This window comes from Tamandua tetradactyla, chromosome 13 (genome assembly GCF_023851605.1).
Source record: "Tamandua tetradactyla isolate mTamTet1 chromosome 13, mTamTet1.pri, whole genome shotgun sequence".
Classification (NCBI taxonomy): Eukaryota; Metazoa; Chordata; class Mammalia; order Pilosa; family Myrmecophagidae; genus Tamandua; species Tamandua tetradactyla.
In genome coordinates, this window is record NC_135339.1 from 3,645,311 (window position 1) to 3,717,399 (window position 72,089).

Here is a 72,089-nt window from a genome sequence, read left to right on the forward strand (position 1 = left end):
TGATCATGTCAGCTACATCCACAGTTGATTCCATTTGTAATCAGCCAAGGGGAGTGTCTTCTGCAATGAGTGATCCTCAATCTAATCACTTGAAGCCTTTTAAGGTGGATTCAGAAGAGACAGGCTCTTTCTGCTTTGGCTGGTGAGCCTCTCCTGTGGAGTTCGTCCAGCCCCTCCATTGGAATCATCGGCTTCACAGCTTGCCCTGTGGATTTTGTACTCTGCGTTCCCGTGGTCACATGAGACACTTTTATAAATTGTATATTTGCGAGTGTTCCCGGTTGATTCTGTTTCTCTAGAGAACCCTAATACATCTCCTTATTTCATGCTGTAGCCAGGTGAGTTTTAGTATGGCCACCGCCACAGGCCATCCCGTCTGGCCTACAGAACTTGGTCCATTTCCCCTGGGCCATGTGATGTGATCACAGACTTTGTGGGTCAGCTGTGTGGAAAGAAGGAGGCACTGCTTTTCCTGCCCCTCCCCCACCTCCATGAGGTCTGCTTGGTTCCCAGGCAGTTGAGTGTTCAGGGCAAACTGCTCTTTGTGGTGATCTCGCTGGTGTGGTGAAAGTTTCCTGCCTACTTGAGGTGACTCAGCAGACATCCTGGGAGCCTCAGAGGGTCTGTTGATAGCCATGATGCTCAGGAAAGCCCTGTTCCTGGTGCCATTGTGCCAGCTGCTGGCAGCATTGCTAGAGGAATTTGAACCAAGACCAGGTGCCCAAAGAATGCTGTGGGAGATGGTGGCTTGTATATTCATACTGGGAGCTTTTACTTCAAAATCGTTTTCTTATGCTAGAGGGAGAGAGAAAAAACTGGTGGCTCGCATTTCTGCTCTTATAGAGGAAACACATAGAATTTTTGATAGGATTCATCATGTTGAAAGAGTAATTGGAGAACTTCAATCAACCATAAGAGAAGCTGAACTCAAGAATGAAGCATCAGGAGTTGTAATTATGAAGACCATGAATAAAGAACTGGAAAGCTGCAACTCTTTAACTGAACTTAAGATTGATATGTCTAGAAAACTGTGGAAAGGAGAGACATCTAAACGTTTACAAGAAGTTCAGTTGAAGGCTGACATAGCAAGCAATACTCCTGCCCTAGAAGACTCAACAAAGGAAATCCAATATCAAGTAGCTCCAGCCAAATCATCCTTCAAAATCCCTCAGGGGAACACAAAACAGCTTCACACAAGAGTAACAGAGGCTTTGGAGGAAAATTCCAGACTTGAAAGAAGCATAGACTTCTTTTCACAGGAATCTCAAAAATGTAAGTTAAGAGTGGGAAAATTTACTAATAAAAAAAATATCTCAGAAGACTCTAAACTTCCAATGGAGACAGTCCTTAATAATAAAGTGAATCAGGTCAACCTTTCAGGTGAGTACTTGCTGAAGATAAGCAATTTGGCTGATGTTTTTGATGAAGATAACATGATTCTGGGAAACAAAGAATTGGACATAGTGAAGACATCAGAAAACGGAGATCCCAAGGATGAAGAACACAGACTGTTAATCAATGGAATGGAGTTAAATTCTTACATACAAATTCTCAAAGAAAAAGGAAAAGAAATGTACATGAAATTAAAAGAAGAAATTGAAATAATCAATGAACTTAACAATCACATGGAAAGATCCCAAACTGAAAAAGCTTTGCTCCAGTCAGAAATCTCCCAATTGGAAAGGGAGAGGCAAAAGCTCCAGCAGAAACATCATCAAGTCCATCCCAAACTTCATCAAGAAAAAGAACTAGATGTTTATACAATGTTCAGTTTAGAAAGAATTTACCCCATAAAGGTAGAAGAGGATTTTCCCAAAGCAAATGAAAATACCAGCAATGGATGTGAAGAGCTGAAAACTTTAAAAACACAAGAAGAAATTATTTCAGAAAAGTTCCATAGAATTACTGGGTATCACCAAAGCTACCTTATATCCCAGGGGAGTAAAGTTCACAATATGGGAATAAGAGTTCTGATAGCTGAGAGAAACCTCTATGAGCTGAGAAAAGAAAATGCATACATGATACAAAAATTAATGGAGGAAGAAAACAAAGTTTCTGGAACTTATTCCATCCCTGATGTTCCCAATGGAGCATATGGCAGAGTCCTAAAAGCACGTCCAGGAATCATATGGATCAGTGGATCTCCAAGAAAGGAGGAGTATCAGGCTGACATGGCATGGCCTGTGTCAACCAGTTGCCAAACCCTGGAGTCCCTCCAGTCTGCCAAACCCCATGCTGAGTTGGCAGGTGCAATAGGAGATCAAGACATACATTTTCTTCAGGTTCCTTGCACAGACAGAAGCAGCTCAATGGCTTCTCCTCCTTCAACTCTCTCACCTGATAGGGTTGCAGCTGACCCAGGCTCTGGTCCTCCACAGGGCCCTCCCGTCAAAGGTCAGATGTTACGAAGGAGTCCCAGGAGGAAGTCACTAAAAAGAGGGAATCCCATGCTACCCAATATTCTGGAAAGTGAGGAGGAAGCTCCCCAAAAGGACCTTTGCTAAAAGAATTCCCTGTTCCAACATAATCTCCACTAGTAACAAGAGTGTATCAACACCTATCTCTAGACTACTAGAAGTAGTAGTCAACAAATGTTTCACCTCCTTTGTTGATCCTCTTTCCATTGACTCTACTAAAAATATCCATGACAGTAGATAATTTTGTGTCAACTGATATACTTTATTTTGCTTCTTTTAGTCTTTTAGTCTTATTCTACTGAGGAATTATAAAACGACTCAATTGGAAATTTTTATTGATTATAATTGTTATTGTATTTTATAGGTATAGTTTGTATAATATGAATTTTATAAGTTAATTTATTCTATTTAATATTATTTCTAGGTATGTTTAGCACATTACCTAAAACATCGACTTAGTAAATCTTTCACATGAGTAGTTTCACACAAGGAAACATTTGAAACCAAAGGTTGATTCTGTATATTAAGAGGTCAATATACTTGGTAATAATGTTTGTATAATTTACCATCATAAAACAGCAAAAAGTTAAATAGCACATATAAATTCAGTAGCACACTGCTTAATGTTACATACATGATACGTTTAAATGATAAAGAAAGGCTAAGAAATGACAATTTTCATAATTATGGCTACCTCTTGGTTATGTAGTCGGGCACAATTGTGGTAGGAGACATCCAATGTTTTATGTCCTATTCCTTATTTTGATTGTTTGATATATGAATGTTCACTCTATTATTATTATTCATTAAACAAAAAATATTTGTCATATATTTTGTGTGTGTGCTGTCATTCATAGTAAAAGTTTAAAAAAAAAGTTAAAAATCTAATGACTGTATCATAGCTGCTTCCTGTGAAAGTCCACCAGTAGGTGGGACTAGATGAAGACAGCAAAGTTGGAGAAGGAACCCCCCCTCCTCCCACACCCTACCCTCTTCCTTGCCAGCCAGATCATTCTATCCTCACCTTGGGGTACGTAGCAAAATTACATTTCACAAAAATTATTAATGGGCATGTGTGGAACACCGTTCCCAATAATTACAGAAGAAATATTCTTCTTAAGTAGCCATGGTGCATATTATTTTTTAATTCACCAAGTATCAAGCTTTAAAGAAAGTTCCAAGAAATTCCTAAGAATCAGTTACATACAGAAAAATCTTGGTCTCATCCTGAGGCTGGGTAACTAAAAACATCCTCATTCATTTTTTGTTTTTACATGGGCAGGTACTGGGAAGTGAACTCAGGTCTCTGGCATGGCAGGCTAGAAATCTGCTGCTAAGCCACCATCACACCGCCCCTCGTTCGTTTTTAAATAATAATTTTAAAGAACATTCCCCCTTATATCTTCTAACAATCTCGTGGGTCAAAGAAGTCATAGAAATTTAAAGAATACTAAAAATTTCTTAAAAAATGAAACTATAAAATATTTAAACTGGAGAGTTCACCTAAAGCATTAAATCAAAAGAGAGTTAACGTTCATGTGGGTGACCCAGGTTTGAATCCTGGCCTATGCACCCCCCAAAAAAAGAGAGTTAATATTTTTGCTTATATTAGAAAAGAAAAAGGCTTATTACTTATACTAAGGTTTTAAAAGAAGCTAGCAAAGCGTCAACAAAATAAACCAAATAAGCAGAACAAAGAAAATGAAGACCTTAATGACACTAGAAAATGTCAGTAAGTCAAAAAAGTTTCTGTGAAAAACCCTAATGAAATAACACAATCTCTTGTGCAACTGATCAATAAAATCTAAGTAAGAGAGAGGGAGAAAGCACAAATGAAAAATACTAAAAATAAAAAGGGAAAAATAGTTTGTAAAATAATATTATGAACAACTTCATGCCTTTTTCTAGGTACAAATCTCAAATTCTCATCAACAGAACACTCAATCTAGTTCCTTCAGTTAACGTGTATCCTTTAGACACCACTATGATGCCTAAGTCACTCTTTAATCCTCTGGGGAATCAGTGATGAAGAAGAAAGAAAAGTCCCTGTTTAATGGAGTCTATATGTCAGTTAAGGTGGGTCACAGGAATATGTTCATTTGAGAGAGTGATGGGATCATGAACAAAATAATAGTGACAATGAAAGTGGTGGTTTACTTCCATCTGAGGAGTCAATAATCTCTCAAGTAGAGATACATTTGCTTGAACTTAAGGAAGCAGTTGTGAAAACCCCGGGGGAAGAATATTTGACTCCAGCAATTTGCAATATAACTCTAAGAGTGAAGAACCTCCCTGACCTGCAGTGTTGTATGGTGTCCACCAGCCATGGGGGTAGGGAGGGGTGGGGAGTGAAGAAACTCCCTGGCCTGCAGTGTTGTATGGTGTCCACGAGCCATGGGGTAGGGAGGGGTGGGGAGTGAAGAACCTCCCTGACCTGCAGTGTTGTATGGTGTCCATCAGCCATGGGGGAGGGGTGGGGAGTGAAGAACCTCCCTGACCTGCAGTGTTGTATGGTGTCCATCAGCCATGGGGGAGGGGTGGGGAGTGAAGAAACTCCCTGGCCTGCAGTGTTGTATGGTGTCCACCAGCCATGGGGGAGGGGTGGGGAGTGAAGAACCTCCCTGACCTGCAGTGTTGTATGGTGTCCACCAGCCATGGGGGTAGGGAGGGGTGGGTAGTGAAGAACCTCCCTGATCTGCAGTGCTGTATCTGCAGTGTGTTGTATGGTGTCCACCAGCCATGGGGTGGGGGGGTGGGGAGTGAAGAACCTCCCTGACCTGCAGTGTTGTATGGTGTCCATCAGCCATGGGGTAGGGAGGGGGAGTGAAGAACCTCCCTGACCTGCAGTGTTGTATGGTGTCCACCAGCCATGGGGTGGGGGGGGTGGGGAGTGAAGAACCTCCCTGACCTGCAGTGTTGTATGGTGTCCACCAGCCATGGGGTAGGGAGGGGTGGGGAGTGAAGAACCTCCCTGGCCTGCAGTGTTGTATGGTGTCCACCAGCCATGGGGGTAGGGAGGGGTGGGGAGTGAAGAACCTCCCTGGCCTGTAGTGTTGTATGGCGTCCACCAGCCATGGGGTGGGGGGGGGTGGGGTAATAACGAGCACGTGGAATGTACTGGTGAGACTGAGAAATGGAATTCTAAATTTATTTGCTTTGACTTTAATTAATTTAGGACTAATAAATCTAAAACCTTAACAAAAAAAGAAACCCACAAAACCAAGTTCACAGAGAAAAATATATCTACTAAAGTACTCATGAAAAAAAACAACTCCAAATTAAATCTTTACTTAAAAAATCTTCCGGGCAGGCCATGGTGGCTCAGGAGGCAGAGTCCCAGGTTCGATTTTCAGTGCACAACCATGCAAAAAAAAAAAAAAAAAATCTTCCACAAAGAATAGTAGACCCACTAAAAATGTGGAGACTCAGGAAGAGTGTTCCAGGGGAGGATTTGGGGCACAGATGGCCAGTATGGTAAATGGGGAGGAGAGAGGGCAAGGAAAGTCAGCAAGGTGACAGAGGAGAGATCACGGTGGTCTGACAGGCCTAAGGCTGAGTGAACCAGATGGGGAGCCACTCACAGGCTCTGATTTGAAGAGTGGCATCATTGACTTATGTTTTTAAAAAGGATGAGCACTGGCTGTGTTGAATGTAGAGCAGAGAGAACAAGTCAGAAGTGAACGCAGTAATCCAGGGAAGGGTGAAGCTGGCTTGGGAAGAGGGCTGCAGCTGTGCAGTGCTAAGGCATTTGGCTTTCTGGCTCTATATGAAGTGGAATGGTCAGGATTTACCAATCGATCCAATGTGGAATTAGGCTGGCAGTGGTGGGAAAAGAACCAAAGTTTGTGGCCTGAGAAATTTAGAATGATGGGGTTGGCATTTCTAGATACTGGGGAGACTATATGAATGACTTTGGGGAGAAAGAAGGCCAGAAGCTCAGTTTGGAACAAGCTGAGTTTGAAAAGCTCGTGATACTTCCAAGAAGGGGATGTTCAGATGACAGCTGGACAGATGGGTTTGGATGTCAGGTCAGAGGTCTGGGCTGAAATGAGCATTTCTGAAGGATGTGTTTGTAGACAACATTTCAAACTAGAATATAAGTGAAACATTTATCCGCAAATCTGACCAAGGTTGAAACAGAATATAAAATGAGCGGTGAATCTCATGAGTGAGTATTGATGCAAAAATCCTAAATAAGATAGAAGAAGACAGATCTAATAGTATGTTTTAAAAAAAATCACTAGCAAAGAAGGAAATGTTTTGGAAATGTAAGGCAGTTCTTTTTTTTTTTTTAAAAAAATTTATATAGCCTATTATACTAACAAACTCCAGAAGGAAAGAAAAAAAATGTAATTATACCTCAATGTAAAAAAGCATTTGACAAAAATTTGATCTAGTCATTGCAAAGACTAAATAAATTATAAAATTCTGGCCAAAATGCTGAAAGATCCATGCACATCATTTGTAAAATCCCAAATGTCCAGCACGGTATTGACTGAATAAATTATGGTATACACACACAAAGGTAATCTGCAGTTGAAAAAGTGTAAAAGATATCCAATACACAGCTATAAAGCAATTTCCAGACTACACAGTTGAGGATAAACAAGAGAAAATGATGAATAACAACATTCTATTACTTACTAATGAAATGGGTCATATAAAAAATATAATAATAATAAAATCTTTAAAAAACTTACTCGGGGAAATGGGATAAACAAGGTGGAGGGTACAGAATTTAAAGTGAGGCTCCTGAAATTAAATCTGGTTTTACAGATTTGACTTTGGCACCATGCATATATTTTGTATAAGTAAAACAAATGGGTAGTTAACAAAACGCACTACCTAAAAACTGAAAGCAAAGTATAATTACTGCACTTAGCTGTGCATTGAGTTGGTAGCCTAACCATACACACATACAGAGAGGAACGTTTCAAATAACTTTAAAACACAGTACTTTGAGTATAAACCCAAAGTACAAAAAACTCCGAGAAAAGAATTTTAAATAGGTTTAGGAAGCATTGTCTGTGGTAGCGTAACTCGATTTTGTGACTGGTTTCTGTATATTATTGTGAGATAAAACAATGAGTAAAAATTATGTTGGTCCACTGCCAAATAGGATTTTTGCCACAAGAAAAATGATGCATTTGTGTAGGGTTAAAAAGTTTAGCCTATTGTCCTGAAATTGTATTTGAACTATCACTTTTATTGATACTTTTTCCCTAGTGCTATAACCGACAAGGCCTAGAAATGGTTACAGAGTTGTAATAAGAACCACTATGATGCAGACTGTGGCTTCTTAACACCAAACACCTCTAAAGGGAGCTGGAAATTCTTGGATAAATGGGTTTTCCAGGTCTGGCATTTCAAGATGTCAGAAAGCAAAACTGTGAACAAGTTTACTGTGGTTATGTAAAGACACAGGGACTACTCTGAAGAGGCTCTCACTGGCCAGAAGAACCACAGTTTAAGCATCAATCAGAAATTAAAAATCTGTGATTTCACAATAATTATGAGAAATTACAAGACTGTGCCAGAATCAATTCATTATTTCTAAAACTTATAAAGGAAAAGAATCAATTACAACTAGCTTTTCTTATGTGGTTTTTACCTAAGGATAATGAACTTGTTCTTAGGCACAGATATTCTTTATAGAAATCTTCTGGTTGATAAACAAAGGAGTGTTGGAGTTAGAATATCATCAGTTAGTGACTCTTAATGAAATAATGGATCCATAGAAAGAAAGCCCGAAATTGTGCTCATAATAGAAGGAGAAGTACACAGCGGCACCTGTAAATTAATGTTAACCCAAACCTAACCTGAATCTCATCAATTACCAATGTACAAGAAATGTAAGGGACACCAACAGTTTAAAGGCACCACTGGAATGAAATTAGCAACAGCTAGATTATTTTAGAATGTAAACATTTCTGAATGAAGGTTATTCCACTTCTTAAACTAGTAACTTGCAAGGAGAGAATTATAGAATACCTATTTTTAAAGTTGCATTATATTTTATAGATATATACTAAAATGTTTTTGGTTTTTAGTAAACTATGGTATTTGAGATTGATTTTAAAGTTCTGGATGAGAGGCAGTGGTGGGTGGAGGGTGGCAGATAAGATGAAACAATACTGGCCATAAATGGATAACTGCTGACATTGGATACTCAGTAACCTATTGTGCACATTGCATACTTTTAAAATTTTCACTATTAACTGTGAAATGATAGAGAATCCTATTTCATTTAGGAAGAACAAAGAGATGAACCAAAACCTTAGAGAATACTTGAGCAGCACACAGGTTAGAAAAATGTTTGCCTATATACCAGAGGAATGTATAATAATTTTCAAGACGTGCTGTTGGTAATAATAAAATATTAGAAAAAAAAGTAAATTAACAGTAAGAGAAAATTAATAATTGTGTAGCAAAGATACAGGAAGTAAAATCACATAGACAAATATAAAATTCCCAATCATAAATGGGAAAACATGAGCGGACATTTCACTAAAGAAGAAATATGACTAATAAAAACACAGAAATACATAGTCAGCCTAAATGTACATGTATCTACATACATATATAAACGGAAGCAAATAAATGCAAATTGAATCCACAATGGTACCTTATTTTCTACATTCCATATTGTCATAAACTAAAGCGCCTCTTAATTTCAAGAATTGCTAAGGACTGGTGGAATAGGAGTTCAGTAAACTTGACAGGTATCTAATCAACAGTGCACCAAAACCCTTCCCGGATACACAGTTCAGAGAAGCTATTGCATATTTGCCCTACTATATATATAGGAGTGCTCAAAAAGTGCTACTCATATTAAGAAAAACTGAGGGAAAAAATGAACGTCTTAGAGAGGAAATGAATGAACGATGGTGGACCACCTATGGAATACCACATAGCAGAGAAAATGAGGGTACAACACCTGTACACATCAACATGTATGGCTCTAAAGTACAATATCTAGTGAAAAATGTAAATGTGAAAAGAGCACATGCAGAAAACATTCCATTTCTGTAACATTATAAAATGTACAGAGGGACTTCCTGGAAGATAGTGGCACAGGAGAGTCATAACTCCCTCTTCCACCAAAAATACCTAGAAAATAGGCAGAGCCTATCCCAAGCAATGGTCCTAGGGCATGCAGACCAGGAAAGCACCACTGCAAAATACAAAAAGAGCTGGATGAAGAAACAGAGAAATTAGGCTGAGAAATTGTGGTGAATGAACTCTACATGACTGCCAACGCCCATTCCCCACCTCAAAGAAGCTGGCAGCTGTGGTCTGTTCTGGTTATGGCCTGGCTGGAGAAAGCGGTATAGCCCTGATCCCACTGTCACCTCTGAAGTTAACCCTCTGGGTCCCGCAGACTTGAGCCTTTACACAGACAGGAGCCTGGGGCAGAACAGCTCTATTGTCCCCACAGAGAGACAGCAGTGAGTGACTGACGTCAACCATGGCTCCTGGCACCCATGGATCCTGTCCATGGGAGAAACAGCACCATACAGCGGATGCTGATTCAGAGCACACAAAGCTTGCTGGAGAATATTACCCCAGGCCTTCAACTATGGTGCCACATAGTTGACACCATAATTGAGTTTTCAAAAGGCCATTCCATTGTTCTATCAAAACAGCTGCTTTTGGATGATGGGGAACATGGTAAGAGCATGTGCCCATTCCATTCCTGCACTTCATTTGCTGTGAAGTGTGTTCCTTGATTAGAAGCAATGCTGTGTGGAACACCATGACAATGGATAAGGCATTCTGTAAGCCCACTGTTACTAGTTTGCTAGCTGCCAGAATGCAATATACCAGAAACAGAATGGCTTTCAAAAAGGGGAATTTAATCAGATGCTAGCTTATAGTTCCAACGCTGAGAAAATGTCCCAATTGAAACAAGTCTATAGAAATGTCCAATCTAAGGCATCCATGAAAAGATACTTTGGTTCAAGAAGGCCAATGAAGTTCAGGGTTTCTCTCTCAAGTAAGAAGGCACATGGAGAACACAGAATTTCTCTCTCATCTGGAAAGACACGTGGTCAACACAATCAAATTACCTCTCTCATCTGGAAGGGCACATGGTGAACATGGCATCATTTGCTAGCTTCTTCTCCTGGCTTCCTGTTGCATGAAGCTCCCCGGGAGACATTTTCCTTCTTCATCTCCAAAGGGTCGCTGGCTGGTGGACTCACTTCTCATGGCTATGTCATTCTGCTCTACTCTCTGAATCTCTTTCATTCTCCAAAACGTTTCCTCTTTTATAGGACTCCAGAAACTTGTCAAGATCCACCCAAATGGGTGGAGACATGTCGTCACCTAATCCAGTTTAACAACCACTCTTGATTAAATCACAGCTCCAGGGAGATGATCTGATTACAGTTTCAGACATACAGTATTGAATAGGGGTTATTCTGCCTTTATAAAATGGGATTTAGATTAAAACATGGCTTTTCTAGGGGACATACATCTTTTCAAACCAGCACATCCACTGATGGTAGCTTGGGCAGAAGCATTGTGTGCAGGGAAAGCAAACGCTTATTCAGAGTATGTGTTTATTCCAGTTAGAACAAATTGCTACCCCTTCCATAAATGGAGTGGTCCAATGTAATCAACCTGCCACCATGTAGCTGGCTGGTCACCTCGGGTAATGGTACCATATTGGGGGCTGTGTGTGGGTCTCTGCTGCTAGCAGATTGGGCCCTTGGCATTGGCTGCAGCCAGGTCAGCCTTGGTGAGTAGAAGTCCATGTTGCTGAGTCCATGCATAATCTCCATCCCTACCACCATGACCACTTTGTTCATGAGCTCATTGAGCAATGACAGAAGTTTCTGGGGAAAGAGGCTGACTGGTATCCACAAAATGGGTCATCTTAACCACTTGATTTTTAAAACCTTCCTCTGCTGAAGTTACCCTCTGGTGCGCATTCACATGGGACACAAATATGTTCATATTTTTAACCCAATCAAAAGGCCTATCCACATACCTCTTCGCCACTGATTTTCCAATTAGGTTTTTCTAAGTCCCTGACCATCCAGCCAAACCATGAGCAACAGCCCATGAGTCAGTATACAAACTCACCTCTAACCAGTTCTCCTTCCAAGCAAAATGAACAGCCAGGTGCACTACTCAACGTTCTACCCACTGGGAGGATTTCCCCTCACCACTGTCCTTCAAGGACATCCCAGAATGGGGTTGTAGCTATCCACTTTCAGGTGGTACCTGCATATTGTGCTGAACCATCTGTCACCAGGCCCGAGTTTTTGTGTCCTCAGTCAATTCACTGTAAAGAACTCCCCAAGAGACCACAGCTCTGGTCTAGGAAAGAGAAGGTAATGTGGCAGGAGTGGAGACAATGGACATTTGGGACACTTGCTCATGTAACTTACTTATGCCTTCAGGACCTACTCTGGTCCTGTCTCGTATACACCATTTCCATTGTATGATAGAGTGCTGCAGTGCATGCCCAACCTTATGGCTTGGTGGGTCAGACAACACCTAGCTCATGATAGTCAACTCAGGTCTCATGGTAACTTGGTGGCACAAGGTTAAGCATTTAGTTACTACTAAGGCCCAGCAGCAGGCCAAAAGCTGTTTCTCAAAAGGAGAGTAGTTATCTACAGCAGATTGTAAAGCTTTGCTCCAAAATCCTAAGGGTCTGTGCTGTGATTCTCCTATAGGGACCTGCCAAAGGATCCAAACAGCATCTCTATTTGCCACTGACACTTTCAACACATTTGGATCTAGTGGATCATATGGTCCAAATAGTAGAGCAGCTTGTACAGCAGCCTGGATCTGTCGCAGAGCCTCCTCTTGTTCAGGTCCCCACTCAAAATTAGCAGCTGGTCACTTGATAAAGGGGATGGACTAGCACACCCAAATGAGAAATATATTGTCGTCAAAATCCAAAGAGACCAACTAGGCATTGTGCCTCTTTTTTGGTCATAGGAGGGCCAGATGCAGCAACTTATCCTTCACCTTAGAAGGCATATTTCAACATGCCTCACATCACTGAACACCTAGAAATTTCACTGAGTTGGAAGGCTGCTGTATTTTTGTTGGATTTATCTCCCATCCTCTGACATGCAAATGCCTTACCATTAAGACTAGAGTAGTTGCTAATTCTTGCTCCCTAGGTCCAATCAACATGACATCATCAATATAATGGACAGGGTGATGTCTTGTGGGAGGGAGAAATGATCAAGTTCTTTGTGAACATGGTTATGACATAGGGCTGGAGAGTTGATATATCCCTGAGGTAGGACAGTGAAAGTATATTGCTGACCTTGCCAGCTGAGAGCAAACTGCTTCTGGTGGTCCTTACTAACAGCTATTGAGAAAAAAACATTTGCCAGATCAATAGCTGCATACCAGGTACCAGGGGATGTACTGATTTGCTCAAGCAGTGATACCACATCCAGAACAGTAGCTGCAATTCGAGTTACCAACTGACTGAGCTTACAATAATCCACTGTCATTCTCCAAGACCCATCTATTTTCTGCATAGGCCAAATAGGAGAGTTGAATGGGGATGTGGTGGGAATCACCACCCCTGCATCCTTCAAGACCTTAAGAGTAGCACTTTTCTCTGCAGTCCCTCCAGGAATATGGTTTTACTTCTGATTTACAATTTTGCTAGGTAGGGGCAGTTCTAGTGGCTTCCACTTGGCCTTTCCCACCATGATAGTCCTCACTGCATGAGTTAGAGAGCCAATGTGGGGAATCTGCCAATTGCTCAGCTTGTCTATTTCAATTATACATTCTGGAACTAGGGAAATAACTACAGAATGGGTTCTAGGAGCGACTGTGAGATGGATATGAGCTAAAATCCCATCGACCACCTGGCCTCCATAAGTCACCACTCTGACTTGTGGACCAGAGTGACGTTTTGGGTCCCCTGGAATTAACGTCACTTCTGAACCAGTGTCTAATAATCACCCAAAATATCTGATCATTTCCTTTTCCCCAATGCAGTAACCCTGGTAAAAGGCCGCTGGCCTCCTTGGGGAAGGCTTGGATGAAGATTAACTGTATAAATATGTGGCAGTGTAACAGGGTTCTCCCCCAAAGGGACCTGGCCTCCCCTTCATTTAAGGGGCTCTGGGTCTGTAAACTGTCTCAAGTCTGGAAACTGATTAAGGGGCCGTGACTGTGCGTTTTTGCAATTCAGGTTAGACTTCTGTTCACTTGACTTAGAACTCATTTGTTTATACAGCTCAAACAAGAATTTAGTAGAGTGCCCATCTATTGTACTTCTAGGTACCCCATGATTTATTAGCCAATGCCACAAATCTCTGTGACTCAGATTATTTTGACGCCTGCTTTGAGTTTGCTGTCCATTATGATTGTGAAGTCCACCCTGTCTTTGGTGATTAAGTGCTGCCACCTTGTTTCTGCCAACTCGGGATTCAGTCAACCCCATTGTGTTTAAGGATTCCAGCTCAGTGACAGCAGTTCCTACAGTAATATCTGACCTACAGAGACGTGCAAACATAGAGCTCTGCAGAGATGATGGCGGCTGGTCTCATAAATTTATTTCTCACTGTTCTGGTAAAAGGTGCATCCTCCGGACATTCCAGGGGTATAAGAGCAGGCTTTACATGATAAATCCACTCTAACATTCCAATCTCTCTAAGCCTCTGGATCCCCTCATCTACATTATACCAGGGCAGTTCTGGCATTTCAACCTCAGGCAATGTCAGCCACCTTTTGATCCATGTTTCAACCAACCACCCAAACAAGCTGTTAATGCCTTTCCTAACCCCTCCATCTATAATACTGAATGTAGAATCTCTACTTATAGGCCCATATCAATAAATTCAGCCTGATCCATCCTTATATTCCTCTCAACATTATCATACACCCTTAAAATCAATTGCCACACATATTCTCCTGATTTCTGTCTATATAAATTAGAAAACACATGCTGTTCTTTTGCAGTATAACGTACCTCCTCATGTGTGATACTTTGTGTTTCTCCTTCAGGGGTCTGTTGGGACTTTGGTCTAGTTATAGGTCTAGAAGAAATGAGGGGTGGTGGGGGTGGGTCATGGAAAGAATTAGAAATATCTTCCAAGCCATTTGCTTCATAGCATTCATTTGCAGTTTCACCTGGTGAAACAGGATTAATCACTCTAGGGCTAATCCCTTTGGGTGGAGGTTGGGTGGCCAAATCCTCAAGGCAGACTGGAGGTGGGGTGGCTATGTCCTCAGGGCAGACTATTACAGGGTTATCTAGAGAAGACTCAGTATGACCTAGGATTTCAACCTCACCCCGACATCATTATCAATCCATATGTTACCATCCCATTTTTCAGGGTCCCACTCCTTTCCAATCAATGCCCTCACTTTAACAGCAGACACCATGCAAGAGTGAGATTTCATTTACATTGCAAAGTTGCTACTGTAACAATAAGATTCTGAGTCTGATTTTCAGAGATCTCAAGTCTACAGCTATAGGAAGTAAGACTTTCCTTCAGGACACTCAGAGAAACTTCCACATCTGTCACATGGTGCTTAGGCTTCTCGTTTGAAGCCTTAAGCCCATCCCTTTCACTCATTAATGTATCCACTGTATCTAACAACAACCAGTCAACATCTCTATACCTCCTCTTTCCACAAAACTTCATATAGGTGACAAAAACATTATCCCCAGAGCCTGGCTTCATATAAGCGAAGTATGAAAAGAATCCAATGGTGATATCTTGACTATCTTTTCTGACAACTCACTCCATGGATTGGCAGTGTCATTCTGATTATCGGAAGCAGAGTTCTTATTGCCTTTGAGACCAGTCAGACTAGAAAACCATTCATAAAAACCCATTTTTAAGATTTTGTTTCTTAAGAAACACTCTCAGCACCAAGATGCATTAGTTAGCGTTCTCTAGAGAAACAGAATCAACAGGGAACACTTGCAAATATAAAATTTATAAAAGTGTCTCACATGACCACAGGAATGCAGAGTCCAAAATCCGTAGGGCAGGCTGTGAAGCCGACCATTCCTATGTAGGGTCTGGATGAATTCCACAGGAGAGGCTCACCAGCTGAAGCAGGAAGAGAGTCTGTCTCTTCTGAATCCTCCTTAAAAGGCTTCTAGTGATTAGATAGAGCATCACTCATTGCAGAAGACACTCCCCTTGGCTGATTACAAATGGAATCAGCTGTGAATGCAGCTGACGTGCTCATGATTGAATTCTAAGAAATGTCCTCATTGCAACAGACAGGTCAATACTTGACAACCAGACAAACAGGCACCACCACTTGGCCAAGGTGACACATGAACCTGACCATGACACTCCCAAATCACCAAAAACTGAGAGAATTCATCATAAGTAGATCTTCTCCACCAGAAGTACTCATGAGAGTTTGACAGGTTGAAAAGAAAAAACATTACACAAATTACTGAAGCCAAGTGAAGGAAGAATACCTCTGTAAAGATGACATGGGATAATATAAATACTAATACACTGATATTTTTGAAATATAACTCCACTTTTCACATTTTGCTTCCTAAATCATGTAAAAGGCAAGTGCATAAAATGTAATGACAAATTAAAGGGTGCGGCTCACAATGCATAATTATGATGTTTGAAGAACTACATAAAGGTGGGAAGATGGAGTAGTACAGGAACATGGGTTATGTATCATATTGAAGGTGTTCAGTGGGAATCCAAGCAAACAAGATTTTTATAGATTTAAGATATTAAATTTAAACCCCATGGTAACCACAAAATAAATGCCAAATAGTATGCAAAATTTAGAAACAGAACATAGATCACAGGTTACAAAGTGTGGGAGGCACAGGCAACAGGAGTTAAAGCAAAATGAGTGTACGGTTTCCATATGTTGTGAAGGAAAATGTCTAGCAAAGGATGGTGGTAAAGATACAGCAGCAATGTAAATGTGAGTAATCCAACTGAACTCACCTTAAGAAGGTTGAGTATGCGAAGATATAAGTTGTCTACATACCTCAACAATTAGAAAAAAATGAAACATAATGACAAGTAACAACAATACATGATACTGTATGGGAGGATATAAGAATAGGGGAGAAAAGGCTCAAAATAACTTTAGCACATAAGAAAAAAACAGAATTAGAGTATGAGGTTATATCAATATTAAATATCCTGAACTAGGTAACTGCACTCAACTTAGGATGTTTATAAGTGAATAACATTGTTTGTAGGAAAAATACATGGAAATATTGCTTTCAAGGATTCTGTGCACAGCTTCCTTTCAAAAGTTCACAATATAGATGGATAAGAACATAAAGAGAGAGAGAGACAGATGAGAAATGATGGTAGGGTGAATAACGTAAAATAATAAATCAGGTACATATGCGTTCTGGGGATCTGGGATATAGAAATATGTTGGCCTTTACTCAGTAAGGTTTCTCTTATTTTTACAATGCCATGTAGGTTTAAAATAATTTCAAACTACAATGTTGAAAAAATATACTGGCCGAAATATCAGAGGAGAGAAACCAACCACTGAGGTCAACGTAGACCTTGTGTGAATAGTTAGAAGAGAAAAAATGCAACAGAATCCAAGGATCACACTACTAGACTGCATTGCTTAAAATCTGAATCCTTGAAACTTCTGATGTTTCTTACTGGTTTTTAGAAGTGAAATAAGGGACATGAGCTGAAACCTATGCAGGTTTCCCTCATAAACCCTCTATTATGCATCACATATTCAAGGTCATTCAGACACACAGCAAGGAGGCCACTGGGAATCACAGTACTTCTGATAACCACTGGCTGGATTAGGTCAATAAGACCAGGGAATAAAACGCTATTTAAGAGAAACAGTATCTGTGGCCATCGCAGGGGACTGTAAATCCCCCAACTTGAAGCATCACAACTAGACACCCATAAGGTTACAAGGACGGGAAGTCATTTATCTTCTGATTTTATGGTGCAGCCAGAAGGGTTGTAGTGTGGCAAGGACAATAAATAATACTGTCTGTCCTACGGAGCCTGATCCATTTCCCCTGGGCCATGTGATGTGATCACAGACTTCGTGGGTCAGCTGTGTGGAAAGAAGGAGGCACTGTTTTTCCTGCCCCTCCCCCACCTCCATGAGGTCTGCTTGGTTCCCAGGCAGTTGAGTGTTCCGGGCAAACTGCTCTCTGTGGTGGTCTAGCTGGTGCGGTGACACTTTCCTGCCTGCCTGAGGTGACTCAGCAGAGGTCCTGGGAGCCTCAGAGGGTCTGCGGATAGCCATGAGGCTCAGGACAGTCCTGTTCCTGGTGCCCTGGTGCCTGCTGCTGGTTTCACTTCTAGAGGAATTTGAACCAAGACCAGTTACACAAAGAAAGCTGTGGGAGCTGGTGGCTTGTATATTCATACTGGGAACATTTATTTCAAAATCCTTTTCTTATGCTAGAAGGAGAGAGAAAAAAATGGCAACTCGCATTTTTGTTCTTATAGAGGAAACACATTGACTTTTTAATAGGCTTCACCACCTTGAAAGACTGAGTGGAGAAAGTGAACTCAAGAACAAAGTGTCAGAAATTGTAAATGTGAAGACCATGAATAGTGAACTGTAAAGTAACAATTCTGTGTCTCGATTTAAGGTCAATATGTATAGAAAACTGTTAAAAGGAAAGAAATCTAAATGTTTACAATAAGTTCAGATGAAGGCTGACATAGCAAGCAATAGTCCTTTCCAAAAAGATTCAAAAAAGCAAATTCAACATCAAGTACCTTGAACCAAGTCACCCCTCAAAATCCCTCAAAAGAACAAAGAACAGTTTAACATAGGAATAATAGGTGCTTTGGAGGAAAATTCCAGACTTGAAAAGAGCAGAAAACTCTTTTCACAAGAGTCTCAAAAATGGAAGAAAAGAGTGGGGAAACTTACTAAAGAAAAATATCTCAGAAAACTGTAAACTGCCAGTGGAGCCAGTTGTTAATAACAAAGTGGATCAGGTCAAGCCTTCAGGTGAGCACCTGCTAAAGATGAATGTTTCAGCTGCTGTTCTTGAGGGAGACAATATGGATGTGGAAAAAAGAGAATTGGATACAGTGAAAACATCAGAAAATGGACAACCCAAAGATGAACAACCCAAAGGACTGTTGGTTGATGAAGCGGAGTTAAATACTTACGTACAAAATCTCCAAGAACAAAGAAAACAAATGTACATGAAATTGCAAGAAGAAACTGAAATAATCAAGGAACTTAACAACTTGGAAAGACCCCAAACTGAAAAAGCCTTACTCCAGTCAGAAATCACCCAACTCGAAAGGGAGAGGCAAAAACTCCAGCAGAAACATCAAGTTCGTTCCAAACTTCATTGAGAAAAAGAAACACATGTTTACACAATGTTAAATTTAGAGATAATTTATCCCATAAATATAGAGGCAGATTTTTCCAAAGCAAATGAAAATATCAGCAATGGATGTGAAGAGCTGAAAACTATAAAAAATGCAAGCAGAGATTATCTCAAAAAAATTCAATAGAATTACTGTGTATCACCAAAGCTGCCTGTATCCCAGGAGAGTAAAGCTCATGACATGGGCATAAGAATTTTGTTCACTTGGAGAAAACTCTGTGATTTGAGAAAAGAAAATGCATACATGACACAGAATTTAACTGAGGAAGAAAAAGGAATTTCTGAAAACTATCACTGCATCCCTGATGATCCAAATAGAGCATGTGGCAAACTCCTGACAGCACATCCCAGAATCCTGCAGACCAATGGATCACCCAGAAAGGAAGGGCATCAGGCTGAAAGGGCATGTCTTCTGTCAAACAGATGCCAAACCCTGGAGACCCTCCAGTCTGGCCAACCCCATGCTGAGTTGGCAGGTGCCACAGGAGATCAAGACGCAAATTCTCTTTGGGTTCTTTATATGGGAAGAAGGAGCAAAATAGCTTCCTCTCATACAACCCTCTCACCAGAAAGGACTGCAGCTGCCCCAGGCTCTGGTCCTCCACAGGGCCCTCCTGCCAAAAATCAAACATTACGAAGGAGTCCCAGGAGGAAGTTACTGAGAAGAGGACATCCCCTGCTTCCCACTATTCTGGAAAGTGAGGAGGAAGCTCCCCAAAAGGACCTCTGCTAAAGGATTCCCTGTCCCAACACTAATCTCCACTAGTAACAGGAGTGTATCAACACCTTCCTCTATGCTTCCTATATCGTGTGTACAACCAAGAAACAAGTTTCACCTGCTGTGTTGATCCCCCTTCAACTGAGTCTACTTTGAATGTCCATAAAATAGCAAGATAATTATCTGTCAACTGATACATTTTACTTTTTATTTATTCTACTGAGGATTTACAAAATGATTCAATTAGAAATTTGATAGGTTATAATTGTTGCTATATTTTACAGTTTTAGTTTCTATAATAAGAATTTTATTAGGTAATGTATTGTTTTAGTTATATTACTAGGTATGCTTTGCATGTCATCTATAGTATCATCTGTAGTAACTGTTTTACATGAGAAGTTTCACACATGGAAACTTTTGAAACTAAAGGAGGTTTTATGTATACCGAGCAGTCAATAACCTCTGATTATATTAGTATAATTTACCATTGTAAAATGTGGATAGTAAAAATACCAAAAAGTTAAAAGTACATGTAAAATTCAATAGTATTCTGTTTAGTGTTATGTTTAAATGACAAAGGCTAAGAAATGATAATTTTTACAATTACTGCTACCTCTTGGTGGGGGTAGTTAAATACAGTCGTAGTAGGAAACATCAAATGTTTTGTAATGTCCTATTGCTTATTTTGATTCTTTGATATGTGAATGTTCACTTTATAATTATTATTCATTAAACTCATGTACATTTGTCATATTTTCTTTGATGTGTGCGGTGCCATTCATAGTAAAGGTTTAAAATAAAAAAAAAGTTAAAGACCTAATGACTGTATCTCAGCTGGTCCCCGTGAGAGTCTGCAGGTGGGTGGGGTAGATGAACACAGCACAGTTGGGAAGGAGCTGTCCCTGCACTGCCACCCCTTCCTCTACCTCTTCCTTCCCAGTCACACCATCCCACCCTCACCTCAGGGTGGGCAGCAAGCATTACTAATGGGAAAATCTGGAACACTGTTCCCAATCATCACAGAATAAACATTCCTCATGAGTAGCCCTGTTACATATTCTTTTTCAATTCATGAGGTATCAAACTTTAAAGAAAATTTTTTCAAATTCATAAGAATCAGTTATATGCACAAAAATCTGTTTTATTCATGAGTCAGGGTAATTAAAAACACATTCATTGATTTTTCAACAACAATTTTAAAAAAGTATCCCCTATGTATCTTCCAACAATCTCACAGGTAAAAGAACATATGGAAATTTAAAGAACACCTAAATATTCTTCAAAATTAAAATATAACATATCTAAAGTTCTGGAATTCAGCTGAAGCATTACATCAAATAAGAATTAAATGCTTTTGTTTATATTAGATCGAAAGAAGGCCTGACATTACTGAACTAAGCTTTTTTTGTTTTAAAGGTAGCAAACTTGCCTGCCATGTCGGAGACCTGGGTTTGATTCCCGGTGTTGGCCAAGCAAAAAAAAAAAAAGGTGGGAAAGCACCAAGAGGCTACACAAATTAAATGAGGAGAAAAGTAGTAAGGTGAACATATTTGTGACAGAGACATTAATATCACCATAAAATTATAGCAAGTCAAAATTGTTTTAATGAAAAATGCTAATGAAGTAAGACCATCTATTGTGCAAAAGATCAATAAAACATAAGAGAGAGTGAGAAAACACAAATGAAAAATAAGAGAAATAAACAGGGAGACAATAGAGATTGAAAAATAAGATAACGTTATGAACAAATTCATGCCGTTAAGTACAAATCTCAAATTCCTATCAACAGATCACTTAATCTAGTACCTTCACTTAAGCATCTGTATTTTTCGGACACATACTATGTTCAAATCACTCTTCTGTCCCCTGGGGAATCAGTGATGAAGAAGACAGAAAAATTCCTGTTTTTATGGAATCTATATGTCAATAAAGGTGTATGAAAGAAATACGGTCATTTGAGTGAGTGATGGGACCATAAAGGAAATAAAAGTGTGATCTCATGTGAGTGGTGGGCTACTTCAATTTGAGGAGTCGATAATTACTCAGGTGGGAATATATGGGCTTGAACTTAATGGTTTAAAGGAGCAGCTATGAAAATCCTGAGGGAAGAATATTCCAAACTAGTAAACTGCAATACAACTGTCTGTAATGACAAAAAAATCCATTATCGGCACTGGGTTATATGGTATCCATCAGCCACAAGGGTTGGTGGGGAGGATGATGAGGACATGAGATGTACTGGTGCGACTGAGTAACAGAACTTTAAATTTACTTTAATTTATTTCAATTGATTTAGTGATAATGTATATAAAATAGTAACCTAAGAAAGTCACCAAAATCACCAAAAAGATTTATCTGTTAATATACTCACAGAGAAGAAAAAGCAAAAAACCTAAAACAAAATCTTTACTTAAAATACCTTTTAACAAATGATATGCTAGATCAGTAAAAATATCAGCCTTCCTTTCAATTCCAATTTTGTACAAAATTCTCAAAAAAAGTAAATAAGGAGAGAATACTTCTCAACTCTAATTTTTTTGAAAACGTCAGAGAAGAGCCACATAAGAAGGTTTTACATGCTAATTTCTCTCAGAAACATAATACTAATAAAAGTATTTGAGATAAAACTCTTAAAATATTAGCAAACACAATCCAGCAATACATATAAAGGAGCTAATGATCACGGTGGTGTAATTCCTGGAATGCAAGCTTGATTCATTCAGTCAATGCATATATTTACAGAATGTCATTATACGCAAAGTTCATCCTGGGTGCTAGGACCGCTGCAGTGAGCACAACAGACAAAATCCCTTGCCTTCATGGAAAGGAGACAAGCTATAAACCAAAACATTAAATACATAAGATGGCACAACATGATAAATCTTATAGAAAAAAATTATGCAGGGAAAGGTAACAGGATGTGGGAAGCAAAGTGTTGGTATGACACAACTCACTGAGAATGTCACACCTGAGAAAATATCATAACAATATGCTAAAGAGAGCAATGTGGAGATTGGGGGAAGAGCTTCCCAGGGGTGGAGTCAGGGCACACCTGGGAGGCAAGAGTGAATGGGGAGGAGGGATGGCAAGGAAAGGCAGTGATGTGACAGATGTATCACAGTGGCCTGACAGGCAAAAGGATGGATCAACCAGATGGACAGCCACTGCAGGGCACTGATTAGAAGAGAAGCGTCATTTGACCTACGATTTTAAAAAAGATGAGCTCTATCTGTGCTGAAGACAGAGCAGACAAAACAATTAGTAGGTGAAGGAAGTAATCCAGGGGAAAGTTGAAGGTGGCTTGGGAAGTGGGCTGTAGATGTGCAGTGCTAAGGCATGTGGCCTTCTGTCTCTATTTGAAGTGGAATGGACAGATTTTGCTACTGGATCTGAGGTGGAACAGGGTAGGGGGCTGATAAAGCACTGAAGTTTTTGGTCTGAGCAATTACTAATGATGAAGTAGACATTTCGAAATTTGGGGGAGACTACGTGAATTATTTGATGGATACGTTGGAAGCAAAGTTTTGGACATGCTGAGTTTGAAAAGCTCATGACACACTCAGGAAGGGGACGTTCAAGGAAAAGCTTAATAGATGGCACATCTTCACCCATTTAAATAAAAAAAGAAGAATAAAATATTTAAAACTTTATTATGGGGAAAACAAGGTGGAGGGGACAGAAGTAAAAAGGAGGCTCCTCATATTAAATCTGGTTCTATATGTGTGACTTTGGCAAAATTTTTCTTAATTAAAACCAAAAGCATCCCCTAAAATTTGGAAGCAAAATAAAACTACTGCACTTAGCTCTGCATTAAGTGGGCCACCTGACCATAAAAACGTACAGGAAGAAACTGTTTCCAAAAACATAAAAACACAGCAACTTGACTGAATAGATTTAGTGGGATAAACTCAAAGGCAGACAGCTCTGAGCAAAAACACTAAACAGGTTTTTGGAAACATCCTGTTTGGGGTAGCATAACTCTATTTTCAGATTGGAGACTGTAGTTATCAAGAGATAAATCAATCAGTAAATACGCTGGTTCACTGACAACCACGATTTCTGTGCCAAGATAAATTATATTTTTTCAAGGTCAGAAATTTTAGCCTGTAGTCTTGAAAATGAATTTGAACTGTCAGTTTTACTCATGATATAGTTCATTTTAAAAGCAAAAAAAAGCAGTTTCTTCTTAACTTTGTAACTGATAAGGCCTAGAGATCATCACCAATGAGCACCACAATTAGGCAGATTGTGGCCTCTAAACATCATCTTTCACCACAAGGAACGAGGAATTCCTGGATCAGTGGGGTTTCTGGTTTCACATCTCAAGACACCAGAAAGCAAAGACACGAGCACGCTTAGCGTGGTTACGGAAAGACACAGAGCCCACCCTAGAGAGGCTCTCCTTTCCAAAGAACCACTGCTAGCACCATCCGACTCCGGAGCTCCCTGGTCCGCAAACACAAACCACGTGGCACAGCACGTGACTGCGGACTTCCGGGAAGATGGCGCCCCGGGGCGGAGACAGCGCCCTCCTGTGCTGAGAAAGCAGACGGGGCTGAGGGCCTTGGGCAGCTTCGGGGAGGGGAGGAGGGTGTCTGACGGGGAGAGCCAGCGGGGGTGGGTGGAGGCTGCTGCGGGAGGGAGCTCACCATCCTCGCGCCAGGCTGACCCAGCTGCTGGCTGCGAAAAGCCCGGAACAGGGCCCGGGGAGGCAGGCCCGACCGTACACCGCGGGGACTGGGCCTCAGGCGGGACGGAGCGCCCAGGCGGCGATGGGAGTGGACTCCCACAAGCAGGGACCTGGAAGGTCAGCCAGCGCTAACAGTTGAGCGGGCCCCAGTCGTTGGCCGGCTCCCCAGTCGGCCTGTCAGAAAGCGGCCAACCAGCGCCCGGCCAATCCCATGGGCCTCCACTCCCTGTGGACTGGGTGGGCGGGGCTGAGGGAGGAGGAGACGCAGGCCGCCACCTGCTGGCGAGATGCCCGAAGTGCAGGGCAGCTGCGCAGATGGGGAGGGGGCTGGAGGGAGGAGTGTCCTGATCCCACCCGCTGGGGAGGAGGGTAAGTGCAGGCAGGTTCACTCCCGTACTGCCTACGTTTTTATTTTCTAGTTCTATTTCTTATTTTATTTGTTCTTAATCTGTTTTCTTTCCCCGTTTTAAAAAAGATTCTTTCTATACATTTTTACTAGTAGGATAATTTTTATTTCCATTACATTTTATTTTTATAGAGATTTTATATTATCATTTCAATCACTTTTAGTAGTAATATTTTTTCTTTGATTTCCTCATTGGTGGGCATCAGTATGACTTCACTCTCAGCATATACTATAGTGCCTTCTTTTGATTCTGGGGCTTTCTAAGGTTAAGGAGTGCTTTGTTGTTGTTCTTGTTTATGTATTCTGGTTCTTGCACTTCATATTTTTATTAAATTCTTATTGTCTCCCCCTTCCTTTTTTTTTTTTTTTGTTTTTGGTGCATGGGCTGGGAGTCAAGGCTGGGTCTCCCACATGGTGGGCAACCATTTCTCCAATGAAATACCAGTTCATCTTAGCCTAGATTGTAATAGACCCTTCCACTGAATTATATCCCCTACAAGAGATCCAGACCTTGATTTGATGAAGAATAATGACAAAATGCAAAAGGAGGAAACCTGGAATATAAACCAGGTCAGTACAATACTTCATAAGAGTGAATGAAGGAAACACACTTGCACAATAACCATATCAAGAGAATCAAATGCCCACAACATAACAGAAAATCCAAAAGCACATTAAGATCCAAGCAGAGATCTTGGCCAAACAACCAAACCAAAATTCAAGAGGGACTCAGAATACAGAACAACTATTCAAGTATATTCATGAAGAAATAAAAGATATCAGGAAGACACCATAAGAGTATAAGAAAATTCAGATTTCTTCTAAATTTCTTCTATGTAATTTCCAGGTTACACAGAAAAATGGCAGAACTCACAGAAATGAAAGATACAGTAGGCCAAATTAGAAATATACTAGAGACATGTTAGCTGAATCAAAGAAACAGAAGGAACAATAAGTGATCTAGAAGATAGTACAATTGAACTAGAGCATACAAAAAAGCAAAAGGAAAGAAAGATGGAAAACATGCATCAAGAATGTAGGGAAATGATTGAAAAGAGGCACAAAATATAGTAATCATTGACATCCCAGGAGGAGAAGAGAAAAGGGTTGGGAAAGTTAGTTGAATTAGGGAAAACTTCTCAACACTTAAAAAAGACAAAAATATGCAAGTCAAAGATTCCTAATGAACTCCAAATAGAGTCAAGTCTGAAAAGGCCTACACCAAGACATATACTAATCAAACAGTCAGGTGTTGAAGAGTATATAAGATAAGGGACCTCTTTCATTCTTTTGGCTACTGATATCCAGTTCTCCCAGGGCCACTTATTGAAAAAACTGTTTAGTTCCATTTCAGGGGATCTGTGGGCCTTGTTGAAGATTAGCTAATGACAGATTTAGTGGTTTACTTATGTGCTCTTGGTTTCAGTCATTAGTCAATACTTCTATCTTTGTACCAGTAGCATGCTGTTTTGACCATCATGGCTTTACAATAAGTTTTAAAACCAGGAAGTGTTAATCCTGCCACTTTATTTGGTGGTGACGGGGGGCATCCTTGTCTTTTGCCCAATCTTAGATGGAATGCCTTCAGTTTCTCTACATTGAATATGAAGTTGGCTACGGGTTTTCATATCTGCCGTCTATCATATTGCCAAAGTTACCATTGATTCATACCTTTTGAAGTGTTTTTATCAGAGAAGGATGTTGAATTTTTCAAATGCTTTTTCAGCATCAATCAATATGGTTGTGTGGTTTTTCTCTTTCTTTTTGCTAATGTGCTGTATTAACTGATTGTCTTAGATTGAACCATCCTTGCATTCCTGGTAAAAACCCCATATGGTCATGGTGTATAATTCTTTTCACGTGTTGTTGGATTGGATTTGCTAGTGTTTTGTTGAGAATTTCTGCATCTATGTTCATTAAAGTGATGACATATAGTTTTCCTTTCTTGCAGCACCTTTACTTAGTTTTGGTATTAAAGTGATGTTAGCTTCATAAAATAGTTTAGGCGTGTCCCTGTTTCCTTATTTTTTTTTGAAAAGTTTGAGCAGGATTGGCATTAGTTCTTTTTGGAAAGTTTGACAAAATTCCCCTGTAACACAATCCGGTTCCTGGGCTTTTCTTTGTAGGAAGATTTTTCACAACTGATAGAATGTCTCTTCTCAAGATTGATTTGTCACAATCTTCTATTTCTTCTTGAATCAGTATAGATTGTTCATGTTTTCCAGGAATTTCTCCATTTCATTTAAGTTGTCTAGTTTGTTGGCATATAGTTGTTCATAGTATCCTTTTATGATTTTTGTATTTCTTCCAGGTCTGTAGTAATGACACACTCTCCCCCAACACTGCCTCATTTTAGATTTTGTTTATTTGTATCCTCTTTTTTTTTTAGTCTTGATTTTATCGATTTTCTCAAACAGTGAAATTTTTGCTTTTGCTAGTTTCTTCCACTGTTCTTTTGTTCTCCAGTTCATTTAATTCTGCTTTAATCTTTGCTAATTCTCTTGTTCTATTTGCTTTGTGGTTAGTTTGATCTTATTTCTAAAGTTCCTCCAGGTGAGTAGTTTTGTCTTTGATTTTTGCTGTTTCTTCTTTTTTAATATAGGCATTGAGAGCAATAAATTTCCCTCTCAGAACAGCCATTGCTGCATGCCATAAAAGTTCTGATAAGTTGTATTCTCGTTTTCAATCATTTCCTGATAGCTACTGATATCTCCAGCAATTTTTTCCTTGATCCACTGATTGTTTAAGACTGTGCTGCTTAATCTCCATTTATTTGTGAAATTTCTCATTCTTTGGTGGGTACTGATTTCCATCTTCATTCCACTGTGATCAGAGACAGTGTTTTGAGGAATTTCAGTGATTTTTCTTTCCAGAGATGGGGGACACTGTAGACAAATAATTTTTGGGAGAGGGTCAGAAGTAGAGTTTGGACATGATGAGTTTTTAACGCTTGACACATGCAACAAGCATATGTTCAAAAGACAGCTCAACAGATTGGACTGGATGTCAGGGCAGTGGACTGGACTGAGGTGAGCATTTGTGAAGAATCTGTTTGTAGACTATAACCCAATTTAGAATATAAATGAAACATTTACCTCCAAATCTGACCAAGACTGAACCATAATATAAAACCAGAGGGAAAGGCACTGCGTTGGTGGTGTAGTGGCAGAATTCTCGCCTGCCATGCCAGGGTTCTGAGTTCGATTCCCAGTTCCTGCCCATGCAAGAAAAAAAATTAAAAAATCAGAGGAGAACTCATTAGTGAGTATTGATGCAAAAATCTTATCCAAGATACCAGCAAACAGATCTAAATGCACACTTAAAAAATCGTAATAGCAAAGATGGACATAATTTGGAAATGTAAGGGTGGTTCGTTTTGGAAGAACATAGTTATACCTCGATACAGAAAATGCATTTGAGAAAAGTATGATCTATACATTGCAAATTGAAAAATATATAAATTTATAACAAATTATAAAATTCTGACCAAAATGCTGAAACATGCATGCACATCATTTGTAAAAACCCAAATGACCTTCAGCAGGGCAATAATTCAATGAATCATGGAATACACGAATAATTACAACTCTGTCATTGAAAAAAGTGTAAGGTATATAAAATACACAGCTATGAAGCTATTTCCATATTATATAGCTGAAGATAAGCGAAAATGATGGGTAATATTGTGTTACTTATTAATGAAATGGGTGATATAAAAAGATGCACAAATTCTCTCATTTTATAGAAACAGAATATTAAAATCTTTAAGAGACATACTCTGGAGGAATGGAGAAAATAAGGTGTAGGGTACAGAGTTTAATTAAGTCTTCAAATTAAATCTGGTTTCACAGATTTGACTTTGACACCACACCTATATTTTGCATAAGTAAAAACAAAAAGCAGTCCCTAAAAATTGAAATCAAAATAAAATTACTGTACTTAGCTGTGCATTGTGTTGGTAGTTAAACCATACATACATACAGAGAGGAACTATTTCAAATAACTTTAAAATGCAAAAATTTAAGTATACAGGTTCAATGGGATAAACTCAAAAGTACTAACAGCTCAGAGAAAAATATTAAACAGGGTTTAGGAACCATAATATTTGTGGTAGTGTAACTACTTTGAAACCGGTTGTCTGCATATTATTGTGAGACAAAACAATGAGTAATTATATTGGTTCACTGACAAACAGAATTTCTGTCTCAAGAAAAAATGTATTTTTGCATAGGAATAAAAGTGTGCCCTGCAGTCTTGAAACTGTATTTGAACCATGCATTTTCCTAACTCTATAACTGACAAGGCCTAGGAATGGTCACTGAGTGGGGATAGGCACCACTATCATGCAGACTGTGGCCTCTTAATATCCTTCTCCTCTAACAGGAACTGGAATTCTAGGATAACTGGGGTTGGCAGGTCTGGCAGCTTACTGTGGTCATGCAAAGTCACAGGCATAACTTGGAGAGGCTCTCACTGGGCAAAAGAACCACAATTTAGGGATCAATCAGAACAATAACTGCCCTAGTTTGTAAAGAATCAAACATATTTAAAAATTTGTGATTTCAAAATACTCATGAAAATCCTCTAAGTGATAACCCTTCAAGACTGCTATAGAAAAACTTAACTATTTTTAAAACTTATAAAGGAAAAGAATCAACTGCATCCAGGTTTCTTATATGGCTTTAGACTCAGGATATTAGACTCAGGATAATAAACTTGTTGCTGAGCCATAGATATTCTTTATAGAAATCTGGATGAGAAACAAAGAAGGAATGCTAGAGTAAGAATATCACCAGTTAGTGACTCTTAATGAAATAATGAAAAGCCAGAAAATGTCTTCATGAAGAAGTACGCAGTACCATCTGTAAAGTAATCCTGCCTCAAACCTAACTTAAATCTCATCAATTACCAATTACCAATGTACAGGAAATGCAAGGAGTACCAATAGTTAAAACACGCCACTGGAATGTAATTAGCAACAGCTTCCAGAATACAGGAACTTCTAAATGAGGATTGCTCAGTTTCCTCAACTAGTTAATTGCAAGGAAAGAGAGAGAGTAAGTAAAAAGAATTTCAATGTATGAACTTCACTTGAATTTTAATGCAAGCAAACAATCTTCAAAAATAAAATGAAAAAACTTTAGTTAGTTCCCACAATGGTTGCTATGTTTATTACATAGAGAAAGAGTTAGAATACATGAAAATGGTACTGTATATAATATGTTCATGTGTATACTTTTAAAGCTGTATTATATTTTATAGATATATACAAAAATGTTTTTGGGGTTTAGGTAATACAGTGTTTGAGATCGATTTCAAATTCTGGATGAGAGGGAAGCGGGGAAGGCTTAAGATGAAACAATATTAAAATGAACCAAGAAAAATGGATAATCGCCAACTATGGATATTCGGTAATCTATTGTATATATCACACATTTTACTATTTTTCACTCTTAAATGTGAAATGATTGAGGAACCTATTTTACTTAGGAAGAACACAGAGATAAATCAAAACCTTAGAGAACAGCTGAGCAGAACATAGGTTAGAAAACTGTTTGCGGATATGCCAAAAATATGAACAAGAATTTTCAAAAACTGCTGCTCCTGATAATAAAGTATGAGGGGGAAAACTACATTAGCATTAAGATAAAAATAAAATACTAACTTTATACAATAGAATACAATATAGCAAAGATATAGCAACTCAAAACATAGAAAAGGATAAAATTCCCATCCATCAATGGAAGAACATGAGCAGACATTACACAACAGAAGAAATAAACTAATAAAAATACAGAAATATATAGTCAGACTAAATGTCTAGAAATATACAGAGAGAGAAAAATATAAATTCAAGCAAATAAATAAAAATTGAATTCATAATGATATACTATTTTCTACACTCCATATTGTCAAAACTAAAGCTTCTCTTAATTTCAAGAGTTGCTGAGGATTGCAATAACAGGAGTTCAGCAAATTTTAACAGGTACCTAATCAACAGTACATCAACTCCCTTGCCAGACATATGATTCAGAGGAACTCTTGCATATTTGCCGAATTTATACATAAAATTGCTCAAAGAAGTGCTATTCATATTAAGAAAAACCTGGGAAAAATTAATATAATAGATAGGAAATGAATGAAAGATGGTATATAACCCATGGAACACCATACAGCAGAGACAATGAACAAATTACATCTGTAACCAGATGCATATATGACTCACAGGTAGAATAAATAGTAAAAAAATTAAGTTTGAAAAAAGCAAATGGAGAAAACATTCTATTTCTATACCATTATAAACATACAGAGAGGAACTTCCTGGAAGATAGTGGCATAAGGAGAGACATAACTCACTCTTCCACCAATACGACGTGGAAAACACCCAGAGAATGTCCAATGCGGTGGTTCTGGGTCATCGGAGACCAGGGAAGATGACTGTGAAATACAAAAAGATCTGGATGAAGCAACAGAGAAATGAGGGTGAGAAATTGCAGTGACTGAACTCAGCCATGGGTGCCAATGCACATCCCCCACCCCAGCAGCTGGTCAATTGTGGTCTGTCCTGGTTAATGCCTAGCTGGAGAGATATGGAACAGGCCTGATCCAGCTGTCATCCAAAGTTAACGCTCTGGGTCCTGCAGACTTGAGTCCTTACACACAAGGGCCTGAGCAGAAAGGATCTTTTATTTCCACGGACAGACAGCAGTGGGTGACTGATCTCAACCGTGGCTCCTGACACCCATCTCCCACCCTTAAGGCCAGTAGCTTCAGGACAGCCTGGTTCTCACCTGGCTGGATGCTGTGGTCTTGGAGAGACAGGGAGGACCTTCCCTCAGGTACAGGGGGCAACGCGGCAAAGTAATGATGAGTAGTCTGTGAAATTGACTCTCTGGACTTTGAAATTTGCCGGCAATATCCTAAGGTGTTCCCGGCACCTGTATTTTCCCAGAGAAATAACAGCGAGTAACAAGATGTCACAACAGCTCTGGGCCCACCATCCCCCAGCCCTAAGGCTGACAGTTTCGGGATGGCCTGGTCCCCACCTGGCTGGCTGCTGTGGTCTGAGAGGTGGGTAAGACAGCCCACAGTGGATAAAGAGGGGGATGTGGTACACTTCTGATTCAACTTTTGGCCAGCAAAATCAGAACATGCAGTCTGTCAGCCTTGATCCTTTCTGGACAAGCACCTTTTCCTTCCCAGAGCCATTATTTCTACCTGCCTCAAAAACAGAGAGGTCAAAGTCCTAAAATAAAACTTATTTAAAAATAAAACTGAACGGCTTTCAAAAAGGGGGAGTTAATAAGTTTCAAGTTTACAATTCTAAGGCTGTGAAAATGTAAAGATCAAAGCAAGGTTATAGAAATGTCCAATCTAAGCCATCCAGGGAGAGATACCTTAGTCCAAGAAGGCCGATGAAGTTCAGCAGTTCCCTCTCAACTGGAAAGGCACATGACCAACAGGGCAACATCTGTGAACTTTCTTTCCCGGCTTCTTGTCTCATGAAGTTTCCCTGGGGGCATTTCCCCTCTTCATCTCCAAAGGTCTCTGGCTGCATGGACTCTAAAGCTTTTACCAAAATGGTTCCCTATTAAAGGGCTCCAATAAGCAAAATCCACCTTCAAGAAGGGGAGTTCCAGCTCCATGGAAACCATCTAATCAAAAGTTCATCACTTGCCGGAGATCTGGGTTCAATTCCTAGAGCCTGCCCATGTAAAAAAAGCTATCACCCACAATTGCGTGCATCACATTTCCATGGGAATGATCAAAAAGCTCCCACCTAGCAATATTGAAGGAGGGTTAAAGTACATGGCTTTTCTGTGGTACACCACGGATTCAAACTGGCACATTACACCCTTTGGAACCTAAAAAGACATGTTCTTTCCAAATGCAAAATACATCCATTCCATAACAATATTAGAAATCCTTAACCTATTTCAGTAACAATACAAATGCAATGCAAAGTCGAAACAACACAAACTCTCTTCAAAGTCAGCATAGGCATATTCTGTCCTAAGGCAAAATTCTTCTCTGACTCTGGACCTGTAACACTCATAACAAGTTCCTTGCTGCCAAAAAACAAAGGAGGGATAGTCATAGGATAAATACCGCCATTTCCATAGGGAAAAATTGGAAGGAACACATGGATCATTGAACCCAAGCAGATTTGAAAACCTGCAGGGCAAAGTCCATTTGATTTGAAACTCTGAGAGTCATTTATCTTTTGGGACTTTAGAAAGCAGCAGTTCCTTTCCAACAGCCTACACAGTAGCTCACCTCTCTCCAAATGCAAACTTGGGGGACACTGGGGAGACCAACGATTTCTCAACTCTACCCTCTCCAAGCATTTGGGCACAAATGGGCTCTCTACCATCTCAGGGCACATGCTCAACCCCAGCGTGTGATGGCAGTCAGCCTCTCTTCAAACCTTGCGGAGTGTGCTACACCCTCTCCAAGGCCTGAGGCGGCACAATTCTTTCACAACAACTATGTGGAAGGCCCACCCTTCCCTTTGGTGGGTCCATTCTCGGGTCTGAGGTTTCTACACTTCAGACTGTAGTCTCCATGGTTCTGCCTCTGAAGACATTTTACATTCACATTGTCCCTTTTCTGAGGCTTTTAGTCCACACTAGCAGCAGTTCCATTTATACAGATTCCACAACATGCTTGTTGGCTGTCTATATATTATGCTCAGATAATGTGCATTAGACAAACTGTGTTTCCACATATCCTTCTCAGATAATTTCATCTCCAATCCTGTATTTTTCAGAAACGGATGACTGGTTCCACATTTGGCCAAATCCTGATATAGGCTTCCGGGAAGCCCAGAATTTTCAAGAACATCAATTTCTGGTTTCTTTGTACCCAAGAGTTAAACTCACAGCATACCTCTTTCCTGTCGCATTTTGCTATAAACTTCAAGGATAATCCAGACCAAACTGTCCAAATTTACTTTGCAAATCTCTTATGTAAAATATCCAAGTTCATACATTTTAAAATCTGCCTTCTATCTAAAGCTGTGGCAGTGAGTTTTGATAAATTTTCTACAATTTTAAAACTAGGGTCACCTTCCTTCCAGTTTGCAATAAGATGTGCCTCATTTCTTTTTAACACCTTACCAGAAGTATCCAGATTCCACATTTCTGCTAACAGTCTGTTCAAAGGATTCTATGCCTCCTCTATCAAGCTCTGGACAACCCCTCCAAAATCTTCCACTTTTCCACTTAAAAAGCAGTTCCAACATGTTTGGTATTAGCAAACCAAAGCAGTACCCCACTTCTCCAGGTTTTAGTTTTACTTTGCAAGCTGCCAGATTAGGATATATCAGAAAGAGAATGCCTTTTAAAAAGGGGAATTTAATACTTTAAAAGTTTCCACTTCTAAGGCTGTGAAATTGTCCCAACCAACCAACACAAGGCTTTACAAATGTCCAATCTAAGGCATCCACAGAAAGACACCAAGGTTCAAGAAGGGTGATGGCATTCTCAGTTACTCTCTTAACTGAACAGGCACATGGCAAACATGGCAACATCTGCTAACTTTCTTTCCAGGCTTGTTGTTTCATGAAGCACCCCTGGGGGCATTTTCTTTCTTCATCTCCAAAGGTCTCTGGATGCATGTGCCCTAAAACATTTTCCAAAATAGTTCCCTCTTCATGAACTCTAGGAAGCAAACCTCATCTGGAATGGGTTTAAACACATCTCCATGGAAATCATCTAATCAAAAGTTACCTACCACAAGTCGGTGGGTCATATCTCCATGGGAATAATCAAAAACCTCCCACATACAGCAATACTGAATGAGGACTGAAGTAAATGGATCTCCTGGAGTCCACAAGAAAGACTCAAAGCAGCACAGTTATTTTCCATGGAGATGTGCCTCCACCATTCAAGGTAGGATGGCTTACTGGAGCACTTTAAAAGTGAACAATTTTAGATAGTGCCAACTGTCCAGATAGCTGGAGACCTCTGAAAATGCAGACAGAAAATGCCCCTGGGGAAGCCTTAATAAATGAAGAGAGAAAGCTAGCACATGTTGCCTTGTGACCTCCCAACTGAGAAAAATCCTGAAACTCATTGGCCTTTACGTTGGAGTTAAGGTATCTTTGCTGGGATGCCTCAATTTGGACCATTTTCATGGCCTAAGAACTTCAAATGTGCAGCTTAATGAATTCCCATTTTAAAAGCCATTCCATTTGTGCTATAATGCAGAGTGGTAGCTTACAAACTAAAACAGATTTTGGTGCCAGAGAAGTGGAGTGCTGTTGTGTTTTGCGAATACCAAAAATGTACAAACAGCTTTTCAAATGAATACGGGGAAGATTCTGGGAAAGTTGGGAGGAGTGTGATGCACAGTCCAAGAATGCTTTGAATATACTGTTGGTAGAAATGTGGAATCTAAAAATATTTCTGATAAGGGCTTAGAGAGAATTGACGTATGTGTTATTGCAAACTGCAAGGAAGGTGACCCTTGTTTAAAACTTGGAGATAATCTAGCATAATTGACTACAGGTTTGGCAGGAAAGCAGAGTTTAAAAGCCATAAACTTGGATATTTAGGAGAAGAAATTTCCTAATAAATGTGGAAAGTGGGTTTCTCCTAGGACCTTATAATGAAATGCTGCAGGAAGGACATAAGCTGAGAAAGGAACTCCTGGATACAAAGAAACCAGAAGCGGACAGTCTGGAAAATTTTGGGTTTCTAGAAGCAGAGACCCCAGGGAACAGTACCCACGTAAGGATTTAACCCATCAGGGAAATGCAGCCATTTCAGAAAAACCAGGATTAGGGATGGAGTTATCCAGAAAGGATTTTTGGAAACTCCTTTCATCTGATGGACATGATCCCAGTATACTGCATAGACAACCAACAAGAGTCTTCAGGTTGTGTATAAACAGAACCACTGCCAGTCTGGACTACAAGGGATAGAAAAGGACAAACTGAAGGAAAAATAATGTCATAGGCAGAAATATGGAAGCTGAGGTCTGAAGCCAAGAAACCTCAGGCAGGAGAGTGGACCCATACAAGCAATTTGAGAAGGTGAATTTGCCCCAAAAGAACAAGGTGGGCCTTTCACATCAATGTTCTAAAGAGCTGTTCCCCAAGTCTTCGAGAGACTGGAGCACATTGCTTGGGGTTGGGGAGAGGCTAGCTGCCACCCAGATGTTCTGGGGGCATTGAGCATGTGCCCTAGAGATGTCAAAGACATGGGATGCTGCCCCAGTGATTAGAGACAGTGGAGACAAGTAAAACATGGTATCCCCATTGTTCCCCAATATTGCAAACTAAAATGCCAGCATTTGGAGTCAGGTGAGCTACTGAATAAGCCCTTAGAAAGGGTGGGACTGCCACTTTCTAAAGCCCGAAGGATACATGACTATCAGACTTTGGAATGTAATGGAGTTTGCCCTGCAGGTTTTTAAACCGTTTGGGTCCAAGGGCCCCTGTGTTCCTTTCAATTTGTCCCTTTGGAAACGGGAACATTTCTCCTTTGTGTGTTGGCAGCAGATAACTTGTTTGAGCTTTACAGGTCCAAAGACAGAGGAGAATTCTGCCTTAGACTGACCACAACTGCAGCTGATTTTCCTGAGATTTTATACTGTTTCTGATTTTGAATTGCAGTTATATTTTTACTTATATGGTTAAGGCCCTCTGATATTGTAATGGAATACATGAACTGTGCATTTGCAAAGAACATGTCTTTTGTCTGTTGGTGGTACAAAGGATGGAATGTGCCAGTTGAAACTGTTGTGTACCCCAGAAAAACCATGCTCTTTAATCCTAATTCTATATTCTTGGGTGAGATCTTTCTTATTGTTTCCATGGACATGAGACAAACCCAACTGCAGTTTCCACAGAGGTCTGTCTCCAAACATTCAAGATGGGTTTGTGGAATATAACGCTTTAAGGGGAACCATTTTGTACACTGTCAGCAGAGCCCACATAGCTGGAGAGCTTTGGAGACGTAGAAGGAACACGTACCTGGGGAAGACGTACGAAATGAGGAAAGAAAGGTAGCAGAAGTCACCATGTGCCCTACCAGCTGAAAAAGAAAGCCAAAACTTCATTGACCCTTTCTTTGGAGCTAATGCCTTTTTATGAATGCCTCAATTTGGACATTTTCACAGACTTAGAACTATAGACTTGCAATTCAATAATTTCCCTTTTTAAAAGACATTCTGTTCTCGTATTTTCCATTCAGGCCACATAAAACAGCAGTGAAGAACAGAATTTTACACCAGAGAAGGAAACTAACTTATAAATAATCTCATTAAATAAACCAATTCCAAGACTCCAGAAAGAAGTTACATGGTACACCAAGAAACAAGAAGATATGGCTAAGGCAAACAATCAAATTAAAGCATGAGAGGAAATACAGAACTTGGAACCATTAATTAAAAGATGATCACACAAATCTTCTAAATGAGTCTATCAGTGTGGCTAAAAAGTCAAAAAGCAAAAGAAGACACTAGGAGAGCATAAATACAATTTGAAAGATTACATATAAAAATGCAGATCTCAACAGAAATTTAAGATGCTATACATGAAATTAAAAAAAGGCACTAGAAACACCCAGCAGCAGATTGAAGTATCAGAAGATAGGATCAGCAAACTAGAAGATCCAGCAATGGGATTCAAATAAAAAAGAACAAAAGGAGAAAAATGTGGAAAAATCTGAGCAAGGTCTCAAGGAAACGATTGACAAATGAAGCACAAATATATACACATCATAGGTGTCTGAGGAGAAGAGAAATGGGCCACAAAGTGTATTTGAGAAAATAATGCCTAAATGTTACCCAAACATTACAAAATGTAAATATACAAATCAAACAATCCCAATGCACTCTAAACAGAATGAATTAGAATTCACACACCTTGGATACACAATAATCATACTGTGAAAAAGCAAAGAAAAGGAGAGAGTCCTGAAAGCAGCAAATGAAAGGTGACTCACCATGTGCAAGGGAAGCCACCGAGGGTAAGGGTCAAATTCTCATCACTTCCCAAGTAGGGGAGACGGTAGTGGTACAATATAGTTAAGATACTGTGCTGGCTTGAAAGGATTTATTTATCCTAGAAAAGCCATGTTTTAATCCTGATCCAATCTTGTGGGAGCACCCATTTCTTTTAACCCCTATTCAGTACTATATGTTGGAAACTTGACTGATTCTCCCCAGGGAGATGTGACTCACCCAGTACTGGGTATTACCTTTTGAACAAAGGAAATGCGACTCCGCCCATTCCACTTTAGTCTTGATTGCTTTACTGGAATCCTTTAAAAGAGGAAACATTTTGGAGAGAGTCTCTTCTGTGATTCTGAGAGAGACAGAGCCCGTGCCCACAGAGATCTTTGGAGATAAAGAAGGAAAATATCCCTGAAGGAGCTTCATCAAACAAGCAGCCTGGAGAGAAAGCCAGCAGCCATCATCCATGTTCACTATGTGCCTTTCCAGTGGGGAGAGGAACCCTGAATGATACCGACCTTCTTGAACCAAGGTATCTTTCCTAGATGCCTAAAACTGGATATTTCTATAGCTTTGCTTTAATTGGGATGTTTTTACACCCTTAGAACAGAACACTAGAAACTTATTAAATTCCCCATTTTAAAACCCATTCTGGTTCTTGTATATTGCATTCCTGCAGCTAGCAATCTAGAACAGATACCGATGGAGAAAAAATGCCACCCAGAAATTCATTCCCAGGAAAGCAGTGCTTTAAAAATGAGGGAAAATTTAAAATAATCACAGATAAATAAAAGCTGAGAGAGTTTGTGAACAAGAGACCTACGCTGCAAGAGATTATAAAGGGATTTCTCCTGGCTAAAAGAAAAAATAAGACAGGAGAGCAAGACCTGGAATAGAGTATAGAAATGAAGATCATCAGTATGGGTAAGTAACAGGATAAAAATAGGGAAAAATAGATCTGAGAAAGAAAATCAAAAGGAGAAAATTGCGGAATGACTGTTTTTACAGAAATAAATTTAATAATGGTGGAATAAACTCTCCAATCAAAAGACAAAGACAAGCAAAATGTATTAAAACTATGATCCCTCCGTGAACTATTTGCAAGAGACTCATTTTTGAGCAGAAGATACAAACAGATGAAAGTGGAAGGACAGTAAAAGATAATTCATTCAAGCAGTGACACAAAGGAAAAAGTCATGGTATATAAACTAGTATCAGACAAAACATAATTTAAATGCAAAAAATATTATGAGACAAAGAATGACACTGTATATGAATAGAAAGGGGCAACTCACAAAGCAGAAATAACAATAATATTTATTCACCTAAACAAATGCAACAAAATACATGAAGTGAACACTGTCAAAACTGAGGGGATTCATAGACATCTCTACGATAAAAATGGGAGATTCAATACACCTCTCTCTTCAACAGATAGAACATCTAAACAGAGGACCACTAAAGAAACAGAGAAACTAAATAATATCAATGAACTTGAACTAAAAGACATATATAGAGCATTGTACCCCAAAACAGAGGGTTATACCTTCTTCTCAAAAATTTATGCAGCAATCTCCAAAATAGACCACATCACACTAAACAGGCCTGACAAAATCTTAAAAGATAGAATTTATACAAAACACTCTCCATGACCATAATGGAATGAAGTTCAAAATTAAGAACAGCTAAAGAACTGGAATATTCACAAATGTATGTAGGTTAAATAATAACATTAAGGCCACCAGTGAGTCAAAGTAGAACCTGTAAGAGAAAGAAGTAAATATCTCAAGATAAATAAAATGAGAGTAGAATGTAACAAAACTCCTGGTTTTTAAAGGTGAAATTAGTGAAGTGAGTTTGAACCCTAGGCAAAGTCCCTCATAAGCCCTCTATTATGCATCAAATAGTCAAGGTCACTCAGACACAACAAAGGAGGCCATGAGGAATCTTTTTTGATTACCATGGGATGGACTAGGGTCACTAAGCCAGGGTATGAAAGTTTATTTAAAAGAAATCATAACTATGACCATCACTGGGGGACTGCAAATCCCCCAAGATGAAGCATCACAATCAGAGACTCGGATGGTTACAGGTATGGGAAGCCATTTATCTCGTTAGTTTGTAGTGTAGCCAGGACAATTGTGGTTGACCATGGCTATAGGCCATCCCATCTGACCTACAGAGCCTGGTCCATTTCCCCTGTGTCATGTGATGTGATCACAGACTTCGTGGGTCAGCTGTGTGGAAAGAAGGAGGCACTGTTTTTCCTGCCCCTCCCCCACCTCCATGAGGTCTGCTTGGTTCCCAGGCAGTTGAGAGTTCCGGGCAAATTGCTCTCTGTGGTGGTCTAGCTGGTGTGGTGACAGTTTCCTGCCTACCTGAGGTGACTCAGAGGACTTGGGGGCCTCAGAGGGTCTGCGGATAGCCATGAGGCTCAGGACAGTCCTGTTCCTGGTGCCCTGGTGCCAGTTACTGGCATCACTGCTACAGCAATTTGAACCAGGGCCAGGGGCCCAAAGAATGCTGTGGGAGATGGGGGCCTGTTTATTCATGCTGGAAGCTTTTACTACAAAATCTTATTCCTGTGCAAGAAGGAGAGAGAAGAAACTGGCGGCTCGTATTTCTGCTCTTATACAGGAAACACATCGAATTTTTAATAGCTTTCACCATCTTGACAGAGTGATTAGAGATCATCAATCAACTCTAAGTGAAACTGAACTCAAGAACGAAGGATCAGAAATTGTAAATGTGAAGACAACCAATAAAGAACTGGAAAACTACAACTCCTTACATCGACTTGAGGTCACTAAGTCTAGATAACTGTGGAAAGGAGAGACGCCTACATGTTTACAAGAAGTTCAGATGAAGTTTGACGTGGCAAACAATACTCCTTTGCTAGAAGACTCAACAAAACGGATCCGATATCAAGTAGCTCCAAACAAATCAACCTTCAAAATCCCTAAAGAGAGCACAAGACAGCTTCCCACACCAGCAACAAAGGGTTTGGAGGAAAAAAATTCCAGACTTGGAAGAAGCATGAAACTGTTTTCACTGGAATCTCAAAAATGGAAGGAAAGAGTGGGCAAGTTTGCGAATGAAAACAATATCTCAGAACACTCTAAACTGCCAATGGGGCCAGCTGTTAACAACAAAGTGGATCGGGTCAAGCCTTCCGCTGAGCACCTGCTAAAGTGTGATCCAGCCTCTGTTCTGGAGAAAGATAGTATGGATCTGGGGCACACAGAACTGGAGACAGTGAAGACACCACAAAATGCACAACCCATAGACAAACATCCCAAAGGACTGCTGATTGCTGGACGGAAGTTAAATACTTACATCCGAACTCTCCAAGAACTAAGAAAACAAATGCACATGAAATTAAAAGAAGAAACTGAAATAATCAATGAACTTAACAATCACATAGAAAGATCCCAAACTGAAAAAGTCTTACTCCAGTCAGAAATCACCCAACTGGAAAGGGAGAGGCAAAAACTCCTGCAGAAACATCAAGTCTGTCCCAAACTTCATCAAGAAAAAGAAACAGACGTTCATACAATGTTCAATTTAGAGAAAATATGCCCCATGAAGTTTGAGGAGGATTTCACCAAAGAAAATGAAAATATCAACAATGGATGTGATGAGCTTAAAACTTTAAAAATGCAAGCAGAGATTATTTCAGAAAAATTCAATAGAATTAGTTGCTATCACCAAAGCTGCCTTATATCCCAGGAGAGTAAAGCTCATGATATATGCATAAGAGCTTTGATCGCTGAGAGAAAACTCAGCGATTTGAGAAAAGAAAATGCATATATGGCACAGGAATTACATGAGAAAGAAAAAAATTATCTGAAAATTTTCATTCCATCCCTAATGTTCCAAATGGAGCATGCGGCAGAGTCCTGAAAGCACATCTAGGAATCCTGCAGAGCAACGGATCTCCAGGAAAGGAGGAGCATCAGGCTGAGAGGGCATGCCTGCTGTCAAACCTGTTGCCAACCCCATGCTGAGGTGGCAGCTGCCACAGGAGATCAAGACACAGCTTGTCTTTGGGTTCCTTGAACAGGAAGAAGGACTCAATAGCTTCCGCTCATTCAACCCTCTCACCTGATAGGGTTGCAGCTGACCCAGGCTCTGGTCCTCCACAGGGCCCTCCTGTCAAAGGTCAGATGTTACGAAGGAGTCCCAGGAGGAAGATACTGAGAAGAGGACATTCCCTGCTTCCCACTATTCTGGAAAGTGAGGAGGAAGCTCCCCAAAAGGACCTTTGCTAAAAGGATTCCCTGTCCCATCACCAATCTCCACCAGTAACAAGGGAGTATCAACACCTGCCTCTAGACTACTGTTCTGTTTATATAAACTGGAAACAAATGATTCACCTGCTGTGTTGATCCTCCTTCCACTGAGTCTATTGTGAACATCCATAACAGTAGCAAGATAATTTCCAGTCAACTAATATACTTTATTTTATTTTTATTCTTATTCAATTGAGGAATTATAAAATTACTCATTAGAAATTTGATAGGTTATAATTGTTATTGTACTTTATAGCTATGTTTTATGTAATATAAATTTTACTACTTAATATACTCTCACTATATTACTAGCTATGTTTAGCATGTAGGAACTGTAGGAACTATGTTACATGAGAAGTTTCACACATGGAAACATTTGAAACTAAAGTTCTTTTTTTTTCTGTATACTGAGCAGTCAATACCCTCGGGCTATATTAGTATAATTTACCATTCTAAAATTTGGATAGTAAAATAAAAAAAGTTAAAAATACATACAAAGTTCAACAGTACTCTGCTTAGTGTTACATACATGATATGTTTAAATGATGACAAAAATCAATGAAATGGTAATTTTCAGAATTATGTCTATCACTTGTTAGAGGGAGTCAAATACAATTGTTGTAGGAGTCATGAAATGTTTTGTAATATCCTATTGCTTATTTTGATTCTTTGAAATATGAATGTTCACACTATTATTATTATTATTCATTAAATGTATATATATATATATGTCATATTTTCTTTTATGTGTGTGGTGGCATTCATAGTAAGGTATTTTAAAAGGTAAGAGTCTAATGAACGTATCACAGCTGCCCCATGTGAGGTCTGCTGGAAGACAGCACAGTTGAGAAGCTGCACCCCCTCCACTGCCACCCCTTCCTCTACCTCCTCCTTCCCAGTCACATCATTCCATCCTCACCTCAGGGTGGGTGGCAAGAGTACACTTCACTAACATTACTAATGGGGAAATGTGGAACAATGTTCTCAATAATTATAGAATAAGCATTCTTAAGTAGCCTTACTGTGTATTCTTTTTGAATTCACCAAGTAGCAAGCTTTGATGAAAGTTCCCACAAATTCCTAAGAATCAGTTACATGCAGAAAAATAGTTCTCTCAATCATGAGGCATAGTAATTCAAACATATTCACTGATTTTTTAATAATAATTTTAAGAAAATTATCTGCTAGGTATCTCCTAACTAGTTAATGTGTCAACAAAGACATGGAAATTTGAAGAGCCCTTAACAAATTCGTAAAAATGAAAATAGAACATATCTGAAGTTGGAGTATTCAGCTGAAGGATTATATCAAAAAGAGTTAAATATTTGCATTAGAAAGAAAAACGCTTTGACATTAATGAACTAAGTTTATTTTTTTTTTAAAAAGGTAGCAAAGCACCAAGAGATTACACTAAATAAATCAGAAGAAAAGCACTGAAGTGAACACACTAATGATAGAGAGATTAATCCCACTAGAAAATTTCAACAAGTCAAAATTGTTTCAGAAAAGGGTCCATCTACTCTGTAACAGATCAAAAAACGTAAGTAAGAGAAAGTGAGAGCGAAAATACAAACAAAAAACATGAAGAATAAAAAGGAAGACTACTGAGTTTGAAAAGTAAGTTAATATGAAAAAATTCATGCCTTTTTCTAGGTGCAAATCTCAAATTACTATTAATAGATCATTTAAACTAGTTTGTTCATTGAAGCGTCTGTTTTTCTCAGACACATACTATGTCCAAGTCACTCTCTGTCATGGGGGAATCAGTGATGAAGGAGACAGAAAGGTCCCCGTTTTTATGGAGCCTGTATGTCAGTAAAGGTGTGTGAAAGAAATGTGATCATTTGAGTGATGGATGGGCCATGAAGGAAATGAAAGTGTGATCATGTGAGTGGTGGGCTACTTCAATCTGAGGAGTCAACAATTTCTCAGGTGGGGATATATGGGCTTGAACTTAGTGGCTAAATGGAGCAGCTATGAAAACCCTGGGGGAAGAGAATTTTAAACTAGTAAACTGCAATACAACTGACTGTTAAAATAAAAACATCCTGCATCTGTACTGGGTTATATGACACCCATCAGCAACGGGGGTTGGTTGGGGGATAATGAGGATGTGATATGTAATGGTGCGAATGAGTGATGGAATTTTAATTTATTTATTTGACTTCAATGGATTTAATGATAATGCATATAAACCTTTCCAAAAAAAAGTCAACAAAATCACCTTCAGAAAGACAAAACAGAACTGCCAACATACCCATGGACAAGAAAAAAAAAACTTTAAACAAAATGTTTCCTTCAAGTATCTTCCCACAAATAACATACTAGACCACTAAAATGTCAGGTTTGCTTTCAATTCCAGTTTGATCAAAATTCTCAAGAAATGTAGATAAGGATGGGTACATCCCAACTCCTCCTTTAATTTCCTTGATAACAATGTCAGACAAGGACCACATAAAAAGGAGATGTTACATGCTTATTTCACTCAGAAACATAGAGATAAAAATCTTAAACAAAATATTAGCAAACATAATCCAGCAATAGATATAAAGGAGCTAATGACTAACATGGGGTAATTCCAGGAATGCAATCTTCATTCATTCATTCAACGCATATATTTACAGAACGCCACTATAAGCAAAGCTCATGCTGTGTACCAGCACTGCTGCAGTGAGCATAAAAGACAAACCCCTTGCCTTCATGGAGAGGAGACACTATAAAAAAATAAAATAAATACTATGGCACGGCATGATAGATGCTACAGAAAGATTAAGAAGAGTAAGGGGACTGGATTCTGGTAAGATATATTTTGTGGAAGACCTAATCAAGAATATGATATTTGAGGAAGCATCTTAAGGGTGTTGTGCTGGTTTGAAGGGAAGTATGCCCCCTAAGAAAAGCCATGTTTTAATATGGATCCCATTTCTTAAAGGTAGAATAGTCTCTATTCAATGCTGTGTATTTGGGACTGTGATGGGATCATCTCCCTGGTTGATGAGATTTAGTTAAGAATGGTTGTTAAACTGGATTAGGGGATGACATGTCTCCACCCATCTGAGTGGGTCTTGATTAGTTTCTGAAGTCCTATAAAAGAGGAAACATTTTGGAGAATGAGAGACTCAGAGAGGGCAGAGAATGCTGCAACACTACAAAGCAGAGAGTCCACCAGCCAGCGACCTTTGGAGATGAAGAAGGGAAATGCCTCCCGGGGAGCTTCATGAAACCAGAAGCCAGGAGAGTAAGCTAGCAGATGACGCCGTGTCTGCCATGTGCCCTTCCAGCCGAGAGAGAAGCCCTGACTGCGTTCGCCATGTGCCTTTCCAGATGAGAGAGAAACCCTGAACTTCATCGGCCTTCTTGAACCAAGATATCTTTCCCCAGATGCCTTTGATTGGACATTTCTATAGACTTGTTTTAATTGGGACATTTTCTCGGCCTTAGATCTGTAAACTAGCAACTCATTAAATTCCCCTTGTTAAAAGCCATTCCTTTTCTGGTATATTGCATTCTAGCAGCTAGCAAACTAGAACAGGTGTGCAGAAGGTTACCATGCAGAGAGCCGGGGACTGGCCTTCCAGGGGAGCACTGGGGCCCTAGACGGCCAGCACAAGTGAGTGGGGAGGAGAGAAGCTAGGGAAAGGCAGCAAGGTACAGGGGGCAGATCATACTGACCTGACAGGCCAAAGACTGGTTCAACCAGACCCAGAGCCACTCGAGGTTTCTGATTTGAACAGAGGCATCATCCAACTTATGTCTGTAAAAAAAGATGACTCCTGGCTGCATTCAATATAGTCTGGACAGAACAGAGAGAACAATTAGGAGGTGAATGAAGTAATCCAGGGGAAGGGTGAAGGTGGCTTGGGAAGAGGGCTGCAGCTGTGCAGTGGTAAGGCATTTGGCCTTCTGGCTCTATCTGAAGTCGAATGGACAGATTTTGCTAATGGATCTGATGTGCAATGGAGGTGGGGGGAGCCTAAGAAAGCACTGAAGTTTGTGGTCTGAGCAATTAAGAATGAAGTAGACATTTCCAAATATGGGGGAGACTGTACATGTTGGACATGCTGAGTTTGAAAAGCCAAGAATAAAAAAACTATAACTATACACATGACATACTAAAGGGATTTGACAAAAATTTGATTACTCATTACATAAATTAAATAAATAATAAAATTCTGCCCAAAATGCTGAATGGTATATGCACATCATTTGTAACCACATGTCCATCAGCAGGGCACTGACTGAATAAATTATGGTACATACAAAAATGGTAACTCCAGTTGAAGAACTGTAACAGCTATCATACACAGGTACAGAGCAAACTTGAGAGTTACATAACTGAGAAGAAGCAAGAGATGAATATGGATAACATGCTACGACTTATTAAAGAACTGGGGGGATATAAATATTTGCACATCTCTCATTTATATAAAAATGGAAGAATAAAGACTTTAAAACCTTATTCTGGGGAAAACAAGGTGGAGGGGACAGAGGTGAAAGCGAGGCTCTTCATATTAAATCTGGTTCTACAAATGTGACTTTGGCACCATTTTTCTTAATTAAAACCAAAAGCATCCCCTAAAATTTGGAAGCAAAATAAAATTACTGCACTTAGCTGTGCATTTAGTTGCCCACCTGACCACACAAACATACAGAAAGGAACTCTTTCAAAAAACATAAAAACACAGTAACTTGACTGTACAGATTTAGTGGGATAAACTCAAAGGGGCAAACAATAGCTCTGAGCAAAAATACTAAACAGGTTTTCAGAAACATCCTATTTGGGATAGTGTAACTCTATTTTGATATTGGGGTCTGTATTTTATCCTGAGATAAATCAACGAGTAAATATGCTGGTTCACTGACAACCATCACTTCTGCGTCAAGAAAAATTATATTTGTGCAAGGTCAGAAATTTTAATTTGTAGTCTTGAAATTAAATTTGAACCATCAGTTTTATTCATGATATATTTCATTGTAAAAGGAAATAAAAGCAGTTTTTTCCTAACTTTATAATTGATAAGGCCTAGAGATCACCAATAAGCACCACAATTAGGCAGATTGTGGCCTCTAAACATCATCTTTCATTACAAGGAACGAGGAACTACTGGATCAATGGGGTTTCTGGTTTCACATCTCAAGACACCAGAAAGCAAAGACACGAGCACGCTTAGCGTGGTTACGGAAAGACACAGAGCCCACCCTAGAGAGGCTCTCCTTTCCAAAGAACCACTGCTAGCACCATCCGACTCCGGAGCTCCCTGGTCCGCAAACACAAACCACGTGGCACAGCACGTGACTGCGGACTTCCGGGAAGATGGCGCCTCGGGGCGGAGACAGCGCCCTCCTGTGCTGAGAAAGCAGACGGGGCTGAGGGCCTTGGGCAGCTTCGGGGAGGGGAGGAGGGTGTCTGACGGGGAGAGCCAGCGGGGGTGGGTGGAGGCTGCTGCGGGAGGGAGCTCACCATCCTCGCGCCAGGCTGACCCAGCTGCTGGCTGCGAAAAGCCCGGGACAGGGCCCGGGGAGGCAGGCCCGACCGTACACCGCGGGGACTGGGCCTCAGGCGGGACGGAGCGCCCAGCCCGGCGATGGGAGTGGACTCCCACAAGCAGGGACCTGGAAGGCCAGCCAGCGCTAACAGTCAGGCGGGCCCCAGTGGATGGCCGGCTCCTCATTCGGCCTGTCAGAAAGCGGCCAACCGACACCCGGCCAATCCCATGGGCCTCCACTCCCTGTGGACTGGGTGGGCGGGGCTGAGGGAGGAGGAGACGCAGGCCGCCACCTGCTGGCGAGATGTGCGAAGTGCAGGGCAGCTGCACAGATCGGGAGGGGGCTGGAGGGAGGAGTGTCCTGATCCCACCTGCTGGGGAGGAGGGTAAGTGCAGGCAGGTTCACTCCCCTACTGCCTACGTTTTTATTTTCTATTTCTATTTCTCATTTTATTTTTTCTTAATATTCTGTTTTCTTTCCCCGTTTTAAAAATAGATCCTTTCTATACATTTTTATTAGTAGGTTAATTTTTTTCATTATCTTATTTTTATAAATATTTCATATTAAATCTTAATTATTTCATATATTTTTATCATTGTTATAATTTTTTCTTAAATATCCCTCCCTTTGCTGGGCACCAGTCTGAATTTGCTATCAGTATATCCTGGAGTGTGTCCTTTTGATTCTGGGGCCTACGACACTTGTTTTTGCATTTCATATTTTTATTATATTCTTATTTTATTTTATTATTGTTGTCTCCTGCATGGTGGGCAGCCATTCTACCAATGAAATACACGTTTATCCCAGTCTACATTCTAAGAGACCCTTAAGTTGAATTGTATCCCCTATGCGAGATACGAATCTTGATTCGGTAGAGAGTAACTGGCAAACCAAGTGCCTAAGGAAGTCTGCAGCATAAACCAAGAAAATACTTCATAAGAGTGGAGGAAACCAACTTGCAATATAACCATATCAAGAGAATCAAATGCCCTGAACACAACAGAAAATCACAAGGTATTTTAAGATCTGAGCAGAAATGGCCCAGCTAAACAACAAAACCAACATTCAAGAAAAAGAGAAAAAATAAAGAACAGTTTATAATGAAAGAAAGGATATCAGGAAGACACTATAAGAGCATAAAGAAGAATTCAGAAGGTTACTTAGAAAAAAGGCAGAACTCACAGAAATGAAAGACACAATAGACCAAATTAAAAATATAGTAAAGACATATGTTAGCTGATTTGAAGAAGCAAAAGGAAGAATAAGTGAGCTGAAAGGCATAACAATAGAACTAGAGTGCACAAAAGAACAAAAGGAAAGAAAGATGGAAAAAAATGCAACAAGATCTTAGGGAAATGATGGATCAGAAGAGTTGCAAAATATATCAAGTATTGGTGTCCCAAAAGGAGAAGAGTAAGGGTTGGGAACATTAGCTGAAAATACAATTGGGGAAAACTTCCCAACCCTTATAAAAGATATAAATATGCAAGTCAAAGAAGCCCAATGAACACCAAAGACAGTAAGTCTGAAAAGGCCTACTCCAAGACACATTCAAATTGAACTATCAGGTGTTAAAGAGAAAAAGAAAACCATAAAATCAGCACGAGAAAAGCAATCTATTACATACAAAAAAAAAAAAGCGCATAAAACTGACTTCAGACTACTCAACAGGCACCATGGAAGCAAGAAGGCTGTGGTATGATGTATTTATGACCCTGAATGAGAAAGCTTTTCAACCAAGAATTTTTATCCAGCCAACTTATCCTTCAAAATTGAGGGAGAGATGATAAATCTTCAAAGACAAAGAACGATTGAGAGAACTAGTCCACAAGAGACCAACCTGACAGGAAATACTAAAGGGAGTCCTGTGAGCTAATAAAAACAAGACAGGAGAGGGAAGTCTGGAGGAAGGAACATAATTGAAGAATATGAATAATGTAATTTAATGGAAAAAAGAGAGAGAAGGAAAATAATATAGAGATCTGACAAATAAAAACTAAAGGACAAGATGGTAGAGTCAAGAACTAATTTTACAGTAATTATTTTGAATGTTAATGGACTAAATTCACAATTAAAAGATACAGACTGGCAGCATGGAATAAAAAATTAATCCATCTATATTCTGTTTATAAGAGATGCATCTTAGACTTAAGGACACAGTTACATTGAAAGTGAGAGGACGGAAAAAGATCTTCTATGCAAGCTGTAAGCAAGAGAAAACAGGAGTAGCTATACAGTTATCAGACAAAATAGACTTTAAATGTAAAGACATAATAAGACACAAAGAAGGACACTATGTATTAATAAAAGGGGCAATTCACCAAGAAGAAATAACAATCATAAAAGTATATGCTCCCAATCAGTGAGCTCCAAAGTACATGAGGCACATATTGGAAAACCTGAAGGGAGTTATGGACATATCAATGGTAATAGTGGGAGACTTCAATACACTACTCTCCACTATAAATAGAAGAACCACACAGGGGATCAACAAAGCAATAGAGAACCTAAACAATAGGATAAATGAATAAGATGTAATACACATATATAGATCATTACACCCCCAAGTATTAGCATATACATTCTTCTCCAGGACACATGGAATGTTTTCCAGGATAGATCATAGCTGGGACACAAGCTGAGACTTTACAAATTTAATAAGATTGAAATTATCCAAAGCACTTTCTCTGATCACAAAGGAATCAAGTTGGAAATTAATCCCCACCAAACAACCGGAGCTTTTAGAAGTATACGGAGATTAAACAATACTCTTAAATAATCAGTGGATCAAAGAAGAAATTGTTAGAAAAATTGGTAAATATCTGGAGATACATGATAATGAGAATGCAACATATCAAAAACTTATGAGGAAGATAAAACATATGGGATGTGCAAAGGCAGTGCTGAGAGGGAAATTTATTGTCATAAACGCCTATATAAATAACAAGAATGCCTGTATAAATAACAAGAATGAATAAAACTTGAGAATGGAAACTTTAAGAGAAAAGTAAAAGCAAATTAACCCTAAAGCAAATAAAATAAGAGGAATAAATAAAAACTAAATGAGAAATAAACAAACTGGAAAACAATAAAACAGTAGAATGAATCAACAAAACTAAAAGTTGGTTCTTTGTGAAAATCAATAAAACTGATGGTCCCCTAGCTAGACTAATGAAGAAAAAAGAAAGAGGACACAAATAAATAAAATTAGAAATGCGAGGGTGGTCATTACCACAGATCATGAAGTAATTTAAAAAATCATAAGAGAATATTATGAACAGCTGCATGCCAACAAATTAAACAACTTAAATGAAATGGACAAATTCCTAGAAACACACAAATTACCTGTACTGACTTGAGGAGAAATAGAAGATCACAACAATCCAATTACAAGTAATGAGATTATTTTAGTCCATAAAAATTTTCCCACAAAGAAAAGCCCAGGCCCAGATGGCTTTCAAACATTTCAAAAAGAACTAATACCAATATTGCTCAAACTGTTCCAAAAATTAAGGAAAAAAAAGGTATGCGACCTAAACTCATTTTATGAAGCTAACCTCACTCTATACCAAAATCAGATAAAGATGATACAAGAAAATAAAACTACAGACCAATTTCTGTAATGAACATACATGTGAAAATTCTTAACAAAATACTAGCAAATCGAATCCAATGACACATTAAAAGAATTACACATCATGACCAAGTGGGATTCATATAGGAATGCAAGGGTGGTTCAACATAAGAAAATCAGTCAACGTAATACAGCACATTAACAAATTGAAAGGGAAAAATCACATCATACTGATTGATGCTGAAAAAGCATTCAATGAAATCCAGCATCTTTTCCTGATAAAAACACTTCAAAAGTTACATATTGAAGGAAAACTTCTCAATATTATAAAGGGTGCATATGAAAAACCCATAGCCAGCATCATTCTTAATGGGGAAAGTAGAAAGTATTCCCTTTAAGATCAGTAACAAGACAAGGATGTCCATTGTCATCAGTAAAATTCAATACTGTTTTAAAAGTATTAACTGAAGTGATTAGACAGGAGAAAGAAAGAAGAGGCTTCCAAATAGGGAAGGAAGAAGTAAAACTTTTGTTAATTGCAGATGACATGATCCTATACTTAGAAAACCCTAAAAAATGTACAGCAAAGCTACTTGAGTTAATAAACAAATTTAACAAGGTGGGGGGATATAAGATTAATGTATAGAATCAGTAATGTTTCTATACACTAGCAATGACATATGTGAGGTGACGACTAAGGAAAAAAAAATTCATTCAAAATAGAACCAGAAGAATCAGGTATCTAGGAGTAAGGCTAGCCAGGGATGTTAAGGACTTATACACAGAAAATTACAAAAAAAAGCTAAAAGAAATAATAAATCACATAAATAGATGGAAACACATTCCATGCTCATGGATGAGAAGGTTGAATATCTTCAAGATGCCAATTCTACCCAACTGATCTACAAATTCAATATAATACAAATCAAAATCCCAACAACCTACTTAGAAGACTTGGAAAAGCTGGTTATAAAATTCATATGGAAGGGAAAGAGATTCTCAGTAGCTAAAGATATCCTAAAAAAGAAGAGCAAAGTGGGAGGACTATTATTTCCTGACTTGAAAGCTTACTATAAAGCCACAGTGATCAAAACAGCATGGCACTGGCCTAAAGATAGGATTGACAAGTGGAACAGACATTTGATCTCTGATAAGGCCCCCAAATCCACTTAACTAGGACAGAATAGTTTTTTCAATAAATGGACCGTGAGGTCTGGATTTCAATAGCCAAAAGAATGACAGAAGACCCTACTTTGCACCCTGTTCAAAAATTAATTTAATATGGATTAAAGAGCTAAATATAAGAGCCAGTACCATAAAACTTCTAGGAGAAAATGGAAGGAAACATCTTTAAGATCTAGTAATAAGAGGTAACTTTTTAAACTTTACACCTAAAGTACAAGCTGCAAAACAAAAAATAACCAAATAGGAAGCCCTTAAAATGAAGAAATCCTCAGAGGATTTTGTTAAAAAGATGAAGAGGCAGCCAATTCAATGGAAAAAAATCTTTGGAAACCACATATCGAATAAAGGCTTGATATCCTGCATACATAAAGAAATTATACAGCTCAACAACAAAAGAACAAACAAACAAATTATAAAATGGCAGAGGAAATGAATAGGCACTTTTCTGAAGAGCAGATACAGATGGCTACGAAGCACATTAAGAGCTGCTCATCTTCATTGGCTATAGGGAAGATATAAATTAAGATGACAACGAGATATCACCTCACACCTATAAGAATGGCTATTACTAATAAAACAGGAAACTATAAATGTTGGAATGGCTGTGGAGAAATTTGGATACTTATTCACTGTTGGTGGGAATGTAAAATGGTTCAGCAGCTTTGGAAATCAGTTTGACTATTCTTCAGAAAACTAAATATTGAGTTGCTCTATGACCTGGCAATACCAATACTTGGTATATACCTAGAAAATTTGGGGCAGTGTTACGAACAAATGTCTGCACACTGATGGTCATATTAGCACTATTCAAAACTGCCAAGAGATGGAAACATTCCAGGTGCCCATCAACAGACGAGTGGATTAAAAAAAATGTCATATATTCATACAATAGAATATTATGCAGCATTTGGACAAAATGATTTCCTGAAACATATGACAACGTGGACTGACCTTGAGGACAATATGTTGAGTAAAGTAAGTCAGAAACAAAAGGACAGATGTTGTATGATTTTGTTATTGTGACTCTGGTAAAGCCTCCAATGTTTTGGAGCAGGTAAAAGGAAAAATCTAAGATAAGGGAATGATAAGCAATGATAAATTCTGGGACTTGTTCTGTAGCTGCTTGTTGAAGTGTGCTTTGAAAATTATCACTTTTTTCTTTGTTTTATTTGTATATATATGTTATATATAGATATTTATATGTTATTTTTCATAAAAAATGATAAAATGTATATATATACACAACTATAGTAATATTAGATAAAATAGATTCCTGAAACCAAAACTTTGGAAATGTTTAGTAATATGTCACTCCTATAGCAAAACTGATATTTATGATAATATTTTACTTGATATTTTGAGAACATACACAGTTTTGATAGTTAATCAAATGATATGAAAGAGAGTGTTTAATATCTAGAATCTAAGAAACTCTGATATCCATATCTATAGATTTTTTTCCTCACTTGCTTTAATTTTAAATTGGTTTTTGAAACGCATTTTACAAGCAGGCTTTACAATGAATGCTTATATATTTTATTTAAGTGTACCTATGGAAAGTTCTTGCCTGCCATGCCGGAGACCTGGGTTTGATTCCCAGTGCCTGCCCATGCTAAAAAAAAAAAAAGGCATTGCCAGCAAAAAAATTAAAACGTGTGACTTCACAATATTTGTAAAAAGAGTCTAATGATAACTTTTCAAGACTGTTATAGAATCAATTCATTATTTTTTAAACTTATAGAGGAAAAGACTTAAACATATTCAGCTTTTCTTATATGAATTTTACATGAGGATAATGAACTTGATTCTGAGGCATAGATTTTCTTTATAGAAAAATTCTGGATAATAAACAAAGCAGGAATGCTGGAGCAAGAATATTACCAAGTCAGGACTCTTAATGAAATAATGGATCAAAGATAGAAAGCCATAAAATGTGTTCATAATAGAAGTACACAGTGCCACCTGTTAAGTAACCTTGCCCCAAATCTAAATCTGAATCTCATCAATTACCATTGCATAGGAATGATACCAGTAAGGCACCTCTGGAATTAAATCAGTAGCAGCTAGTAATTCTGCAATGTAAGAAATTCTGATGGACATTACTCAGTTTCTTCAATTAAGAAATTTCAAGAAGAGAGTATAGGTTTAAAGGCATTAATCAATTTCAGTGTTTGAACTTCACTTGAATTTTGATTTAAACCAACAAACTACAAAAATAAAATGAAAAAATGAGGAAATTCAAGTATTGACTATTTCATTATATTACTGAAAGAGTGATACTTTAATTCATAATGGTATTATATCTATTATAAGATATATATTTTTAAAGTTGCGTTATATTTTTTAGTTATATGTGAAAATGTTTTTGGGTTTTAAGATAGTATGGTGTTTCAGATTGGTTTTAAAGAATCGTGAAGAGAGGGAAGTGGGAGAGAATTAAGATGAAAATATATTGGCTATTGTGCCAGTCTGAAACTGTTGTGTTCCCCAAGAAAGCCAGGTTCTTTAATCCTGATTCAATATTTTTTATTGGGATTTTTTGATTAAGTAGTTTCCATGGAGATGTGACTCATCCAATTATGGGTGTGTCCTCTTGATTAGATGTTCTCTGTAGAGATAGGTCTCTACCCCTTCAACCTCTTCAAGGTGGGTCACTTACTGGAGTCCTTTAAGAGGGAACCATTTTGGAAAAACTTCAGAGCAGACATAGAGGAGGTGTTTGGAGATGCAGGAAGAAAACACCTCTGGGGAAGCTGTTTGAACCAGGAGCCAAAAGACAAGCAGATGTCACCATGTGCCTTTCCAGCTGACAGAGAAACCCTTTCTTTCCCAGACTGGCCTATTTTTAGTCAAGGTATCTTTCTCTGCATGTCTTAGTCTGGTCATTTTCATTGGTCTTAGGACTGTAATCTTGTAACTTAATAAACCCTTTATAAAACCCATTTCACATATATTGCAATTCTGACAGCATTAACAAACTAATACAGCTGTAAATTGATAACTGCTGACATTGGATATTCATTATTTTATTGCCAGTATTGGATATTTTGAAATATTTCATAATTAAATGTTAAATGATTAAGAACCAATTTTATCTAGAAAGAACAGAGAGATGAACCAAAACCTTAGAGAACACTTTTGTAGCACATAGGTTTAAAAAGCTCACATACAGGCCACAAAAATCTACAAGAGTTTTCAGGAAGTACTTTTGGTAAATAATAAAATATTAGGAAAAAAACTAAATTAACGTTAAGAGAAAATTAATAATTGTGTTTTTATACAATGAAATGCTGTGTAGCAAAATGAAAATGAACTAAAATCAAATAGGAAAAACATACAATTCCCATCAAAAAATGAAAAAAAATGCGCAGACATTTCACCATAGAAGAAATACAAGTATTAAAAATATGGAAATAGGATCAGCTAAAAGGAAAAGTATGAGAGAATTGTATGGTAGCCCATGACAAACTCTGGGATCTGTCCTGTAACTACTTGTTGAAGAATGCTTTGAAAACAATTGCTTTTTTATTTCTTTGCTTTGTATATATGTTATACTATACAATAAAAAGTTAAAGAAATACAGAAATATATAGTTAGCCTAAAAGTATAGAAATAACCATAGAGAGAAAATATTGAAAAATATAAATTCAAGTAAATAAACACAAATTGAATCCACAATGATAAACTGTTTTCTACACTCCATATTGTCATAAACTAAAGCATCTCTTAATTTCAAGTAATGCTAAGGATTGCAGCAATAGGTATTCCATAAACTTTAACAGATCCCTAAACAATAGTTCAGAAAATCTCTTCCCAGATACATACTTTAGAGAAACTCTTGCATATTTGCCCTACTTATACACAAGATTGGTCATAGATGTGTTGACATATTAATACAAACCTAGGGAAAAATAAATATCATAGAGAGGAAATGAATGAAGGGATGGTGTAATTCCCATGTAACATCTGCACCCATCACCATGTGTATTAGCTAGGGTTTTCTAGAGAAACAGAATCAGCAAGAGGTATCTGTAAATATAAAATTTATAAAAGTGTTTCTCATAACTGTGGGAATGTAGAGTCCACGGTCTATAGGGCAGGCCGTGAGATGGCAGCTCCAATGAAGGTCCTCAATGAACTCTCAGGAGAGGCTGACTGGGCCCCCATGGGGAAGTAAGAGTCCAAGATCTGTAAGGTAGGCCACAAGCTGTCAGCTCCAATGAAGGTCCTCAACAAACTTACAGAAGAGGCTTGCTGGCTGAAGCAGGAAGAGTGATTGTCTCTTCTAAATCCTCCTTAAAAGCTTTCTGGTGAAGAGCTTTCTGGTGATTAGATTAAGCATCATTTATTGCAGAAGACACTCCCCTTAGCTGAGTGCAAATGCAATCAGCTGTAGATGCCGCCAACATGACCATAATTTAAGTCCATGAAATGTCATCATAGCAACGATAGCCCAGCACTTGCTGACTAGACAACCAGGCACCACCACCTGGCCAAGTTGACACATGAACCTCACCATCACCGTCTATCCCTTGTCAACTTGGCAGCTATACACATCACCTTAAACCATATTTAATCTCTAAGTAGAAAACAATAACAGACACATTTTTTTCCTTCACCTAGCAATACTCAGCTGTCCACGTACAACCAAAAATGCATTAAATCTCTCCAGAATAGTGTGAAACTCCTCAGGTAATACTCACTCTTAAATTTGGTATTTTACAAGTTGAATACTATAACATGAACAAAACAAATTTATGTCATATGATAAAGGGGATAAAATAAAGAGGAAAACAAAGATATTTGATCATCTTGAGGAATGGTAACATATTGCGGGTTGAGTGTGGGTCTCTGCTGCTGGCAGATCGGGCACTCAGCAATGGCTATAGCCAGGTCAGCCTTGGAGAGTGGAAGTCTATGTTGCTGAGCCTGTGCATAACCCCCATCCTTACCGCCATGACCATTTTGTTCATTGCCCATTGGGCAATGACAGGAATTGCTGGGGAAAGAGGCTGACTGTGTTATCCATAGAATGGGTCATCTTATCCACGTGATTACTAAAGCTTTCCTCTGCTGAAGTCTCCCTCTGGTGCGCATTCACATGGGACACAAATATCTTCATGTTTTTAGCTCACTATAAAGGTCTATCCACTTACCTCTTTCCCAGACCTTTTTGTCACCGATTTTCCAATCATGCTCTTTCCAATCCCTGACCATCCAGGCAAACCATTAACAACAGGCAGTTTACAAATGCACCTCTGGCCAGTTCTCCTTCCAAGCAAAATGAACAAGGTGTACTGCTCGAAGTTCTGCCCACTGGGAGGACTTCCCCTCAGCATTATCCTTCAGGGACATTCCAGAAAGGAGCTGTAGTGCTGCAGCTGTCCACTTTTGGGTGGGGACTGCATATTGTGCAGAACTATCTGTAAACCAGGCTTGAGTTTTCTCTTCCTCAGTCAATTCACTGAAAGGAACTCCCCAAGAGAGTATAGCTCTGGTTTGGGAAAGACAAGGTAATTAGCTGTTTTTCTGGTCACTCAATAAGTGGGCTGGAGTAGCACACTCAAGTGAGGAATATGTTGTCACCAAAATCCAAAGAGACCAACTAGGTATTGTGCCTTTTTTTGGTCATAGGAGGGGCCAGATGCAACAACTTATCCTTCACTTTAGAAGAGATACCTCAACATGCCCCTCACCACTGGACACCTAGAAATTTCATTGAGATGGAAGAACCCTGTATTTTTGTTGGAAATATCTGTTGAAGAGTTGATAGACTCCTGTGGTAGGACAGTGAAAATATATTGCTGACCTTGCCAGCTGAAAGCAAACTGTTTCTGGTGGTCTTTACTGACAGCGATTGAGAAAAAAGCATTTTCCAGATCAATAGCTGCATACCAGGTATCAAGGGATGTACTGATTTGCTCAAGCAATGATACCACATCTGGAAAAGCAGCTGCAATTGGAGTCACCAGCTGGTTTAGTTTACAGTAATCCACTGTCATTCTCCAAGACCCATCTATTTCCTGCACAGGTCAAATGGGAGAGTTGAATGGGGTTGTGGTGGGAATCACAACCCCTGCATCCTTCAAGGCCTTAAGAGTGGCACTAATCTCTGAAATCCCTCCAGGATCTTGTGTTGCTTCTGATTTACTATTTTGCTAGGTAAGGGTAGTTCTAATGGCTTCCACATAGCCTTTCCTACTATAATAGTCCTCACTCCATGAGTCGAGAGAGCCAATGTGGGGATTCTGCCAGTGGCTCAGTATGTCTATTCCAATTAGGCATTCTAAAACTGGGAAAATAACTACAGAATGGGTCCAGGCACTCACTGGACCCACTATTAGATGGACCTCAACTAAAACTCCGTTGATCACCTGACCTCCATAAGCCCCTATTCTGACTAATGGACCAGAGTGACGTTCTCAGTCCCCTGGAATGAATGTCACTTCTGAACTAGTGTCTGATAAACCCCCAAATATCTGATCATTTCTTTTCCCCAATGCACAATTACCCTGGGTAAAGGTCATCGGTCTCCTTGCGGAAGGCTTGGAGGAAGATTCGCAGTATGAATTTGTGGCAGTAAAACAGGGTCCTCCCCCAAAGGGACCTGGCCTCCCCTGTCATTCAAGGGGCTCTGGGCCTGTAAGCTGTCTCAAGTCTGGAAATTGATTAAGGGGACATGACTCTCTGTTTGTAATTTAAGTTAGACTTCTGTTCACTTGACATACAACTCTTCTGCTTATAAAGCTCAAACAAGATTAGTAAACTGCCCATCTATTGTACTTCTAAGCACCCGACGATCTACTAGGCAATGCCACAAGTCTCTGCAAATCAGATTATTTTGACTCCTGCTTTGAGTCTTCTGTCCATTATGATAGCCATTTCCACCTTGTATTTGGAGATTAAATGCTGCCACCAGACTTCTGTCAACTCGGGATCTGATTATCTCCATTGTGTTTACAGATTCCAGCTCAGTGACAACAGTTCCCACAATAATTTCTGACCTACAAGGAAGAGCAACTACAGAGCTCTTAAGGGATGATGGAGCTAGTCTCACAAATTTATTTCTCAGTTCTGGTAAAAGATGCTGGGATGTATGAGCAGGCTTTCCATGATAAATCCACTATAACATTACATTGGACCCCTCATCTACATTATACTAGGGCAATTCTGGCATTTCAATCTCAGGTAATGTCAGCCACCTTTTGATCCATGTTTCAGCCATCCATCCAAACAAACTGTTAATGCCTTTTCTAATCCCTTGAGCTAGTGTTCCCTTACAGAATCTTTGCTTAGTGGGCCCATATCAATAAATTCAGCCTAATCCAGCTTTATATGCCTCCCACCATTATCCCACACCCTTAAAATCCATTGCCACACATATTCCCCTGATTTCTGTCTATATAAATTGGAAAGCTCATGCAGCTCTTTTGGAGTATAGCATACCTCCTAATGGTGACACTTTGTACCTCCTCGTTTGGGCCCTTTTGGGACTTTAGTCTAGTTAGAGGTCCAAAGAAATGAGGGGTTGGGGTGGGGTCATGAAAAGACTTAGAAATATCTTCCAAGCCAATTGCATCAGGGCATCCATCTGCAGTTTCATCTGGTGAAACAGGATTAATCACTCCAGGGTTAATCCCTTCAGGTGGAGGTTGGGTGACCAACTCCTCAGGGCAGGTTGGAGGTGGGATAGCTATGTCCTTAGGGAAGACTATGTCTGGGTTATCTAGAAAAAACTCAGCACCATCTAGGGTTTCAACCTCTCCACAGCCATAATTATCAATCCATATGTCACCATTCCATTTTTCAAGGTCCCACTTCCTTCAATCAATGCCCTTACTTTAATGGCAGACACCATGCAAGGTTGAGATTTAGTTTACATTGTAAATCTGTGACCCTAACAATGAGACTCTGAGTTTGATTTTCGGAGATCTCAAGTCTGTGCCTAGAGGAAATAAGATTTTCTTTCAGGGCACTCACAGAAAGTTTTACATCTGTCATACAGTGTGTAAGCTTCTCATTTGAAGACTTCAGCTCATCTCTTTCCCTCACCAATGTATACAGCATATCTAACAACAATCAGCCAACATCTCTATGCTTCCTAATTCCACAAAACTCCAGAAAGTTGTCAAAAACATTATCACCCAGAGCCCAGCTTTGTATAAGTGAATAATTAGCAAAATCTAATGATGATAGTTTGATTTTCTCTTTTGCCAGCTCACCCCAAGGATTAGTGGTATCATTCTGATGACAGAAAACAGATCAATAGTGCCTTTGAGTCCAGTCAGAGTGAAAACCAATTGTAAAATCCCATTTTTAAGATTCTGTTCCTTAAGAACCACCAAACTCTATTAGCTAAGGTTCCCTAGAGAAAGGGAATTAGCAAGAGATATCTGTAAATATAAAATTGATGAAAGTGACTCACATAACCATGGGGATGTAGAGTCCAAGATCTGTAGGGCAGGCCAGAAGCTTGCAGCTCCGGTGAAGGTCCTGAGTGAAGTCTCATAAGAGGCTGGCTGGCTAAAGCAAGAAGGGTGATTGTCTCTTCTGAATCCTCCTTGAAAGCCTTCTGGTGATTAGATTAAGTGTCACTCATTTCAGGGGACACTACCCTTAGCTTATATGCAAATGCAATCAGCTGTGGATATAGCCAATGTGATCACGATTTACGTTCATGAAATGTCCTCATAGTAACAGATAGGCCAGTGTTGGCCCAACCAGACAATTGGGCACCACCCCCTGGCAAAGTTGACACATGAACATGACTATGACACGATATGTGTCTCTTAAGTACAATATCTAGTGAAAAAATTAAGTTTGAGGGAAACACATTCAGAAAAACATCCCATTTTTTAAAAATTAAAATTATGTAAAGAGAGAGTTTCAGGAAGATGGTGGCATAAGGAAAGTCAAAACTCACCCTTCCACCAAAAATACCTAGACAACAGGCAGAGACTATCCAAAGCAGTGGTTCTGGGGCTAGGGTGAACAGGGAAGAAATGTTGAAAACTACAAAGAAGAGCTGGATGAAGAAACAGAGAAATTATGGCTGAGAAATTGTAGTGAGTGAATCTGATCATCATTCACAAAGCCCATCCTCCAACCCTAAGGTTGGCAGCTGTGGACCAGCCTGGATCTTGCCTGGCTAAAGAGATTTGTTACAGTCTGACTCATGCAGTATTGAGCCTTTTCACACAGGACCCTGTGGCACCCATGGGTCCATTATTTTCAAAAAGAAACAGCAGTGAGTGACTAATCTCCACCATGACTCCCCATGCCCATCTCTCACCCCTAAGACCAGTAGCTTCAGGAGAGCCTGGTTTTCACCTGCCTGACTGCTTGGAGACACAGGAATGCTCTTGCTCAGGAAAAGAGGGGGAGGCAGTTCAGTACCGTTCTGTTGGCTGGTGAAGCTGACTTTCTGGGTTGTGCAACCTTGAAATTTTCCATGCAGGAGCCTAGAATCTTCTTGGCTCCAGTGTTTCCACAAACAGACAAATCATAGCAAGTGACTGAACTCCACAGTGGCTCTTGGCTAACATTCCCTGCACCTGAGGCTGGGAGATTTGGGGTAGCCAGGACCCTACCCAGCTGGCTGATTTCACTTGGGAGAGTTGGGTAGGCATACCACCTTTCAAAAAAGGGGTATATAGTAGACTTCTGATTCAACTATTGGCTGGAAAATCAGACCGGGGGTCTCACAGCCTTTGTCCTTAGTGGACAGGCATCTGTTGCACCACAGAGCCATTATTCCAAATTGCCTCAGAAGTTGAGGGGTCAGGGTGTTAAATATGACTTACTTTTGAGGGCTGTGGGAAGACTCCCATCTGCTGGAAAGGCTGGAAAAGTGCATTCTTGGAAGATGCTTGCATCACCCTCTCTCTATGTTCCTTTGGAATGTATCTTCACCCCAGGCAAGGTTAACTGACCCTGGATATGTGTGAAATACTGATGAACTTAGTGTCAAAAAAAGAACTTTAATATTAAATAGCCAACAACAATGTCTTAGACCAGACAGGGAAAACAACTTTCAGAATTATCAGAGGCCCAATTATCAGCAGAAATTTACAAGGCACTTTAAGAAATAAGAAGTTATGGCCAAGCCAAAAAATCAAATTGAAGAGTTGTAGAAGATACAGAATTTGGAACAACTAATCAAAGGTGTTCAAACAAATCTTCTAAATAATTTCAACAGCATGGCTAAAGAGAAAAGGGACACTGGGAAGAAACTAGGAGAGCGTAAAGAAGAATTTGAACGTATACATATAAAAACAGATCTATGGAAATGAAAGATAGTGTAGATGGAGTGAGAATTATACTAGAGACTTCCAGCAGCAAATTTGAAATTGCAGAAAAAAGGATCAGTGGACAAGAAGACCGAGCAAGTGAAGTCAAACACACAACAGAACAAATGGAGAAAAAAATTGAAAAATCCTAAAAGGTTGTCGAGGAAACAAATGACAACACAAAGCACACAAATATACACATCATATGTGTCTGAGAAGAACAAGAGAAGGGAAAAGGGCCAAGAAAGAATATTTGAGGCTGAAATAGAGGTGAGAGTAGCACATTACTGTAAGTATAATTTATAGTGCTCAACCATGTGTGAGTGGTTGATAGGGGAAGTTTTGAATCATATATGTCGAAGGAAAGCCAGAGGTTAAAACATGGAAACAATAACTCAGTAAATCTTGTGGTGGATGGTGTATGTGATTAACAGAAAAATATGCAAATTTTCCTCCATGAACTCGAACTAATGCAGGAAACTATTCCAAGAAGTTAATAATAGAGAGGTGTGGGGGAAATACACACCTACATCAAACTATGGTCTATAGTTAACAGTAGTACCTTAAATATTCTTTCATGAACAGTAACAAATGCACTGCCTCTATGCTAAGGATCAGTGAGAGGCAGATACATGGGGTACAGGATATTCTGGGTATTCTTTTTCCCTCCTTCCTGGAGTAATGAAAATGTTCTAACATTGCTTGTAGTGATGAATATCCAACTATATGGTGATATTATGAGGCATTGAGTGCATACTTTGGATTGATTGTATGATGTGTGAAGTATGATTTGAGAAGTTAACAAAATTACATTAAAATTTTTTAAAGATTCAGGCTGGCAGAAGAAACAATCAGTGAACTTGAGAATGGGAAAATTGAAGTCAACCAACTTTCACTTGGAGATGCCGACAGAGAACACGGATGCCTAGACATGGGCAGAGCTGAGCAGATGTCACCATGTGCCTTGCCATGAGATGCTATGCAAGCCAGAACATGGAGAGGTAATACAGTAGAAAAGAAAGGACTGAAGAAAAGTTTAGAGTCTGAGAACCCTACAGACATCATCAACTGTACCTATGTACAGATTGTGGGAATTCCAGAAGGAGAAGAACTAAAAGGACTGAGAGAATATTCAACCAAATAATGGTTGAAAATTTCTCAAATTTTAATGAAAGAAATGAATATACACATCCAAGATATTCAATAAATTCAAAATAAAATAAGCTCAAATAGCCCACACTATGCTATGTTAAAATCAGACCACTGGAAGTGAAAAACATAGAATTCTGAAAGCCACAAAGGAGAAGTGATATGCTACATATAAGGAAGCCTAAGGGGATTGAATGACAATATCTCACTGGAAAGAATGGCAGCAAGAAGGCAGTGGGAAGATGTATTAATCAGTTCAGCCTACAAGAATGCAATATACCAGAAATGGAAAGGCTTTTAAAAAGGGAATTTATTAAGTTGCAAGTTTACAGTTCTGAGGCCATGAAAATGTTCAAATTAAGGCACCACAGGAGGTTACCTTCACTCAAGAAAGGCTGATGCTGTCCGGAAAACTTTTCTCAGCTGAGAAGTCACCTAGCTGGCATCTGCTGGTCCCTTGCACTTGGGTTCCATTGCTTTCAGCTTCTGTTTCCTGTGTGTTTCATCTCTTGGCTTCCCTCAGCTCTCTCCTTGTTCTGGCTTGTGTAGCATCTCATGGCAAGGCACATGGTGACATCTGCTCAGCTCTGCCCATGTCTAGGCATCTGTGTTCTCTGTCGGCACTCCAAGTATCTATTAAAATCTCTGTTAGCAACAAAGCAACTATTCTCCAAGTGTCTGCATCTGAGGTTTCTCTAAAATGTTTCCACTTTTAAAGGACTCTAGTGAATTAATCCAGACCCCCCACTTAAAAGGGTGGAGTCACATCGCCATCTAGTCAAAAGGCCAAACCACAATGGGGCAGGTCACATGTCCATGGAAGTAATCTAGCCAAAAGGTAACACACACGACCGGGCATGGCAAGTCTCTGTGGAGAGATAATCTAATCAAAAGAGCTCCCCCTACAATATTGAATGATTAAAAGCATGGCTTTTCTGGGTTACACAAAAGTATCAAATGGGCACACAATACGTATTAAAATTGCTGAATGCAAAACATTTCCAAACAATATTTTGGATCTGGCAAAACTGTTTTTCAAAATGAGGGAAGAATTAGGATATTCCCATATGAACAAAAGCTGAGGGACATCAGTACCACTAGAGTGTCTCTAGAAGAAGTGATAATGGGAGTTCTACAGGTTGAAAATAAAAACACTAGACAACAGACTGAAGTCAGATGATGAAAAAAATTCTCTGCAAAGGTGATGACATGGGCAAATATAAACACTAGTACTATATGATATCTTTTAATTGTAACTCCACTTTTTCACATTTTACTTCCTAAACAATTTAAAAGGCAAATGCAAAAAATACAATGATAAATGAAAGATTTAGAGATCAAAATGTGTAACTATGTTATTTGTAAGAGGAGCTACCTAAAGGTGGGAAGACTGAACAGTATAAGAACATGGCTTATGCATGTTACTGAAGGTGTTAAGTAGGTATCAAAGCAAACAAGATTGTTATAGATATTGGGTATCAAATTTAAGCCCCATGATAGTCAACAAAAAAAAAATCAAAGACTATGAAAGTTTAGAGACAGAAAGCAGAGTACAGGTTACCAAGAGTGGGTGGTAGTGATAAAGGGAGTTAATGCAAAATGAGTATAGAGATTTTGTTTGGGGTGAAGGAAACATTTAGCGATGGGGGTGGTGAAAGTACTGCAGAGTTGTGAACATGATTAATCCCACTGCGTATTATACTTTGGAAAGTTTGGTATGGGAAGGTTTATGTTTTATATATATCTCCACAATTAAAATAAAACAATATAGAAGCTAGAGAGATAAAGACAAGTGGCTGCAATACATGATATTTATGGCATCTAAGAATGGAGAAGTCTCAAAAGTAGATTGGGACATAAGAAAAAATTAGAATTAGTGTGTGAGGTTTTTATCAATGTCAAATTTCTTGAACTTGATAACTTCAGTCAAGGCTATCACAGAAGTGAATATCCTTGTTCAAAGAAAAATATACATAGAAGTATTGTGTTCAACGATTATGTGTACAACATTCTCTTACATGTTCAAAAATAGATAGAAAGACAGACAGAGAGATAAACAGAGAGACAGAGAGATAGATAAGATGAGATAATGATATGGCTGATGTCCTGTAGGTTTAAAATAACTTCAAACTAAAAAGTTAAAAACAATTCTATAGTTGCTGAAGAGTCAGATGAGAGCTACTAACCCTTGTAATCAATGCAGGTCTTGTATAAATAGTCTGAAGAGAAAAAATGCAAGTGAATCTAAGGATTACACCCTTAGATTGAACTTGCTTGAAACCTGAAAACTTGAAAAGTTTGCTTCTTCTCCCTTAGTTTTTAAAGTGATATTAGTGAAGTATTTTGAAACCTATGTCGGGACCGTGATAAGCCCTCTTATACTCATCACATATTCAAGGCCAGTCAGACACAAACCAAAGAGAGAGCAGTATAAGTCATAGCTTTTTTCTGATTACTATGGGGTGCATTAGTTCTCTATGGTCACAGAAGGAAAAGTTTATTTAAGAGAAATTATATCAGTGGCCAACATTGAGGGACTACCAGATGGCTCCAGGTATGGCAAGCCATTTGTCTCCTTATTTTGTGGTGTAGTCAGGACGGTTGTAGTTGACCAGGGCCATAGGCAATTCTGTCTGGCCCGCAGAGCCTGGTCCATTTACCCTGGGTCATGTGACGTGACCACGGGAGTCAGCTGGTGCTTCCATCTTTGGAAAGATGGAAGCACTGTTTTTCCTGCCCCTCCCCCACCTCCATGAGGTCTGCTTGGTTGCCAGGCAACTAGTCAAGTGTTCCGGGCAAACTGCTCTCTGTGGCAATCTGGATTTGTGGTGACAGTTTCTTGCCTACCTGAGGTGACTCAGAGGTCTTTGGAGCCTCAGAGGGTCTATGGATAGCCATGAGGCCCAGGACAGTCCTGTTCCTGGTGCCCTTGTGCCAGCTGCTGGCAGCACTGGTAGAGGAATTTGAACCAAGACCAGGTGCCCAAAGAAAGCTGTGGGAGATGGTGGCTTATATAGCCATGCTGGGAGCTTTTAATATGAAATTGATTTTTTTGTGCTGGAAGGAGAGAGAAAAAACTGGCTGCTCATATTTTTGCTCTTATACAGGAAACACATCAAAGTTTTCATAGGTTTCACCACCTTGAAAGAGTGATTGGAGATCGTCAATCAACCCTAAGAGAAACTGAACTCAAGAAAGAAGGATCAGAAATTGTAAACATGAAGACCACGAATAAAGAACTGGAAAGCTACAACTCCTTACCTGGCCTTGAGATCAATAAGTCTAGAAAATTTTGGAAAGGAGAGATGCCTAAATGTTTACAGGAAGTTCAGATGAAGGCTGACATTGCAAGTAATACTCCTTCCCTAGAAGATGCAAAAAAGTAAGTCCAACATCAAGTACCTCCAACCAAATCATCCTTCAATATCACTGAGGAGTTCACACAGCAATAACAGATGCTTTGGAGGAAAATTCCAGACTTGAAAGAGCAGAAACTGTTTACAGAGGCATCTCAAAAATGGAAGGAAAATCTGGGCAAACGTGCTAAAGAAAAATATCTCAGAAAACTGTAAACTGCCAATGGAGCCAGTTGCTAATAACAAAGTGGATCATGTCAAGCCTTCAGGTGAGCACCTGCTAAAGATGAGTGATTCGGCTGCTGTTCTTGAGGGACGCAATATGGATGTGGGGAACAGAGAATTGGATACAGTGATGACATCAGAAAATGGAGATTCTATAGATGAACAACCCAAGGGAGTGTTGACTGATGGAGTGGAGTTAAATACTTACATACAAACTCTCAAAGAACAGAGAAAACAAATATACATAAAATTAAAAGAAGAAAGTGAAATAATCAATGAATTTAGCAATCGCATGGAAAGATTCCAAACTGAAAAGCCTTGCTCCAGTCAGAAATCCTCTTTCTCTTTAGTCTACTTTGAAGGTCTGTAACAGCAGTAAGATAATTTTGTCTCAACTGGTAGCCTTTATTTTATTCTTATTCTATTGAGGAATTATAAAATGATTTTATTGGAAATAGGTTATAACTGTTATAATAGGTTATAATTGTTGAGGTATTTTATAAATATAGATTGATAATATCAATTTTATAAGTTAATGTATTCTATTTAATTCTATTTCTACATATGTTTAGTATGTCATCTATAAGATCAAGTGTAGTAGTAATAGTTTAACATGAGAAGTGTCAAAATTGAAACATTTCAACATTTTCATCTATATAACAAGGGGTCAATGCCCTCTGGTTACAATATTAATGAAATTTACCACTATATTATTTGAATAATAAAAAGATTAAAAAGTTAAAAAGCGCATATAAAATTAAACATTATGGGTGGGCCACGGTGGCTCAGTGGCAGTGTTCTTGCCTGTCATGCTGGAGACTCGGGTTCAGTTCCTGGTGCCTGCCCATGCAAAAATAAAAATAAAAAATAAATTAAACATTATGCTGTTCAGTGTTACATACATGATGTGCTTAAATGATAAAAGCTAAGAAATGATAATTTTCAGAATTATGGCTACCTCTCTGTGGGGGCGTCGTCCAGTACAATTGTGATAGGAGACTAAAAATTTTGTAATATCCTATTGCTTATTTTGGTTTTTTGATATATAGATGTTCACTGTATTTTTATTATTCATCAAACTGGGATATATAAGTTATATTTTCGTGTGTGTGTGTGTGTGTGTGTGTGTGTGTGTGTGTGTGATGTCGTTCATAGTAAAAGCTAAAAATCAAATGAGAGAATAAAATTATTTTATTATAAACATATAATATTGATAAGGCAGTGAAGATGCTTGAATGTATCCAATCAACTTGCGCACAGGTGGACACTGGAAGCTCTCACTCAGCTGGCCCCAGGTGTTGCTGTTCGCTGCAGATCACCTGGTGGAGCCAGGGTAGACAGTGCACTCACTCAGAGAGCTGATGGGAGGGCATGCAATGTACAAGAGTCTGACCTGAAGGTTAGAAGGCACGACAGGGGGCTTCAAGGTGAGTACATGAAGACATGGTATCCATGTCTGAACCAGGGGACTAATGCAAGTTTTGGGAAAGCACTTAGTCCACTTCAAATCAGACTTAGAGTGAATAGTCAACCTGAAAGCAGCCAATGGGCTCATGAGAAAAATCTCACTACTTCCTCTCTGCTAGGCTTGGACAAGTTGGCTGGCCTTCATTTATATCTGCTCCTTTACTCCAACTTATTCATCTAAGTAAAACTGTAGATTAAGCAAACATTGGCTGATTTCCTTTTGTGTGTCTATATTGGGAGGGAGGAATAGAGATGAATGAGGCATAGGGCCACTTGCCAAGTAACTCAGTGGGGTACGAGGGCAGGGAAGTCATGAAAGAAAAAGCAGAGCTGAGCCATGTGATCACTCAAGTATTCACTCATTTATTTAATACACATTTGTAGAGCCCCTTTATGTATCAATCCCTGTGCTGGACTTTAGGGATAAAAAGATAAACACTACCAATGCCTTTAAAGTCTTGACAATATAGTTATGGAGACAGCCATGCAAACAGAAAACTACAACATAGTGTGGTAAATTCAGTGATAAAGTTTTTCAAAGAATATTATGGAAATAAAGAACAATGTGTAATGTGGAGTTACAGGTAGAACTGAGAGTACAGATTTGAGGAAGGCTTCCTAGAGAAGTTGAAATTTGAGTTGATATGAAATAACAAAAGGAAAAACCATGGATCAGCATTCCAGACAGATGGAAAATTGTGAGCAGAGACACTGGGGCAACCCCACTGCCTCCCTGCTGTGGGTTATGTCCAAAGCTCCTCCAGAGGCCAGGGTTGAGACACTAAAAGGACCAAAGAAACATAGCAACTTGGGCAAATGCAATCATTGTAGGGCCTGCATGCCTCCCTCAAAACTTGGTAAATCTGTTGGAAGGCACTTCCAACATGTTACAGTCCCAATTTTCTTTCTCTCCCAACAGAAGATAGTTAAAAAAAATACCACATGTCTGAACTGGATGTAAATCAGATGTGAGGTGTTTGACAGGAGATGAAAGTCCAAATAATAGGTCAGTCTTTCTCAAGCTCCATAAAAAGAGTCATAAAGATCAGTATCTGCCAAAACCTGAATTCTTTATCCACTCAAAGAAGCTTGGAATCACACAGGGCCCTGTCAACTTCATTTTATTGGTGGACAGATGAGAAGGAAGGTGGATCATATCTCATTCCTTCAGTAGATCATAGAATTCAAATTTCGTGGAATCTCATGGCTAAAGGAGCTGACTGAGGTCACCTTATCCAGTCTCCCTTCAGAAACCTGAAATAAATCTTCACTAGAAACATTACAAGAAAGAATTCTTTTTGGGGTCCTAGCAGGGGTCAGAGACAGCTAATATTATGGGACCACTTTGGAGATGTGAAGGAAGCGGAACAGGCCCCCAGGATAACAATGGAAAATAGCGTATGATGTGATGTCAGTGACGAAAAAAAAAAAAGATCACCGTGATAAGCATAAGCTAGGTTATATATGGGTTTTGAAACTAAACAAAGCAAACAAAAAAAAAAGTCTACATACAACTTATGAAACAGGAGTTACTATAGAAAACATGAATTGGTGGGGTTGGTTATCACCAAACAAAGTCTCAAAATCATCCCCTTGGAATGCAGCTGTTCCCCTCAAAGCCAATTTCTTCTGAAAATCCATGCCTTACAGAAACTATAGATTCTAAAATTTAGTCTAAAAGCCTCTTGAATCTATTTCAACCACTACCTTCCACACTGTTTTCTTTTCTCCTCTCTTTTGAAGCATGTCTTCCAATGTCACCTCCACCCCATTCTGCCTTTTTAAACTCCTAGACGTCAAGCATGCGGCCAGAGAGAGCCTTCCTTGGTAGGACGATGGGAGAAGTACAGACTGAGCAGGCTGCGAATGTGTGCCTCTTAGGTCGGGGGAAGGGGGAAGAGCACTGCACCTTCGGCTGCAGAGGCTATGTCGCCTTTCCCAACATGGCTTCCGGCACAAAGAGATGAACCGCCCCTTCCGGACACATGACTTCCGGAACTGATGAGCCGCCCCTTCCGGAACTGATGAACCGCCCCTTCCGGAAGTCACCTGACCTCCGTCCTTAAACGCTGCCCCGCCAAAGGCCGAGCACAGACTCACCTCACTCCATGTTGGGTTCAGTGAGCTCTGCCCGGGAGCGCAGAAATAAACCCACCCACTTTAAATTTCCTGGTTTCCCTTCCTTCTTTCTCACCCTTTCGCCTCCTAAACCTGTCAGTGCACTGTAGTAATATTTACCCCTTTCCGCACGTGCTCAGCTCTGCTCTTGAGCCAGCCCTGCCTGATGTCTTCAGAAAGACCCTGAAATCGTCTCCCTGGTGATAGCCTTGGGACATGTCACGTAGGTCCTTAAAGTTCAGTGATCAGATTGCAGCAGCACAAATTCTCAGCTCTGCTGCAATTTCTGACAAGAATTTGGAAATTCCTTCTCCCAGTATACCATGGTTTAGTGCCCAATTTTATATGGATACTAATAAAATTTCACCTTTTACCAAAATGGAGAGGGAGACATTCCTGAACTTGTCTCCTTTTAGGCACCTGCATTGCAGGAACCAACTTTAACTACACATGCTTCAACCCACTGAGTTTCAGCAACCAGAAACTAAATTCATCTATAGAACTTCTCCGGTTGAAGCCCTAGGGGATGTTGAAAGAGGATTTATGAGCAGGCAGACAGTGACACAGTGAGACTGAATCTCCTATGTTTAGTTTGCATTCCTCCTACCTGCTGCCCTTGTCCAAGCTCACTGCACAAATTTCCCTAGAGGAAATAATCACAGAAAAATGTCATTCTCAGAATTATATTTCTTTTTTAAAATGGCATATGCAGCCTCTCTTTTATGACCTTTTAAACCCATGATCCAAGAAAAAGGAAATTTATCTTTTCCTTATTATTGCTTCTTCTGAACGCAGGAATAAGGTCTATAATATCAGCATTTGTATCTCCATGGTTGTGGTACATGCTTACGTGCCATGATTGCAATAAGATCCGGATTCAGAGACCATAGCTCCAGTAGCCTACCACAGAGTGGACAGTGCTGCCCTGCAACGTAGGCATGCAAGGACGTGGTGGGATGTGAGACCTCTAAGGGCAGTGTTGTCATTTACCCCATATCACACTATTTCCCTAAGCCTCTTGCTATCTCTGTCTCTTCATTAGCTAAAAAGGAGAAAAGTGACCCTAGTTCTACCTGTCTCATGGGAATGAAGATTAAAGGAGACAACACACAGAAAGGTACTTTAAAAAGGTTCACTCTTATATTTGTTAATCCATTCTACATATATGTCATTCACGTGAAGGATTTGTTCAAATCTCCCATGCTCTAATACTAGGGAAATGAACATTTACATTTCAGATAAGACATTTTCAAATATATTATACTCTCCTTCAGAATAGAGGCCTTAAGAGCTGTGCAAATGTGATTCCCCAGTGAAACAAATGGTTGTTAAAATAATAAAACATTTAAAGCCTCTGGAAATTATCCTAAAAGCGTGCAAAAAATTAGAAAACATTTAACCAAGCAAA

At 39.3% G+C, this 72,089-nt stretch overlaps 1 protein-coding gene and 1 long non-coding RNA gene across 6 annotated transcripts; both read right to left on the minus strand.

The window, feature by feature from the left end:
• Nucleotides 1-24,494: 24,494 nt before the first annotated feature.
• On the minus strand, nt 24,495-47,745 carry LOC143653513 (uncharacterized). Of its 5 annotated transcripts, none has more exons than XR_013161340.1 (7): nt 47,293-47,745; nt 45,504-45,624; nt 31,623-31,794; nt 31,368-31,514; nt 30,934-31,014; nt 27,672-27,790; nt 24,495-27,461 (listed from the first exon to the last, which is right to left on the minus strand). XR_013161340.1 is itself a non-coding variant. In XM_077124557.1 (5 exons), exons 2-5 carry the CDS (start codon nt 45,612-45,614, stop codon nt 30,992-30,994), a joined length of 345 nt encoding a protein of 114 aa, XP_076980672.1. In that variant the 5' UTR covers nt 45,615-45,624; nt 47,293-47,745; the 3' UTR covers nt 30,469-30,991. The 5 variants fall into 5 exon arrangements, 1 of the variants encoding a protein (XP_076980672.1); XR_013161338.1 differs by lacking the exon at nt 31,623-31,794 and adding an exon at nt 37,785-37,848; XR_013161339.1 differs by lacking the exon at nt 31,623-31,794.
• Nucleotides 47,746-60,508: 12,763 nt separating this feature from the next.
• LOC143652984 (uncharacterized) lies at nt 60,509-64,182 on the minus strand. The gene is made up of 3 exons (XR_013160996.1): nt 63,895-64,182; nt 61,881-62,010; nt 60,509-60,649 (listed from the first exon to the last, which is right to left on the minus strand). It is a non-coding gene; the product is annotated as an uncharacterized LOC143652984 (long non-coding RNA).
• Between the last annotated feature and the right edge of the window lie 7,907 nt (nt 64,183-72,089).

Excerpts from the sequence above, each read along its gene's own strand:
- LOC143653513 (XM_077124557.1), bottom strand. The coding sequence starts at position 45,614 with ATGCAGCCAGGAGTCATCTTTTTTTACAGACATAAGTTGGATGATGCC. Across the intron at positions 37,849-45,503 it reads ACCAGTCTTTGGCCTGTCAG|GATTCCAGTAAAGCAATCAA; the intron begins GTCAGTATGATC and ends CCTCTTTTAAAG. Across the intron at positions 31,015-31,367 it reads AGACCACAGCATCCAGCCAG|TCATCTTCCCTGGTCTCCGA; the intron begins GTGAGAACCAGG and ends TGTATTTCACAG.